This window comes from Ceratotherium simum, chromosome 21 (genome assembly GCF_057802395.1).
Source record: "Ceratotherium simum simum isolate JZ-2026a chromosome 21, ASM5780239v1, whole genome shotgun sequence".
Lineage (NCBI taxonomy): Eukaryota > Metazoa > Chordata > Mammalia > Perissodactyla > Rhinocerotidae > Ceratotherium > Ceratotherium simum.
Window position 1 is genome coordinate 1,693,800 of NC_141920.1, and position 60,948 is coordinate 1,754,747.

The window sequence follows — 60,948 nt, forward strand, 5'->3', positions numbered from 1 at the left end:
TTATCAAAAACAACAACAACACTATTCAGAATGACCTATGTAATGTACTAAGATTTTTTTTCCTTTTTTGCACAACTTTTTGAATACCCCAGAGTTAATGGTTGTCATCTTTTTTTCATTCTATCTTCTTATCAACAAGTAATTCCCAAACCTGCCAGCAATTGTCTACATCTCTTCTCAATCCATTTGAGTCTATCTCAGAAAACTCTCCCTGGGCCACCTGGCTGCCCCACCCCTGCACCTTCTGGCCCCCATACCTGGGCATCATCTCCGCACACCCTCACTCTGTCCTAGGAGGGGACCCCTCTCTCCTGGAGCCCAGCCATGCATTCCCTTGGCTGATGCCCTGTTTGCTGGAACACAGGAAGGCTGCCTCATGCATAAGAATTTTGTTCCATCCTGATGCCTGACTGATGAGCTGCTGGGTAGACACTTCTGGGTGGAAATCGTGGTCTTGAGGATGCCAAGGCTGCTCCACCGCCCACTGCCTCCAGAGTCACTGAGGAGACTGAAGGTGTGCTGAGTCCTGAGCCCCTGCCTAGGAACTTTTCCTTTCTTTTTGGAAGCTTCCAGAATTGCCTCCTGATTCCAGGTGCTCAGAAACCTTGCCCCAAGATGCCCAGATTGGGGCCAGCCTGGTGGGAGAGTGGTTAAGTTCGCATGTTCCACTTTAGCAGCCCAAGTTTCGCCAGTTCAGATCCTGGGCGAGGACCTTCTCTCTGCTCATCAAGCCATGCCGAGGCGGCGTCCCGTATAGAAGAACTAGAAGGACCTGCAACTAGGATATACAACTATGCACTCGGGCTGTGGGGAGAAAAAAGAAAAAGAGGAAAGTTGGCAACACATGTTAGCTCAGGGCCTATCTTCTTCAAAAGAAAAAAAAAAAAGAGATGCGCAGATGTCGGGCGCTACCCATTTCACATCTCTGGGTCCTCAGGGCCCTGTCCTTACGGATACGTGTGTCCATTCCATTTGTCCTTCTGATTTTCTTACATTGTTTCTTCAGTAGCAGACAAAAGCTGCTGGGGCTGGAATCTCCTTGGGATCCTCCTGTTCACGCATTCACTTAAGAAATGTTTGCAGAGCACCCCTCATGCCAGGTGCAGGACTGGGAGATGGCGTTCTGAAGGTACCCCAATAATCAATAGGCAGTCGCCACGAGACCTGCACCACACGAGCGTGTGGGAGAAGGGCCTGACCCGAACTGCAGTCAAGGAGGGCTGCCCTGTAGAGGTGGTGCTTGGGCTAAGACCTCAAGGATGCCTAGGAGTTGGCCAGACGAAGAGGGAGAGCTGGCCGAAGAGGGCTCCCATCGGGCGGGCATCAGTGGGCCGCTTCAGGAGGGATCAGATGCCAAGGCTCCAAGGAGGCCGCTGGCTGACCAGGCTGGAAAAGCAGAAAGTTGGCCCAGGGAGCCATCGGTGGCAGGTGGAGGACAGTGAAGGTCCCATTGAGGGGACCACCCGCCCTGGCCCTGCCCTGAGCTGGGTGTCTAAGATACCCCATCTTCAGAGCGATCTGCTGAGGTGGGGAGATGGTCAGCCCATCTCCTTTCCTTCTCAGATTAGGAAACAGAAGCCCATGCCCAAGGCCTAGCTGCCCAGGTCTGCAGCAGGCTCCACCCCGCGGGGCCTGTGGCGACCCCACTCTGTGCTCGCACATCCCTGAGAGCCAGTGCCTCGCTCCCCTCGCCCTAGGCCTATCTTTATTTAAAACGTTGATATTTTGTTCATTAGGATTTTTTTATACTAATTTTGATCTTTTAAAATATTGTCTTAAAATATTGGCAATTTCTTTAAAAACTAAACATGCCACCACCACATGACCCAGCAATTGCATCTTGGGCATTTTTCCCAGAGAAACGAAGACTGTGTTCACACAAAAACCTGTACCCAGATGCTCGCTGCCGCTGGGTGTGTAATCACCCAAACGCGCCATGGCCCGTCCACACCACGGAGCTCCGCTCAGCAAGGAAAAGGAAGAAACCATTGAACAAACATGTGACAACATGGGAGGACCTCAGGGTGTCACGCTGAGCAAAAAGCCAGTCCCCAAAGCTCACATGTGGCATCATCCCACTTATGTAGTCTTTTTGGAATGACAAATCTTAGAAATGGAGAACAGATTGGTGGCCACCAGGGTTTAGGGAGGGGACAGGAGGGAGGTGGTGTGGTTCTAAAAGGACAAGGGGAAAGTCGAGGAAGGGTGTTGGGAATGTTCTCTGTCTCAACTTTGGCGGGGGGTCCCGGAACCTACAGAGGAGATAAAACAGTGTAGAACTTAGAGATCATGCGCACACACCCGCAAGTGCAGGTAACGCAACACCATTGAGTGGGGCAACACCTTTATGTAAAGGGCACACAGGATCTCTCTGTATTATTTCTACAGCTGCATGTGACTCTACAATTATCTCAATGAAAATTTCCACTAAAGCAAAACCCAAAAATATATGCTATTTCTCTTGATTACTGAGTTTTTGGTGCCATCTTAAAGTTTGCGCCCACTCTCCTCACTCTGATCCCAGCCGTGGTAGAGATTCTCCTTTCCTCCCGACCCAGCCCCTTGCTCTCTCCCCTCCAGACCCCTGAGGGCCAGGCTGGCTCGTTTGCCTTGGTCTCCCCCACAGCCCAGCTCAGAGCTGGGCACACAGCCCGGCAATTCCACTTCTCATCTTTCTGCAAGAATCATTTGTACCTGTGCTCAAGGAGGATGGCCCTGCGGCACTTTGTCGTAGGCAAAAAACAAGACGAACCCCAGAAATGGAAGCAACTTGAACGTCTGTGACTGGGGAGTGGCTGAGTACAGCAAGGCTGTCCATATTGGGGGATGCTGTGGAGCTGTTAAAAGGACTGTGGGGGATGGGGCTTCTAAGACCAGCCTTATTATACAAACTGCCTGAGAGCTTACTCACAATAGATTCCCAAGCTTCACCTCTGACCTGCTGATCCCTAGTCTCCAGGGCAAGGCTTGGACACCAATCAATCCACTCATCTATCTATCCATCTATCTATTGATCCATCTATCAATCCATCCATCTATCTATCCATCCACCTATGGATCCATCTACCTATGTATCTATGTATCTATGTATCTATCTATCTATCAATCCATCCATCCATCCATCTCTCCATCTATCTATCTGTTTATCTATCTATCCATCCATCTATCGATCATCTATCGATTGATCCATCTATCAATAGATCTATCTATCCATCTATCTATCCATCCATCTATCCATCTATCTATCCATCTATCTAACCATCCATCCGTCTACCCACGTATGTATCTATCTATCTATCTATCTATCTATCATCTATCTATTATCTGTCTACATATATGTATATACCTTTATATTTATCTGTCTACCTATCTATCCACCCATCCATCCATCCATCTATAGATTGACCTATCTATCCACCCATCCATCCATCTATCCATCTATCCATTCCCTATCTATCTATCTATCTATCTATCATCTCTCTGTCATCTATCTACATATGTATATCTACCTTTCTATTTATCTATCTACCTATCTATCCATCCATCTATGGATTGACCTATCTATCCATCTATCCATCTATCTATCTATCCATCTATCTATCTATCTGTCTGTCTATCTATCTATCTATCTATCTATCTATCTATCTATCTATCTGCCTACCTACCTACCAACCTACCTACCTACCTACCTATCCATCCATCTATGGATTGACCTATCTATCCATCTATCCATCTATCCATTTATCTATCTATCTATCTATCCATCCATCCATCCATCCATCTACCTACCTACCTACCTATTTATCCATCTACCTATCTACATGTCTATCCAGCTATCCATCTATCTGTCTACCTATCATCTTTCTTTCCTTGACACTATAATATACATGAATGATTGTTTTTAGCAAGAACTCCAGATGACTCTACCATGAGGGCGTGCAGGACATGCTGTGCTGAAGATTGTCGGTGGTTCTCATTAGCTGTAGAAGTAAATCACCTGAAGATTTTTTTTAAATCCCGAAGTCTTCGGCAGTTCCTTAAAAAGTTAAACATAGAGTTACCATATGACCCATCACTTCCACCCTTAGGTATATACCCAAGAGAACTGAAAACAGGTATTCAACCAAAATCTTGTACATAAATGTTCATAGTAGCATTATTCACAGTAGCCAAAAGGTGGAAACAACCCAAATGTCCATCTACAGATGAGTGATAAACACAATGTTTTCTGTCCAGACAATGGAATATTATTCAGCCTTAAAAAGAAATGTAGCACTGATACACGCTACAACATGGATAAACCTCAAAAATGTTATGCTCAGTGAACAAAGCCAGACTATAAGATCCCACTTACATGAAATGTCCAGAGCAGGCAAATCCATAGAGACAGAAAGCAGCTTAGCTATTCCAGGGGCTGAGGGAGCCACAGCAGATAGTAGGGGGTTTCCTTTTGGGGTGAAGAAATGTTCTGGAATCAGCAGTGATGGTTGCACAAATTTGTGAATGTACCAAATGCCACTGAATTATACACTTTAAGATGGTTAAAATGCGCAGGTAGGTTGTTACACACGGAAAGATCTGGCAGGAAACACAGCCCAGCAGAGGTTCCCCTGGGGAGGGATAGGAGGTGACAATTAAAGGAGACTTTGGCCTTATTTGTAATGTTTTAGTGCTTTGCAAGGGGGATCACCCTTGCAGTTCTTGTGTTATCAGAAAGTAATTTTAAAAATAGGGTGTGAGTGTTGAGGCCATATGGAGGGAGCATTGAGGGGGTGCCTCCCCCTCCCAGCTGCCCAGACCAGGCCCATACCTGCTCTCCTCCCTGCCAGCCGCAGTCTGGCCCAGGCTGGCGCACAGCCCACTGCCATCAGGAAGCCCCCACCCCCAGCGGGTCCTCAGGAGCCCGTCTGCAGGGAGGGTGGGGACAGGGGCCCCAGACATCACAGAAGGCAGCCTCACCCCTGCAGACCGCCCCTCCGCAGGGCCATCTTAATAGGTGACCCATTTATCTGGGGGCCAGGGCTGCAGGCCTGGCCTGGCCTGGCCGCTGCCCACACCCCCACCTATCAATCCAGTAACACAAACAGCAGGCAGGACAGACCCGGCTTTTAAAGGTGCGTTTGCAGATGCCTTTGAAGCCTTATCTCCCACCCCTCCCAGCACCGGATAAAAGCCCAGGAGAGCCGCCTAACACCCAGCTGGCATTTTGCCTCCAGCTGTCCCAGGAGGCAGGGCTGGGGGGCCCAGGTTGGGCTGAGCTCTGGGAGCTGCCCTGACTCCCTGCAGCCCTGGCGTGCGCCACCCAGCCTGCTCTAGCCTCAGTCTCCAGCTGAAGAATGGCGGCCATGGAGCAGCCCTCGAGCTCTGAAACCTCGCCGCTGTCTGCTGGGTGGTGACTTGAGGGTCTGTGGTGTCATTCAGCATGTTTACCGTGAGACTGGACGGTGTGCTATCTGGCAGGTAGGCACTGCCCGGTTAGTACATCGCATCCCCAGCACCTACTCCCTGAGGCTTCAACAAACGTCAAAGGAAGGAAGGAAGGAAGGAAGGAATGAATGAAGGCCAAGATATAGTCTCATTCAATCCTCACATCTTTGTCTTTGCGTTACAGATGAGTAAACAGGCTCGAGTGCGCCTACTGTGCGCCCAATTCTGACAGCCAAAGTCTCCTAAACAGGAGGGCCCGCCACCACACCCCAGACCCTTCCCCAAGGAACCCCCCACCGCACCCCAGACCCTCCCCCAAGGAACCCCCCACCGCACCCCAAACCCTCCCCTGGGGAACCCGCCACCGCACCCTAGACCCTCCCCTACTGCCACCACACCCCAGACCCTCCCCTGGGGTGGGGTCTGAACCCACATAGACAGGTGATTGTTTCCCCACAGTTATCTCGTGGCCTGAGCCTTTGGCCGGAGCTGGCAGGTTAACAAGGAGAATCCTGGGCCTCGGACACGAAGGGCTGAGGGGGAGGGCAGTAGGGGGCTGGGGGCGTGAAGGGGGAGCTGTGCTTGCCCTCCTTTCTCTCTCCCTCTACCCACTGCTCCCGGAGCTGGACAATGTCTCCCTGGTGTTCCTCGAAGCTGCTGGCTGGCCCAGTGGTGCCGCCTGTCCCCAGACCCAGCCACAGGCACAGCCTGCACCATGGCCCACCCGCTCAGGCCTCCAGCTGCTGGCCAGCTCTGGCTCTCCTGCTGGCCCCTCTGTCTGGCACACTGGGAGGTGCACCCCCTAGACATCACAGGGGCTGCCCAGCTCAGCTGTGCTGTTCCACGGGGCGTTTTCTGTGTCCATGGGCAGCTGGGACTTGCACGTCTGCTGAGGGAATCCGGCCTTCTAGGGCAGGTCCTTGGCAACAGCTGGTCAGATGACTGGGGAAACTGAGGCCTGAACCAGCATCTCCCAGTGGAGCGGAAGCATCTGAGCTCGGGATCCAGGGGTCCCGACACCCAGCGCCGTGGAGTGGGGGAGATGTGGGCTTGGGAAGGGGCCATGTCACCCTCCCTGACCTCCCAGTCCCTGTCCTGACCTCATGGGCCCCATCCGCCCCTGCACACACTCGCCAGCCATGTGGCTTTACCCCTTCTGCCACACGATGGAGTCCGACTCCCCAAGTTGTGACAAATGCACCCCTCTGGTGGGGGTGTCGATAATGGGGAGGTTGTGGGGGGTGGCGCAGGGGGTAGATGGGAAATCTCTGTGCCTCTCTCAAATTTGCTGTGAATCTAAAACTGCTCTAACAAAGTTATTAATTGAAAAAACAACTTTATTGGGGTATAATTTGTGTAAAATAAAGCCTCATGTTTTATAAGTGTACAGTTGATGAGTTTTGTCAAATTAGAACTCCCCTGCAACAATCACCGCAACTTTCCGTCACCCTGGAAAGTTTCTTTCTGCCCGTTTGTCCACTGCTACCCCAGACCCAGGCAACCTCTGCCCTGCCCCTGTTGTCATGGGCCAGACGGCCCTTCCCAGGTCCTTGTCTGTGGAGTCGCCCTTGTCCCCGGCTGAGCTGCCCTCTCACCAGCAGGTGCTTTGACATTTGCCCACGTTGCTGGGCAGATCAGAGGTCTCCTCGCAGCTATTGCTGATGATGTGCATGGCCCCCAATCGTTGATCCTCTCACCCGTCGAGGCACCAGCAAGGCAATTATGAAGGCAGCGCTGTGAGCATCGCAGGGTCGCTGGGCTGTGGAGCAAGGTTGTTTACCTTTGAGAAACTTACAGCTTTTGTTCTAACTAGCATGGTCCAGTCAGAGCCCCTGCCCATCGGCTGACCAGCACCGTGGGCACCTCCTGGGGCAGACCCTGGCCCAGCCGCCATCACAAAGCCCACTTTGCAGATGAGGTGCTGGCTCAGAGAGGTTGGGGGCCCAAGGTAGCCCAGCTCTCAAGGGGCAGAGTCAGGATTCCAACCTGGTTTAGGTGGGGCGAGGGGGAGCAGGGCACAGGTAGGCCGACTCTGGCTGGTTTGAGGGTCAGCACTGCTGGGGGGGAGGGTCTGACACTGACCCTGCCTCTGCTCTCCTCGTGGGACACCCGTCGATACACACATGCACAGCCACAACAGTGCATACACATGTCCCTGACTCCACCGTGCCCACGGCGCCCCCAGCCACACATGACAAGAACATGCCCAATCACGGCGCACATGCAGGTGAACACACAAGCTGAGAGGCAGCTGACCTGCTGACCTGCGTTCAAATGCACGCACCCATGCACCAAAGGCAAGCACACGCACAGGCACACGCACACACACACGGTCCTCACACATCAGGCTGTGCCTGCCCTCGCCACGTCCACTCCCTCAGGCAGTACGCGCGCAAACACGCACCTGGCAGCACACAGATTCCTCTCACAGAGGGCCCAGACAGGAGGGGCCTGCGGGCGGGCCTTGTGTAGGAGGCATCCTCAGAGCTCCAGGGCCTGGCTGGACCTGGAGTGGCCCTGGCTGACCACCACCCCCTCCTGAGAGCCCAGGGCTGGTCCCCTAGGGAGCAGGAAGTGCTCTTGGGACCTCAGCAGCGCTGCTGGCCCAGAGCCCAGGTCCTCCTCCTCTGAGCCCAGAGTGCTCCCTCGGGTTCCCTCGGGTTCTCTCGGGCGCCCTTGGGGGAGAGCGTCACAGACGCGGCAGGCTCAGTGCTCCTGTGCAGAGCTAAGGCTGGGCATGTGGGAGCGGCGTGGGGCGGGGAGCTTGGGGGGTCGGGGTAGGGGTGGGAGACAGTCAGGGCAGGGGAGCACAGGGTCGGGAGCATGTGGAGGGGGCCGGGGCGAGGGTGAAGGGTCAGCGCATGGGGCAGCTGCAGCCCTCAGAGGCTAGCTCTTTTCTGCGTGGGTGTGGCCAGTGTCACCCTGCAGAGAACAGACACGGAAAACTGCAGCATCCGACTCCTCCCACGCCCTCGGCAGCGCCCCTGGGTCCAGCCCCACTCTGCCCTGAGATGGGGAGATGTCCACCCACCTGGGCCACCCCCCTGCCCTCCTCGGGGGACGCGGAGCGGGTAGTACTGGGCAGAGGCTCCCCCAGACCCAGCAGGGCCACTTCCAACCTCAATCCTGGATTTCCATCTACTGAGCTCTGATAGAGACAGGCCTGCACTCATTATCCCCAGTTTACAGACAGAGCCCCCGAGGCCAGAAATGTCAGCCAAGTGAGCCAGGACGTGAGGCAGGAGCAGACGCTCTGGGCCAGGGGCCTGGCTGCCCGCCTCTGCCCCAAGGTGACAAGACCAGCGGGTCTGCTCCCTCCTAACCACCGCCCTCATGCCCCCGACACTCCGTGGCCCACCCACCAGGCCCTTCTTGTCTGAGGCCCGGGATTCTCGTTGTTAACCGCCCGGCTCCGGCCAGAGGAATGGGCCACGAGTTAATTATGGGGAAACAATCCCCTGTCTATGTGGGTTCAGACCCGACCCGTTTGGCCACTTTCTGTGCGACGGCAGAACCCGTTGGGCGGCTTTGGGTAGTCGCTGCCTCCTTTCTGCTCCTGGCTGGGAGAATCGAAAACCCGTCAAGCGGGTTTGGCCAAAATTGTGTCTTGTTGCCTCTGCAAGTTCACACACTGCTGGCTTCTCTCTCTCTCTCTTGGGCGGGCGGGAGTGTCTAGCCCGCACGGAGGTCGGCGGAGGTCGATGTGGGCAAGGGGCCGTGTGAGTACCTAGGGCCCGGGCTGGGCAGCTGTAGCAGTCATCCGGGGGCTGGAGTCGCTCTGGGGGTGCTCGCCACCGCGCGGGAGGCCCAGCCCCTGCTCGCTGGGCAGGAGGAGGGGGCCAGTGGGGCTGGCATGAGGACCGCAGTCACCTGCTCTGGGGCTCCTGGTCCAGGGGGCCGAGGAGGGGAGGGGGCTCAGTGGGCTTCCTGGGCAGAGGGGCTGGGTGCAGAGAGGCGAAGCCATCCTGGCACCGCTGCACCAGGAAGTCTGTGTCGTCTGGTGAGGATCTGGGGGCACTAGGAATGGGCAGAGGGGTGCAGCCATGAGGGGTGAGGGGCAGTGCTCAGTGCAGCCACCCACAGCTCAGTGCTGGGCACTGTGGGACACTCCACTGCCCCCGCTCAGTGTCCCCTGGGAGGCAGTGACAAACTCAGCCTCCACTGGCCAGGTCTCAGGGAGGCAGCCAGCAGCCAGAGAAGGCACAGTGGGGCGCAGCAGCAGCCCCATCCTCAAGGAGTCATGTTGCAGGGCTGCTGTTACCTGAGCTGCAAAGCGACACCTCAGCCCGCCTAGCAAGCGAGCGAGCACGAGCCCGCCTGCCCCTCTGTGCGTGTGTGCATGTGCCCGTAGGATACACAACTATGTGTGCACATGTGAATGCGTGCACCTGCGTGTGCAGCTCTCCTTGGGCCCGTGTGGTGCTGTGCGCATGGCGGGGGAGCTGGCTGAGGGTGGCACACGTGCCTGGTGTTTGTGTGTTGGGCTGTGCGCTCATGTGTGTTAGGGTATTGTTAGGGTACTGTTGCATCTGTATGTGGGTGTGGGCGTCACACATGTGTGCACACGTGTCATAGGTCTATGTGTCTGGTGGATGTTAGAAACCGCCCTGGCAGCAACCCCTCTCTAGGCACGACCCGCCATCCTGAACTGGCCCGGGAGGTCCCTAGGAGGCCTGGTTTCTGCCCTGGCTATGCCCCTTGCGAGCTGGTGACCATGGACAGGTGGCATCACTCTGAGCCTAGCTTCCTATAAAATGAGGGTCACCATGGCCACTCCACGGTGAGTGTGAGGCCCTGTGAGTCTCTGCATGTGAAGCTCCTGTCAGGTGTCTGGCATGGGGGGGCTCCCAGGCTGGCCCCTGACCACCTGTCGCTCAGTCACTAGAGTGCCCACCACACCCGAGGAGCCCCGACAGCCGCAGGGGGCACAGACCTCCTTGCCTCCAGGAGCCTGGGTCAGGGCACACCACCACCATCTGCCTTACGGACAGGGACCTAGGCTCTGCCCATCACCACAGAGGCCCCCACAGAGGGGGACAGGGACACTGGGGCCTCTTCTCTACTCCAAGCCTCAGCACCTGCATCTGTGGATGGGACAGTCAGCCCCTCCTCGGAACGCCACGCGGGCTCCAGTAACAGGGGCGTGCCGAGCCTGGGCACTCAGTAGGCTCTCCATAAACGCTCGCGCTGAGAACGTTTGAATGGGCTCTGATGGTGTGCCTGGCCCCGTGCAGGCGGGCAGGAGGCAGGCGGTCACTTGGGTATGGGCAGGGTGAGGTGCAGGCAACCTGTCCATGCGCAGCACCCTCAGAGAAGCTTTGGGATCGAGGTAGCGCGTTGCAGTTGACACTACACCCCTGCAGTCTAGGTTACACTCCTGCAGTCCACACTATGCCCCTGCAGTCCACACTATGCCCCTGCAGTCCACGCTATGCCCCTGCAGTCCACGCTATGCCCCTGCAGTCCACACTACACTCCTGCAGTGCACGCTACGCCCCTGCAGTCCACGCTATGCCCCTGCAGTCCACACTATGCCCCTGCAGTGCACGCTATGCCCCTGCAGTCCACACTACGCCCCTGCAGTGCACGCTACGCCCCTGCAGTGCACGCTATGCCCCTGCAGTGCACACTACACTCCTGCAGTGCACGCTACGCCCCTGCGGTGCACTAGGGCCTGGCGCAGTGCTCGGCACAGAGCAGGCACACAAGAAGCAGCAGCTACTGCTATTGTTACCGCCGTGTCATCATTATTGTTTTGTGGGTAGGTGGATAGACAGACAGACTGATGGCAGAGAAGGAGCAGAATGGGGTCAAGCTCAGAACTCCCGCACCCGAGGGGCCTGCTGGAGCAGGGGTGGCCCCAGCAATGGGAGGTGGCAGGGAGTGAGAAGCCCTGCCCCCGCTGCCTCAGACACCCGAGGAGCCCGGGGCCCCGGCCGGCCCAGGAGAGAGCAAGAAGACACACCCCAGCAGTCTGCTGCTCAGCCAGACTGTGCCCGGTCCAGGCCAAAGACCTCAGCTGGGGCCTCGGTGACCTCCCTGGGTGTGGGGGCCGGATGGCCCCTGCCCTGGGCATGGCCACCAAGACTCAGTGGACTTGAAGTGTCCACACAGTGAGCTGTCCAAAGATGCTAATTCATGCCACCACAGTTGGAATCCGAGACCTCTGCCCTGAACTTGGGGTTGGGGGTGAAGGTTCCTGTCCTCCTGCAGAGGGTCTTTATGACAACAGACTTGAACTCGTCCAAGAGAGGAAAGGCTCCTGTAAGCAGCACTGCTGGCCCCCTGGGGGTCTCGTGTGAGGGAGGTGCTAGTGGGGGACTGCAGGCAGTGGACGAGGATCTCCATCTGCAGTTAACTGAGCACTCGACCCGCCAGGTTCTGGGCTGAGTATGCAGCACCCAGACAGGCATCATCTGGACATGTATCACCCGGACAGGCATCACCCAGACAGGAGTCACCTGGACAGGGGTCACCCAGACAGGCATCACCCGGACAGGCATCACCCAGACAGGCATCACCCGGACAGGCATCACCTGGACGTGTGTCACCTGCACGTGGATCACCCAGACAGATGTCATCTGGACGGGCGTCACCTGGACACATGTTACTTGGTCAGAGCCTCGCAACAACCTGATGTGGGGCAGTAGTATTACCCCACAGATGAGAAACTGAGGCTCAGAGAGATGAAGCAACTTGCCCAAGGTTGTGTAGAGGGTAAAGGCAGGACAGGGCCCCACACCAGGGCTGTCAGTTTGGACGCCCATGCCTTCGGCCCTCTCCCCAGGCTGACTCCCTGCCCAGTGTGAGTTGCGAGCAGACAGGGTCGTCGGCAGGGCTGACCCACCTGCCCTTCCCTCCCGCCTGCTCCCTCCGGGGGCTCAACTCCTGCAGAGACCTTCCAGTCTGGGTGTCCGGAGTGGGAGGGGTGGGGAGCCCCTGGGCCTGTCTAGGGCCCTCTGCCCCCACCCCCTCCCCAGCAGGCAACTCAGGCCACCCTCTCCTGTGCACAGGGCCCCCAGGCCCAGCAGCAGCGTCCCAGCCCCCGGCCCCCACAGACTTGCTCCCCCATCATAGCTCCACTGCTGCCCCCACCCTGCCCTGGCATCTATGCCTGGAAGCACCCAGGCCCGGGGGAGAGCTCACCCCACCTTCAGAATTCCCAGAACCCTCCACCCCCCCAGCTGCCCTCACACTCCCAGCAAATGCAGAGCTGGCCTGCTGGGGAGGGCCGGCCTGCTGACCGCCAGGCAAGAGGCTGTATGCACTTTTAACGATTTTTTTTATTTATTTAATTTTACCCCCAGAGCCCCAGTAGATAGTTGTATGTCATAGTTGCACATCCTTCCAGTTGCTGTATGTGGGACGCGGCCTCAGCATGGCCGGAGAAGCAGTGCGTCGGTGCGCACCCGGGATCCGAACCCGGGCCGCCAGCAGTGGAGCGTGCGCACTTAACTGCTAAGCCACAGGGCTGGCCCTGTATGCACTTTTATACCTCGGGTTCATTCTAGTTCATTCCACCCATGGCCTCCAACTTCTTCCCAAAAGCACCAGAGCTTTCAGACTTCACCCCGTGGGACCTGCCTCCCTCCACCTTCCACCCCTTCCTCGGACTCTCCCCGCACTCCGGGAGGCTGGAGGCTGGGACAGGGGGCTGCCCCAGGACACCAACTCTGTCCACTTTGCCTTGGCCAATTGCGTTTCTGTCACCTGCCCACCCTGGGAAGTCACACCATCCCCACAGCACTGTTGCCCATGGTCTGGGTGGCCCTGGGCCTCCCCAAGAAATGAGGGGCTCCCAGCAGGATGCAGCCCTCCCAGCTCTGCTTCCAGCCACCCACACAGTCCTGCCCCGGGGCCTGGATCTGTGCTGTCACTCCTGCTGTCCTTCAGGGACCCTGAGAGGAATAGCCAGGCGGGGCCTGAAGGGCAGTTTAGGGCACAGAGAGGAGCCTGGGGGGTGGGAAGCATGGGGCCCAGCAGAGGGCACCCTGCTAACCCAGCCTCCGCACCACAGTGACATCATCAGGAACAGTGTCTGCCTCTTGCTCGGACCCAGAGCCCTCACTGGCCTCTCCGGGGCCCACGGGCAACCCAGCCTCCCTTGGGTGGCTCCTTTACGGGTGTTGGCGCAGCCCAAGGCCCACGGCAGGCACTGGGGGCGAGGAGCAGCCTGTCAGGCGGGTCTGGGTGGAATTTCAGGCGCTGCAGCTCAGCCCCTCCCCCGCCCTCCTCGCCTGGCCTGCCAGTGGCCTGAGCCCACAGAGGCCCCAGCTTACCTCCCAGGGGCCCCGCTGCAAGATAAGGATCACACGGCCAGCACAGCAGGGCCACAGGGGAGCACGTCCCTGGTCCATGCAGGGCGAGGACACAGCATCTGCAGCCCCCGAGTGAATTCAAAACCCGACTCCCACTTCCCACTGGGCGGCCAGGGCAGGTGATGTGATCTCTCTGGGCCTCAGCTTCCCCATCTGGAGAGTGGGCTCCTTGGGGTGTGATCCAGGTTACACAGGCTGTGTGAAAGTGACTGGAAGTTAGCGTCTTCTCTCCTAACTGCAAGGACGTCCCTTATCGGGTGAGCTTCAGCTCCTGGCCTCGAGGTGGGGGACCCTCCAAAGCCCCCTTCATTCTCAAAGCCCTCACCCCCCTGACATAGAGCCAAAGCAGGCACCCCCACTCCCCCGGCCAGCGGTGGGGGTGCCCAGAGTCCAGGCGGTTCTGCGAAACGAGTCTGAGGAGCCCCACCTTCCCGCCACTCCACCCGCCACCGCATCCCAGCTGGCCTCACCAGGCTGGCTCCCATGGCTGCCGCAGGACACAGGACCACACTCTGTCCTCCGGCCAGGCCCAGTCTCACATCCAGAAGTCTCAGCTTCTCCGGTGCTCTGATGCTTGACCCCGGGTTCAAGGACCCAGCTGAGAGCCAGACTCCACTATCTAGTCTCCCCTTGGGCAGCTCCAGCGATGTGCTCACCCCGGCCCCTGGCTTCTCTTAGGGTCACAGGGCCTGCTCCCCTCAGTCAGAGATGCCCCTCCCAGCCCCACCCCCCAGCACCCACTACCCCAGCTTCCAAGATCCCAGAGCAGTCGTGCCTCTTCTGCGCTCAGTGTGTACGAACCCCGAAGTGGGCTGGCTCCTGTTGTGCGGTTCACACCGTGATGGCATGGGGGGCAGTCATTCCTCCTGCCGTGCGACATTTGGCAGCCAGTATTGGGGGTTTCCAGGTTGAGTGAACACTCCTGTGCGTCTCCTCAGGGCAACCTTGGAAATGTAAATGAGACTGTGTCCCCTTGTGAGGCCAGGGCAAGGACTCAGGCATGAGCCTCGTGTGATGGGGCCGTGGACAAGTTTTTTTTTTTTATTTTATTTATTTACTATTTTTCTCCCAAAGCCCCAGTAGATAGTTGTATGTCACAGCTGCATATCCTTCTAGTTGCTGTATGTGGGACGCGGCCTCAGCATGGCCGGAGAAGCGGTGCGTCGGTGCGCGCCTGGGATCCGAACCCGGGCCACCAGCAGCGGAGCACGCGCACTTAACCGCTAAGCCACGGGGCCGGCCCCATGGACAGGTTTTGAGCAGAGGTTTCAAGGGCCTGTGCTGCCGCTGTGCAGAGAAACGCAACCTGGTAGTGGGGGTGGTGGCAGGGAGCCCGACGCAGTGGCCAAGCGATGCTCCAGCGGTCCAGTGGTGGCTCGGGCCCAGACAGGCATGGCGGAGGAGGGAAGGTGAGATTCTGGGCGTATGAAGAAGCAAAGCCAACAGTTGCTGCTGATGGGTCAGTGTGGGATGCCAGGAGGGGCATTGGGAGTGCCAGGAGCCCAGCTGCCTGTTTGTGGGGTCCAGCAGACCCCCAGGCTCTTGGGCTGAGGACCAGGAGGGGCCACCTCTCCCTGGCTTAGAGGCGAGACCCAGAGGGGAAGAGGGTGGGCTCTGGACCCAGGCGGGTCAGCATAGGATCGCTCTGTTCTTTGTGAGATTTGGGGTGTGGGGTGCTCAGAGCACGGGTCCCCTTGTCCATACAACGAGGCTGGCAGCAGACCTCACCCTGGGCTGTGATAGACGGGCTTTGCCCAGCCTCAGTAAATGCGAGTCAGTGTCAAAATGAACATCCACGATTTCTCAGACCCGAGGTGGGCTGGGGACGAGAAGCTGGGGCGTCAGCACCCCCAGCACACACACAACACGTGCACACACAGCACACAAGACACACGCGGCACACATATACACATACCACTCATGCACCACATGTACGCACAGCACACACACACGCACAAATGCACACGCAGCACACAAGACACACACAGCACACACATATACACACAGCACACATTCACCACATGTATGCACAGCACACACACACATGCACAAATGCACTCGCAGCACACAAGACACACGCGGCACACACATATACACACACCACACATGCACCACATGTACACATAGCACACACATACACACACACCACACATGCACCACATGTACACACAGCACATGCACACACATACAAATGCACACGCAGTACACACATATACACACACCACACATTCACCACATGTACACACAGCACACGCACACACGCACAAATGCACTCGCAGCACACAAGACACACACGGCACACACATATACACACACCACACATGCACCAGATATACACAAGCACACGCACACACACCCAGCCCACACACAAATGCACACGCAGCACACAAGACACACACAGCACACACATATACACACACCACACATTCACCACATGTACGCACAGCACACACACACACCCAGCACACACACATACAAATGCACACGCAGCACACAAGACACACACAGCACACACATATACACACACCACACATTCACCACATGTATGCACAGCACACACACACACCCAGCACACACACATACAAATGCACACGCAGCACACAAGACACACACAGCACACACATATACACACACCACACATTCACCACATGTACGCACAGCACATACACACACGCACAAATGCACACACAGCACACAAGACACGCACGGCACACACATATACACACACCACACATGCACCACATGTACGCAGAGCACACACACGCCTAGCACACACGCAGCACGTGCACACGCAGCACACAAGACACACACGGCACACACATATACACACACTGCACATGCACCACATGTACGCACAGCATACACACACACACCCAACAAGCATACACACGCACAAATGCATGCTGCCTGGCCCAGGACAGAGCACAGCCTGACTGAGTGAACAGGAGCCCACGCGGAGGTCTGAGCGGAGGCCAGGCTCCCCCCACCAGCTGGGCGGCCTCTGCTGACAGCGCCCCCTCCCCTCACGGAAGGAGCTGGAAGAGACTTCCCCAGAAGGGCTCTGTGTGTCGCGACCGGCTAATGGGTTCACAGGCCCTGAGCCGCTGCAGGCCAGGCCTGGCCAAGCCTCCTGACCTGTGGCCCAGCCTCCCAGGCCTGGGGCCAATCTGTGACCACAGAGGGATGGGGGAGGAAGGGAGGAGGGGGAGGAGGAGGGACAAGCAGGGGGAAGAGGAGGAAGCAGCCACAGCCCTGTGAGCTTGCTCCTCCCAGCCACTTGCCAGGCTGGCGGGGTCTCAGAGAGGCCTGGAAGGATGTGAGGACGAGTGTGCCCAGGCCCCAGGCCCAGCCCCAGCCCCTTTAATTCTGGCCTGTGTGAAGGGAGCAGGGCTGCATCAGGGCGGGGCATCCGTGAGGATGGCCCTGGGCGGAGGGGGGGGAGGGAGTGTCGGGATGGCGATGGCGATGTCGGCAGGGGTCTGGGGGTGACCTGGCTCTGTGAGGTCTGACTCCCAACTCCGCCACTGGGCGGGCGCCATCCGCTGAGCTCTGTGTCCTCTCTCCAGTGAGGATGGCAACAGAAGTTCCCACAGGGCGGGAGAGCCGTGGGAACCAGTGGCCTCAGTACCTGGGCACAGCCACCACAGGGTTCTGCCCCAGGACAGACGGGCTCTCACTCGGTGGAGGGTGGTGCCTGGCACCACAGTGAGGAAGCTGCTGCTGGGCTGAGCCCAGCCTCACACCCGGCTCCGCGCTGGACCCCGCAGCATCCCACAGGATGCTCACAGGTGCCCACAGTCGGGCGCCGGTGACCCACAGGGAGGAAAGGGCGACTCAGAGGGGCCAGGGCTCGCCGGGCACAGAGCAGGCAATGTTTGTCCAGCACCCAGCTTGGGCTCTCAACCCCACACTGTTCATTGTTAGTAAACGTTCTGCAGAAGAGAAACACGGGCACAGAAAAGGGCCTGGACCACCGGGGCGCTGCGTGAATTTCCACGAACACAGCGCACATGGTCGCCAGCTCCTGAAGGGGAAACAGCCGCCAGCACTGAGCCCCCGCCACAGGGTCACCCACACCCATCCCGCTCACACACCACCGGGCGGCCTTTCTCGTGGGTGAATGACCGGCTGGCTGTGGGTGGGCATGGGTGTCTCCAGTCTGGGGCCTCATGAACACGCATCGCACGTGCCGTCGTGACCCCAGCACCAAGCAGGAGCTGGAGCCTGTGGGGCCCTGCTCTGCTGGGAGGACTGGATTAGGGAGTCGAGACTGAGAGAAAATGCCCCATCTCTCCTGTCCCCTCCACGTTCCCCTCAGGTGTGGGGCAGCCCGCAGGAGAGGACTCTGTCCCCACCACAGCGGTGGTTCTGCTCCCACACCACGGGGATGGACACTCACCTCCTCTCTGGGCAGTGGCCCATGGCTGGACCCTGCAGCCCACAGGCCCTTCCTAAGCCAACACAACCATCTCCCCCTTCCTCCTCCACAGGCTGTAAACAGAAGGCCAGTAGAAGCCAGGGGGCCCTGCCCGCACCCTGAGCACAGCAGGGCCAGGGCCAGGGCCAGGGCTGTGGGGAGCCATGGAGAGCTTCACGGAGTCTCTAAACAGGCTGAGGGACATCCATGAGAATGAGGTCCTGGGTGAGTGCCATGGGGGGTCTCCACAGCCTCCACTGGATGAACGATCTAACGGTCAAGGCCAGGACAGGTGCTCCCACATGTCACCTCCAATTCTCATCAAACCTGGGGACTTCACCTTCCAGTCCCAGAATTAGAGTCCTGACTCAGAGCCCAGAGCTGCAAAGTGCCCAGCCACCCCACCCCAGACCCGAGTGTGGCCCTGGAAGGGTGTCCTCCCAAAGGGCCAGCCCACAGCAGAGCAGAAATAAGCTGGGCCTGGCCAGAGAGTGGAGAGGCTGTGGTCAAGATGGGCCCTCACCTATGGGGGTGGGCCTTGGCGTCCCCAGAAGTCGGGTCGCCCACCTCCAGAAACGGAAGCTCATGGCTCAGGAGGCCTGTCTGGAGCATTCCGGGGCACTGAGCTGAAATCCCTCTGCTTCCCTCCAGGACACCTAGGCGAGGTCTGCCCCAGCCCACACACCTGTCCAATTCCCCCCCAGCGACCGGGCTGGAGTCCCTCCACTCCCCATGCTCCAGTGCCCTCCCACGACCTTTCCACAAGCACTCACACACACCCCTGAGGGCCCAAGGGGCCTGGGTCATCTCCCCAGCAATCCAGAGAGGCGGGGGCTCTTGGGCTAGCAGGCCAAGCCAGACCACAAGGAGGCAGCAAGAGGGAGACTGCTGGACTCTCCCCCAAGAGCCTGTTCTATTCCAACACTAGCTGTGCCTCTCCCAAAAAAACCCCTCCTGGGACTTGGCCAGGTGGCTGGTCATTCGCAGCATCGGGGTCCCTACCAACCTCCAGACAGACACCAGAGCCACAGACCCCAGGGGAGGGAGACGCTGGTCCCAGACCAGGGGTCCCAGGAAGCCACGAGATGGGCGGAGGCTGGCAGCGGGCACAGACCAGGAGTCCACCCCTTGGGGCAGCCTCAGAGAGCCAGTGAGGGGACCCGGGCAGGGGCAGGGGTCTGGAGAGGTCCCTGCCTGACACCCAGGGACAGGAGATGCCCTGGGCTCTGCTGCAGGAGGTGGCAGCATGGCTGGGCCTGACCCTGCACCCCTTTGCTCACTCCTCCAGGCCTGCAGAGCAAGCTTCTGGAACTGAACTCAGAGAGGTGTCGGTGAGTCAGGACAGGCCGGCCCAGCACGAAACAGATGGAAGAACAGCAGCTCCCCAGTCGCTCACTGCATCCCCTGCAGCCCCAGGGCACTGCCACCATCCACGATGCAAAAGGGGAAACTGAGGCTCGGCAAAGGTGGGGGGTGTGGGGGAGTCACCGGTCCACAGCCACGCCTCCAGTAGCTGGAAGAGCCGGAACTGGAACCTCCAAGCCCACCCCAGTGAACAGGGAGCCTCAAGGGGGCTGGGCAATCTGCACCCCCCCAGGACACCTCCCGCATCCGTCATTACCAATAGGAACACCCATCAGGCGGGGCGGGCTCCCCGTGTCCCCACGTCACGCACAGGGCTTCAGTTCTGTAGCGCTACAAGTGGCACATGGACAGAAGTCCCCAAGGTGGCCACGAGCATAGGAACACGCATCAGGCGGGGCAGGCTCCCCGTGTCCCCACGTCACGCACAGCGATTCAGTTCTGTAGCGCTACAAGTGGCACATGGACAGAAGTCCCCAAGGTGGCCACGAGCACTCACCTTGGGATGCGCTGGGCTAAGCACTGCCCACACAAGGCCCCACTTTATAAGGAATTCCTGCAGTGGGGCACCCAGCAGACCCAGCCCAGGAGGACGCTGGGGGCCGTGGCAGGGGCCACAGTGGGGGCAGCGTGGGGATCCCCAGGCAGAGCAGAACCCCCACCTCAGCTACTTCCCCCGCACAGGGATGCCCAGAGGGTGGAGGAGCTCTGCGCCAAGAACCACCAGCTCAGGGAGCAGCAGAAGGCGCTGAAGGAGAACGTGCGCGTGCTGGAGAACAGGTGAGCGGGGAGAGGGCCGCCCAACAGCCCTGCTCATGACGGGGGCGGGGGGAGGGGAAGATGAGAAGGGGTCCGTGGAGAATGAGTTTGGGAGGCTCTGGGGTAAACTCACCTGGGCAGCTTTCTCCACTGCAGGACTTCTCAGAGCCTTAAGTAAACTGCATTTTCAAGGTTCCTTCCCAAACTCAGTGGAACACGGGACACTTAGCCCACAGGGTAGGGGGTGGGGTGGGGCTTCCACAGAACACAGTTTGGGAAAGGCAGGGGCACATCCTGGGAGCAGGGCGATGAGGGTCCCAGCTCCTCGGTGTGCCTCAGTCTCCCTCTCAGAGCGGCCTCTTGCCACCACCCCCTGCCCTCGCAGGCTGCGGGCCGGCCTGTGTGACCGCTGCATGGTCACCCAGGAGCTGGCCAAGAAGAAGCAGCAGGAGTTTGAGAACACTCTACTCCAGAACCTGCAGCACGTCTTCATCCTCAGTGAGCCGCCTCGGGCCCCTGTACCTCCAGGCCTCTCTCATGGGGGACCATGACCCCCAGGGCCTGCTCAGCTGACATGGGGTTGTGGGGAAAGGGGAGAAGGCGATCCTGCCCAGGCCATCTGGGGGGCAACCCCACACCCCAATTTACAGACAAATGGTACAGAGCCCCAGCTGACCCCAGCATGTCCCTCCCTGACCAGTCACCTGGGCTGGAGGCGTCCCTGCCCTCTCAGGGCCTCCACTCCCTCCTCTCTTCAATGAGGAGGAGTCCCGCAGAGCCCTGCAGTCCTACTGGTCCTGCCAATGCACAAGCCCCCTTCCCTTGGGGGACACCCCAGGGACAAGCTTGGAGGGGTCCCATCACTTTTCACGGCCTCAAGGCTGGCGCTCTTTACTCAATAACACCCAACCATCAGCTCACGCAGCAAGCATTTACGGGGCACCTGCTGTATGCCAGGCCTGGGTCAGTGCTGGAGTCACAGCTAGGGACAGGACAAGGAGTGGGGCTCCCCTGGGGCTGTGCCTACCCCCGCCCCAGCCCCTCGCTCATCAGTGCCTCTTGCAGCCAACGAGCTGAGCCGGCTGCAGGAGGAGAACGAGGCCTTGAAGGAGGAGGTGAAGCGGCTCCAGGGCCCGGGGTGAGTGGGGAAGGTACCAGGGGCCCGAACACCCCCAATCCCTGACACTCCAACCACAGCAGGTGCCCGGCGCATGTCCAGGACACCAGAGCTCACGGCACAGAGGGGAGGGGTACAGAACCCCGTGTGGGACCCGGGCCTGGCACTGGGGGTGGGGGTGGGGGTCCCACAGGCCATCACCACGGAACAGACTTCCAGCCTCCCGTAGTCCACAAGCAGAGCCACCCTGCACATGGACAGGAGCCCCAGTGGACACCCTAGAAACGGAGCTGGGTCCCCCAGCACCCCCAGCAGCTCTGACACTTGAGGCTCCACCAGAGACACTGGTATTTGAGAGGAGCCAGCGAGGGCGCTGCCTAGCCCAGCAATGTGAGCCGTCGGTGGCAGACACACAGGCAGTGTCGAGAGAGCTATCTTTCCCAGTCACCTGGATGTCTCCAGGGAGATGGCTTGGCCCCCAGCAGGGCACCTGGGCCTTTCTGATCATCTCTGGGGGCACTGCCCTCCCTCACCTTCCCTGTCTTTGCCTCCTTGCTGGAGACAGGCCCCAGCCCCAGTGCATGGAAGGCACCTCAGACCCCCCCTCGCCCCTGCGGCTCCCCTCCCTGGGCACCCAGAAGGCTGTCACCAAGAAGCCACCAGGAGGCCACGAGGAGGCCAAGGATGACCACCCAGGTCCGGGTCCACGGGGAGAAGGTGCTGTGGGGGACGGGAGAGGCCAGGAAGCCAGGAACCACAGGACCCTGGGGCTCTCCGGCCGCGGGGCAGAGCTGCCCACCCCTCAGAGCACCTCCCAACCTGTCCTGCCCACTGCTTCTCCTCCGCAGAAAAGTCAGTGGGGTACAGGACTTCGCCAGTGGCCAAAATCTCCCCGGGGGCCAACCTGCCTGAGCCGCGGGCCCCAGACATGGTGAGGGCGAGGGACCCGGGCCTCCTCCTCTCCACCGGGCAGCCCCAGGCAGGAGGCTGGCAGCTGCCGGCCCTGCTGTGTGCCAGGCACTGCCTGCCAGCCCCACATGGCACATGTCTGTCCTCTGTGCCAGGCAGGGACCACTGAACTTCTTTTGAGGTGGGTGGAGGCGAAGCTCAGAGCGGGTGGGTGACCTGCCCGAGGTCGCACAGTGAGCCAGGGCAGAGAGCAGCAGCTGGCCCCACCCAGGCTGACCCGTCCACACTGTGCAGAGCCCCCAGCGTATCTCCAACCAGCTGCATGGGACCATCGCCGTGGTGCGGCCAGGGTCCCGGGCCCGCTCCACTGACCGGGGCTCCACCAACGAGACACTCCCGCTGCCACCCACCAGAAGCAGCACCCCCAGCCCATCTTCCGAGCACAGCCTCCCCCTGGACAGGTGAGTCTCTGCCCACTGCCACCACCAAGAGCGGCCTCAGCTGGGCACCCAGTCTCCACCTCTGTCCCACCTTTCAGGAAGGGGCTCGTGGCCCAGGGAGCCCCTCCAATTCTCCCTCCAGGAGACCTGACCTTTCTCGGCTTCGCCTGCCCAGACAACCTGCCCAGAGCAGAGTTCCCAAGTGGACATCTCCTGAACGGCCAGGATGGGGCGGGGGGACATGGGGGAAGGAGATGGAGCCTGACCCTGGGTACCCCTCTCAGAAGGGCCCACGCCAAGCCTCTTGCGGTGGTGTAAGACCACTCTGTGTGTCTGAGAGGAGAGCAGGTGGAGTCGTGGGGGATGCACAGGTGGGCCAGGCTTCTCTGGGTCATGGGGCAAGTAGCTGATGCCCGGGAACGGGGAGAGGCCTCAGTGTCCAGGACCCTTCTCAGTGCCCCAGGCCCCAGGTCACCTCTGGCCAGGTCCACGACTGTCCACATGGCTTGGCCTCCAGAGCTGTGGTCCCAGAGCCCACCCCTCTCCACCACCTGCCCTGTGCCCTAGGGCAGCTCACCTGACCTCTCTGGGCCCCGGGTCCTCACAAGTGAAATGGGGCTAATGTGAAACAGGCCACAGCCACTGGGCTTCTTCCCCCACAGCTTCCTGCGGGCCCCCCGGCCCTCTGCCATCACCTATGAGTCCCTGAGGCGCTCCCTCCAGGCTGACCGCCTCTGCCTCCTGAACCGCCACCTGTCCCTGCACCTTCGGAGCCCCCAGGCCCCTGCCGCGGCCCCCAGTGGGCCCTGGCCCCAAGGCCTGAAGGCTGGGGAGGCAGAGGCCTGGGAGGAGCCCGCCGGCCTGCTGGGCCTGCCGGGCACCCCAGTGGACGTGCGGGACCCACGGCTGGAGGGGGCACTGCACCTGCTCCTGGCCCAGCAGCTGCGGGCGCAGGGGCGGGCGGGTGGCGCCAGGCTGAGGAGCCTGCCCACGCCGGGGGAGACATCGCCCTCCCCACCAGTAGACTCTGACTCCGAGGGCCTCGAGGTCCCTGAGGGCAAGGTAGCCGGGGCAGCCCTGCCTGGAGGGCAGCACCCACGGCCCACAGGCCCAGGCAGCCCCAGGAGGAAGGAGGCCACAGCCACACAGGACTACGTCCCAGACAAGCCCCTGGACCTCTCAGAGCGGGGCCGGGGCCGAGATGCCCCCAAGCCCACCAACCAGCCGGGGTCACTCAGCCCAACTGCCCACACTCCCAGCCCCAAGCTACCCCAGGGAGCGGAGCCACCTGCCCAGTCTGGACCCCAGGGACTCAGCAATGGCACCCAGGAGGCCAGAGCACCGGAGCCAGAAGAGCCCCCCACCGCCTTGGTAAGGGGCCCAACCCTATTCTCGGCGTCCATGTGCCCTCAGCCCAGGCCAGCGTCCAGCCAGGCCCCAGGCTGCCCTCTTCCCTCGGCTCCGACAAGCCAGTTTCCAGTGTCAAAGTCCGGCTGCTGCCTCACATTAGGGAGGAAATGGATGGCCCTCCAGCCGCAGCCCCAGCGAGGGTCCCACAGGCTGTGCCCAAGGCTGGGTTGGGGCACAGGGCAGTCACCTCAAATGAACACAAGCCACTTACTTGCTTCCCCCAGGACCCCCCACATCCTCTCTCAGGGCCCCAGCCCAGCCTGCCATCTCCAGGCAGGACAGGAGATAAGGCCAGAGGGAGGCTAAAACTGCCCTACCACCCACAGAGGCCTGATGCTGATGGCCACTCAGGTAAACGTGAGTGCCCCAGGTCACGAGAACCCGGGAAGCAGTGCCATAGTGGGGAGGGAAGTGTGGTGGCCAGTGTCAGCTGGGGGACCTGTCCCAGGTCCCAGCTTCAGCCCCTGGGCCTGACCAGCCAAACTCTGGGTCTAGGGCTTAGTTGCCCCCACCTGCAGACCCAGAAAGGAGTTGGGGGCCCAGGGTGGGCACGTCTCTGACCACAGGCAGTGAAGGGGAGAGCATCCTAGCAATTAGGGCTTCAGGGCAGGTAGCGAGCTCCCTGTCCCCCAGCAACCAACCCAAGGGACACCCCAGCTGGTAAGGTCGTTGTACGGGGTATTGGAGACACTGGGCCTGGGTTCGACCCTAGGGCAGGTTATCGGCCCCTCTGTGCCTCAGTTTCCTCATCTGCAGAGTCGTTGCCACTCGTCCTAGCCTGGCAGGCTGGAGTGGCCTGTGCTTCCACTAGACTCCCAGGCCACCAGCCTGGCCTGACCTGCACCCTGCGTCCTGCAGAGCTCAGCAAGGCGGAAGCACAGCAGCCAGGGTCGGACGAGCTGGATGAGCCAGACACCTCGGACAGGGAGGTGGGTCCCCGGCCACATGTTCGGGTGGGGCCATGTGGAAGAGGGCTGTCCCAGGCTTAGGGGGAGGGTCCTCGCCCTGACCACACCCCCCGCACCCCCAGGTGGGCCTGAGCTCCGAGGTGGGGGCCCCGCTGAGCACGCCAGGTGGGGGGCCCAGGTGCTCCTGCTCCCAGGAGCGCAGGCAGGGCCTGCAGCAGAAGAGGAAGCGGGCCTCGGACCCAGAACCAGCAGACCCATGGGGCAGAGGTACAGCAGCTGGGGACAGTGGGGGGACGGGGGGCTGCAGCACCAACACCCCACCCCACCTTTCTGGTCGCTTGGAACACAGAAACCAGCCCTCAAACCTCTCCCGGAGCAGGCCTCTTAAGAGGAGGGCCCTGGGGTAGAGCCTGAGTGAATCCTGAGTCCATTCCCTCCTCACTGCATAGCCAGGCCAGTGCCTTCAACCTGAGCCTCAGTTTCCCCCCGGAAAAGCGGGGGACGATAGCAGAGCTAGTGTTAGATTCCAGTGGGATGAAGCTGAGGACAGTCATTATCACTGTCTGTCCTCACGGAGGAGAAGGGCATCCTGGCCACAAGCAGCCCCCAGGCCTGGCGGCCCTGAACCCCGCTCCTCTCCCAGCGCCACCCGGGAGGAGGTGGGGACGCCTGGACCCTCTCGTCCACCTTCAAAGAGGAGTAGCGGCAGAGGGTGCAGCCCTGGGGGGGAGTGTTTGTTCCCCTGGGGGAGTGGGGGGCTGCTCAAGCGATTGCCAAGGGTGATGCTGTGGGCTCCTCCCACCACGGCTGGCAGGAGCAGGGGCCCTGGCCCAAGAGTAGCAGGATGACCTCCCACCTCCCGCTCTGGCCACACAGGCAGCTCCAGAGGGGCCTCCAGGTGCCCACAAGAGCCTCTGAACACCTGAGCCAATAATGGATGCCGCCCTGGTGTTTGTCCAAACAGGCCCGCGATGCGGCAGGGTGGGCTGTGGCCTCCACAACGCACCATTGTTGCCGAGAAGGTGACCGCGGCCTGTGTTGGCTCGGGCGAGTGCTGGAGGCTAGCACACCTGTCTGATTTCCAGGCACTTCCTGCTGGGCACATTCTGAGAGCGTCCTAGTGAGCGCAGTCTGCAGGGGTGCATGTGTGTCCGCCCCCACCCTCCACTCTGAGCCGAGCCCGCCCCCCAGTCCTCCCACCAGACCAGCGCAGGGGCTCCCCAGCAGGCCCCTGCACCCCACAACACCCACACTGGTCAGTGAGCACAGGGCCCTTGCTCAGCTTGTGGCTGGCACCGCTATGTGCCAGGCAGGGTGCCCACGGCTCAGCACCAGGGGCAGCCCCTTGTATCTTGTGCCCCCAGTGAGGTGGGAGGCAGCGTCCAGTCATTACTGCCTTTGGGCCTCCCGACCCTGCCCAGTGATGCACCATCTCTGTTTCATAGATGGGAAACTGAGACGAGGAGAAGTGAGCTAATTTGCCCAAGGTCACGGAGTTGGTCCGTGGGGTCAGGAATCCAACCTGACCTGCCTGACCCAGAACTGGAGCTCATTCTGCATCAGAGACAGGCCTGGGGCCCAGCATGTGGGCAGGTCCCACCCGCGAGGTCCCAGGGACCAGATGCCGCTCCCCTATGGCCCCAGCCCAAAGGCATGGAGGCAGCTGGCCAGCGTCTCAGGTATTCTGAGAGCATTTCCCCAGAAGCTTGGTTTATCCAGAATATCCCAAGCCCTTTGCAAGGCAGCAAGGGAGACACTGGGGCCAGGCCACCTACAGGGTCACACACCTGGGGAGAGGGTCCACCTTTCCAACAAATTCCCACAGCTCACCCTCCATCAGGCCACCCTGACTCTGGTGTCCACTGCTGTCAGGAACAGGTGGACTCTGCCGGTGTGGGCTCCCAAGTGAGAACTGCCCACAAGGCCCTGGGTGAGAGCCCAGTGTCGCTGTGAGGGACGACACACAGGCCACCACCATGCCTCCTGGCCTAACCTCGGTCTGCTTCCCACAGCCACCAAGAAGCTGTCCGGAGGGAGAAGGACCCCAGGGGAGCCCCTGATGGTGGCGGAGGAGCCCAGGGGCCCGAGGGACCCGGAGGACGGCAGCCCCTCACCCAGCAACAGCAGCTGGGAGGAGACCTAGCTGGCCGTGCCCCGGGCACCACAGCCTGCCCAGATGAGACGTACCCCACCTGACAGCTCACAGCCAGGATGGCCCACACCACCAGACCTGCAGACGGCCTAGCACGGGGGGAGGGGACTAGGTCCTGGCCCATGAACAGAGGGGCTGGGAAGGCCGACAGGGGGTCTTGGGCTGGTCTTTCAAACCCCTTCATCTTTATCCATCTCAGAAACGACCGGCTGTCCCTGCCGCCCCACCTTCTCCCCAGCAGCTGCTCCCTGGGGGGGAGTAGGGGGTCGCTCAGGCTGCAGCCCAGCCTCCATCCCTGAGCACAGGCAGCCCTTCCCAGGCAGTGCCCCCCACCTCCAACCATCCTGGACTCCTCCGGCACCCCAGACTCCCGGGGCCCTGCATGCCTGGCCGCCCCTTTCCTGATGGGGGCATGGAGTTCTGAGCGGCGGTCTCGGGCGCCCCCTCGTGGAGACCCACACACACAGGCGCTGGGTGGCGAGTGCAGGGAAAATGGCGGGCAGCGGTGCAGCGCCCTTGCAGAGAGGGTCCCCAGAGTGCTCAGAGAACAAAGGTGTAAAGAAGGATGGCGTGTGCGGCTGGCGGGGTCGGGGGTCAGCCGGGCCTCCACCTGTCTGGGCAGGTGACTCAAGAGGCTGTTGAATGCGTCCAGGGATGGGGAGGTCACTTCGTTGCAGGAGGGCAAGATCAAAATCAGCGCCATTTGCAGAGAATTACAGGGGCCACGGGGCCGGCCTGGTGGCGTAGCGGTTAAGTTCACACGTTCCACTTTGGCGGCCCGGGGTTCGCCAGTTCAGATCCTGGACAAGGACCTACACACCACTCATCAAGACATGCTGAGGCAGCGTCCCACATAGAAGAACTAAAAGGACATACAACTAGGATATACAACTATGTACTGGGGCTTTGGGGAGAAAAAAAAAAAAAAAAAGAGGAAGATTGGCAACAGATGTTAGCTCAGGACCAATCTTCCTCAAAAAAAGCTTAATAGGGACCAAGGCGCCCCCTGGCGAGGGAAGAGAACAGAGAATGTGCACCGACACATTGTGCCCCACACAGAGCCTCCTTCTCACTGACACTCCTGAGTCCCTGGCCCCACATCGGCCACTGACCCGTCAGCCATCTGAATGACCACAGGGTAGCTCATCCAGGATCTACCCTCAGCCCTGGGGGATATTCTGCCCCTTGGGTCATTGTCACTTTAGGAGGGCGGGTCTCAGCGCCTCCATGGAAGGAGCTTAAACAGATTCCTAGGCCCCACCCCAGACCCACCGAATCAGGATGGCAGGGTGGGCCTGGGAATCTGTGTTTTAAGAAGCTCCCGGCCGGCCCCGTGGCTTGGTGGTTAAGTGCATGCGCTCCGATGCTGGTGGCCCGGGTTCGGATCCTGGGCGCGCACCGAGGCACCACTTCTCCGTCCATCCTGAGGCCGAGTCCCACATACAGCAACTAGAAGGATGTGCAGCTATGACATACAACTATCTACTGGGGCTTTGGGGGGAAAAAATAAATAAATAAAATCTTTAAAAAAAAAAAAAAAGAAGCTCCCAAGGGCAATTCCCCTGGACATGAAGTTTGAGAATTGCCCCTTCCAGGGCAAAGGCAGGACATGGGGCAACGACCGGGTGAGGCCTGGGGCAAACGGGTGCAGGCCTGACTGAAGAGGGCACTGCTCCACACCCTGCTCACTGTGGCTTGTCTGCCTGCTGGCTCGAGAGACCAGAGGGACTCAATTCCCAAGAGAGAAGTCTAGGTGTGTGTATGTGCCTGAGAAATTTCCCAGTTGTTAAAGGTTGCTTTGATTTTTCTGAAATCAAATAAAACAAAACCTGTGTGCTCCATTCACATCGACTTGCAGGCCGGGTTTGGCTCATGGGCAACCTGGGTTGTGGAGAAGCCACGTGGGGCAGGAGCCCAGGGAGAGCACGCACCAGAACCTGGAGGAAGACCACGTTCCTCCCACAGTGTCCCTCCAGCACCCTCAAAGCTGACCAGAGAGGCACATGCACAGGGCCCAGCTCCACCATCGCACAGCAGACAAACATGGATTTGGAGCTGAGGGGCAACTCAACGGATAATATAACTCCATCCTCCCATCGATCCCTTTTTATTTTCATCTGACGTCAACTCAACTGTGAGCTCCCAGTCTGTCAGTCTCCCTCACCTGTCAGGGTCCTCCTAGCGATAGCCAGCCAGGACCGAGGGCCCACAGTGCGCCATGCCGTGCTCAGCACTTTGCAGTCCTGGTCTGATTCCTCCCTTACAAGAGACCCACAAGGCACACAGTTAGCACCCCCACTTTACAGTGGGGGAGAACCTGAAGGAGGGGAGGGTAAGGAACTCACTCGAGGTTACCCAGCTGGCAGGTGGCAGAGGAGCGTGAGTCTGGAGCCCACACTCAGCTACTCCAGTCCAGCACTCCTCACCGCCCCCCCCACCTCGAGCGTCAACCAGGACTCCCGGGCCGGGCCTTCAACGTGCAGTTTTCCTTCCATCTCTTGGAAATGTCACTCTCCAGGAGCACCTGGCGGTACATACTCAGTCCCCATCACACACTTGGTGAAGCCCCACGTTCTACCTGACAGAAACTGCCCACTTTCCCTCCCAGGCACGGGAGAGGCCATGAAGGCCAATTTGGAAGGGCAGAGGGAAAAGGAAAGAGGAGAGTCTGGGCACTGGGTAGCCCACCAGCAGTGGCACAGGAAGGTCAGTAGGAGGGCATACGGCCAAGGCGGGTAAGGGGCCTGAACGGGTAGTGGGCCATGCAGCAGGGCCTAATGGAGGATGACGATGACAGCTGTTTTCATGCCACCCATGACCAGACACTCTCACCTGTTTCCCTGAGCCACGTCAATGCCACCCCCCCTACCCTGCGCAAACCAGAGCTCTGCCAGCCAGGGCTGTGTCCCCCTCTCCAGCACGTGGCACAGAAGAAACACTGGAAAAATGTGTGCACCATGTGTGGTATACTCAGGAGCATTTACTGAGCCCTGTGGGCTACCCAAACAGCAAGCGCCCGCATCTCCAGCCACGCGGCTGAGCCAGCTTAACCTGGCAATACCCTCAGATCAAATTCATTGTCCCCACTTTAAGGACAAAGAAACTCACAGGGAGAAAGCTGGACCGAGCAGACGAGTGGCACTGAGGTGGCTGCAGGACCCTGCCCCCCAAGATGCAGGTGGGCTCCTGGGGGCTCCAGAAGGCAGCACCTGAGCATGAAGCACCGGCTCTGAAGTCACCTGAGTACAGAAGAGGAAACTGAGGCCCAGGCACCACCAGGCTCAAGGTCACTTTGCTGCTGAGGGAAGTGCAAGACTCTGCCTCAGGCTGAGGGCACAGCACTGCCCCAACCAGCAGGCAGGTGCCTTCTCCCCTCAGACCCTCCGTCTCTTCTTCAGTCAATGAGGGAGGCCAGGTGGCACCGCCGGCCATTCCGGGGAGCCATGGGGCTCCTTGAGGGGCAGGCACTGGACGGTAGGCGGCCCAGCTTCAGCCCCGCACGCCGACCCCGCGCACAGACACACACTCGGAGAAGAGAAGTGCGCTGGAGCCTAAGAACGCAGGCTCCACGGAGGCTCACCACGAACGCCGCAGCCCAGCAAGGAGAACTGGGCGCCGGCGCCCCGCAGCCGCGGCTTCCGGGGGACTCGAACCTGCGGTGCCGCCGCCGCACGGCCCGGGTTAGGTCCCGCGGGGCGGACGCGCAGGCGGGCAGGCGCGCGTCTACCGGCTCCCTCGGGCCGCGCGGAACCCGCCTCTAGGACCCAGGAGGGCCGCCCCCGCGCCCCAGCCGCGCCGCGGTTCCGCGCTGGCCAATGGGCGGGCGCGACTGCGAGATATTTGCATGTGGGCGCGCCGCGGCCAATGGGCGGCGGGCGCGGGCGCGTGCGCGCGGCGGGCGGGTGGCGGCGGCGGCGGCGGCGGCGGGCGGGCGGCCGGGCGCTCAGTCGGAGGATGGCCGCGGCCGCGGCGGGTGGAGCTCCGGGCCCGTGCCCCGGCCCCGCCGCCAGGGCCCCGCCGCCCGCCGCCCCCGGCCCCGGCCCCGCCGCCAGGGCCCCGCCGCAGGCGCTGCGGAGGCGCGGGGACTCGCGGCGCCGCCAGGCCGCGCTCTTCTTTCTCAACAACATCTCCCTGGACGGGCGGCCCCGAGCCTGGGCCCGGGCGGGAGAAGCCCGCCGCCGCCGCCGCCGCCGCCGCCGACGCCCGCCGAGGCCCGCGAGCCGCCCGCGCCGCCGCCGCCGCCACCCCGGGGCCCGAGCCCGCGCCCGCCCGCGGGGCCCCGCCGCCCGCCGTGCTGCCCGTGCTGCCCGTGCTGCCCGTGCCCGCGGGCCGGCCGTCGGCGCCCCAGGGCCTGCTCAGCCCCGCGCCCGCGCCCCCCGCCGGACTCGGCCTGGGCCTGGGCCTGGGCCTGGACGGGCAGCGCCAGAGGTGAGTGGGGCCGGCCGGTCAGCGCAGGGGCGGGTGACGTGGGGTCCGCAGCCCGGGGCGGGCCCATCCGCACTGGGCTTGGGCGTCGGGGTGACCTGGGGCCCCCACCGCCCATGACACAGGACTGGAGCATTCTCTGAGCACAGGACTTGGGGATCAGGAGGTGACGCTGATCCTCTGGGAGTCCCAGACACAGCGTTGGAGTGTCCTGGGCCCTGCCAGCCAGGGACACAGGGTTCGGGGGTCCTGGGCATTGCCAGCCTGGGAGGGGGAATCTTGCCTGGGCGCCATCAGCCTAAGTCTTGCCTGGGCCCCATCTGGGGCTGTCAACCCCCTGGACGTTGATGTTAGGGTTTCCTCAGGCCCTGCCAGTTGCCAGACGTAGGAGTCATGGTCCCCTTAATTCTGCCAGCCCCTAGATGTGGGGTCAGAGTCCTGTCAACCTTGTCAATCCCCTGAACATGGGTTTCAGGGGTCCCTCAGCCCTTAGCCCCCAGACACAGCCCTGTCAGCTCTGGACACACCCCCTCCCCAGCCCACTTTTTTCAGTCTGCTGGACACACGGACTCGCAAACGTTCCTTAAATGTTCCGTGCATTCGCTGAGCTGGATGATCATGTGGGCTAGAGGTCTTCCCTGCACTGTGACATCTAGTCTCAGAGTCTTCTGCACCAGGCCGGACCTCCCAGCCCACTATACCACAGCTACTGGTCACTGGTCCCCCCATTGCCTCCTTGCTGACTCCTGTCCCCACTGTTCTCTCTGAGGTCAGTGTCCCTGGGCCTGTCACAACCCAGGTTGCAGTTACTCCCATGATTCCAGTTCTAGGAACCCCTCAGCCTATCCCAGAGCAGCCCCCCACCCCAGAGCTCTGCCCCCCAGTCTGTACCCCGGCCCAGATAGCCTCTGGCTGCCAGACACCCTGCTTTCTTCTCACAGAGACCCTTTCACAGCCACCTGCAGAGCTGCAGCTTCCAGTGTCGTTGAGCGCTGGCCCCCAGGTGGCCCTGCCTTCTTGGCCCCTTCCTCCAGACCCTGGGGCTATCCCCCCACCCTCCACCCCGCCACCCTCACCCTGAGGAGTGACTGGTTCTTGGGTCTGGGATTCAGGACTGGCTGCTCGTCAAAGTCCCTTCTCAAAACCACTGCTTAGCCTTTTGTCTGCAGGACAGAGCTGCGGGGCTGGCACTGAGGCCAGCCCTGGAGGTGTGCAGGGAGGGGCTGAGGGCAGAGCCTGCGGCTCTCGAGCCAGCCACTGGTCCCTGGTGTCCAGGGGAGACTCTTCTTACGTGGAGGCCATCACGGCTGCACTGGCATAGTCCCCTCGCGCCCCTGGCCCTCAGGCAGGTCAAGGTGATGGGGTCCTTCTGAGGGTCTGTGGTTGGGAGGGTCGAGTCCAGAAGACAGTTCTTTGTGGTCCAGGTTCTTGACTTTGCGTTCAGATTCTTCTGAGTGGCTGTCATGCTCCATAGACAGCAGTATTTCCGAGTGTTGGGGGGCTGAGTGGGGCAGAGGGGTCAGTTTGGCCTGAATGTGGCAGCTGCGCACCATGCCTCTGGCATCCCTGGGGAGGTGGAACTGCTGATCTGAGAGGAGACTAATATGAAGAAAAACGTATTTTCTTGGTGAAAATCAGTCCATTTTAAAAACAGAGCCCAGAAGCCTGCTTGTCCTTGGCTGGCAAACTCTCCCACGAAGTAGTTGTGTCTCCTGGTGGCTGTCAGCCCCGAGGGCGTCCCGGATCACGCAGCGTCTTGTGTGAGTCATCCTGTGACTCTCTAGGGCAGAGTGGTAAGGCCCCTCTGTGTGTGAGGACTCATGGGGTCCAGGAGGGCTTGAGAGGAAAGGTGGCTTGCCTGCAGCCAGGCCCACACTTTGTGGGCACGCTTTTGCTCTCGTCTCGCCAACCTGGTCCTACAGCGTGGCGCTGAGCCCCTGTCTTCTCTCCAGTTGCATGTGTGCGTCCCGGGCAGACCAGTGTTGTTTTAGGCTGTCCATTCAGCAGATGGTTCAGGCACTCCTCTGTGGGCCAGACCCTGGGAACAGGACAGGCCGGCAGCCTGCCTGCCGAGCCGTGCTCGCGAGAGGGCTCCCAGAGCGTGGAGGCTGCAATAGAGCTTTGTAACCAGGAGCCCTGCGTGGTGTGGTGATGGTGCTCGATGATGCTCCAACCTGTCCATTTCTGAAGAGGGAGGGCGCTGGGATGGGATGAGATGTGGTGTGAGTCAGGGTGCCCTTTGGCCTTCTGCTGCACCCACCGCGGCCCCGTGTCCCTCCACCCCTTCTTGCCTGGCCCGTGTCGGGCCGTCTCCTGGCTCTCCCTCCTAGTTGGCCTTCAAGTCCCCGTTCAGATGTCCTTCCCATTCTTCAGGCCCGCACCTGCCCATGCAGAATCTGTCCTTCCTGGGGCTCTGCTGCTGTGCTCAGGGCCCTGCCCTTGTGTCTGGGAGTCACTGCGGCTCCCTGACAGATGGCAGGCCGATAGCAGGCCCCCAGGATGAGGACCGTCCATTTCTCTCTGTGCTCCCCAGGCCTAGAAATGGGGCTACAGAGAGAGTCGCTGCCGAGTGCATGAGGCGTGGCTGGCCTAGCAAAGGGGGCTGCCAGCTACAGGTTTTAGGCTTCGAGGATTGGTTGTTTTCAGGAATGGAGGAAATTCTGAGAGTCTCTTCCCAACATCTACGTCATGAGTGGGGTGCTCTGACCCAGGCTCTGGGAACAGACCTGGTTGGAATCCGAGCTCCACCATCCAGGAGCTCTGTGACTTTGAGCGGGTGCCCTGGCCTCTCTGAGCCTCAGTCTCCTCTGTGAAACAGGTTTGCGCTAAGCATTCCCTGCCTGAGGGGCTGCTGTGAGGTCAGATGACCGTCGAGGGCTCAGCGAGGGGTGGCAGTGGCCAGGGCCAGGGGAGCAGACGCTCTTGTTACAGCCAGGGTGACCAGGGGTGCTCGCGGCTCAGCCCACAGCAGGGAATAGGGTTTCACACTCGGGGCTCAGTCTGGTGTGGCTTTTTCTGCTACGCCAGTGAGCACATCATTGAAATCCTTCTTTTCCTCGTAGAACTTCTAACACTGTGTATTTTCATTTCAACACTGTGATCACTTAACCCTCGTGAGCAGGCTGGGCCGCCGCGTCCCCCTCACTGCCACATGGTGCTCCTCTCCTCTCTCCTGCAAGGCCCGGGGCAGCTGCTCAAAGCACCACCAACCGGGCAGCTGACACAGCAGCAAGGTTTCCTCTGCAGTCTTAGAGGTCACAAGTCTGAGATCAGGGTGTGGGAGGGCCGCACTTCCTCAGGGGGTCCAGAGGAGGATCCATCCTGCCTCTCCTAGCTTCTGGTGGCCCCAGGCCACCTGAGCTTCTGGCCACATCATCACTCCAGTCTCTGCCTGCTTCTTCATGTGGCTTCTCCTTCGTGTGTCTTCTTCGTTTTCATCTCCTATAAGGACACCAGTCATGGAGTTAGGGCCCACCCTAAACTTCTTAACTTAAATACCTTAAACATCTTAACTTGATCACATCTGCAAGGACTGTGTTTCCAAATACAGTCATAGTCACAGATGTCGGGGGTTAGGACTTCAACATATCTTTTGAGGGGACACAGTTCACCCCACAACAGCCCTTGTTAGTGTTCATGACACTGATGAGGCGGAAGGTGAGCCTGGGGCGCTGTCATGAGGCCAGGGGCGTTGCTGTGTTAGCTGGGAGCAGAAATCCTCGTGATTCTGGAGGGTTCGCTCAGGATGGTTCTGAGAAAGGGCCTGGGATTTTAGTTGCCATCTTGGCTGGAAGCTGCCAAGCGCCTGTCCATGTTAAACCCATTCGGTGTAGCATCTGGCAGTTTGTTTACAACTCTGATTTTGGGGTTTCTTGCTCTCCAGCTGGAAAACAGCTGGAGATGGTTGCGGAGGTTGGAGCCCAGAGGCACGTGGCCCCATGGCAGCCCAGAGGCCTTGCGAAGATGGAGGCCTGGCCCCCAGGGCCCCTGCGTCGGGTCCCGTCACTGGGGGAAGCTGCAGGTCTCTCTGAGGGGTTGGCTGGAATTTGGGAGTTTTGCTTTGCCTGGCAGGAACTTGGTGAGACAGGGTACCCAGGACCGTCCACTCATTGGGCAAGTATGCACCCAGGGCCTGTGGTGTGCTAGGTGCCACAGTCAGGCGGGGTGGAGTCGTGAGCCAGCCGAGCGAAACCACTGCCCGCGCTCTCCTGGCAGTGGGGGTTCAAAGTCGGTGCTGGCACCCGTCAGCCACTGCACGAAGAAGAGCGGTCACTCCAGCGGGAGCCGGCCCGTTCTCAGATCATGTGATCCCACGTACAACAGCCCCTTCACATGGCCCCTGCTCGATTTGGGTGGTCTTCAGACCTCAGAGAGGAGCCCTTCCACGGCTGGGCGTTTCTTCAGTTGCAAAGTAGAGGAAGTTTATCAGACACTAGAAACACTGTGTAATAAATACGATTTCTCTTCGTGTCAGGGAGCATGTGTCTAGGGGGAGGTAAGTGTGGGCTGCCTGTTGGTAAAGAGGCAATTCTGAAAGGGAGCCGGAGGAGCGAGCAGGCCCATGCTACATGCGGTGGTCGCCTGTGCCCTCTTGGAAGCCCCCCCACGCCCCTGACCCCCGGACCCCTTCTTCCCAAAAGTGTCAGATGCAGGCAGCCTGGGGCCAGTCACTGCCACGTGGAGGGACGAGGCGCAGGAGTAGACCCCATCCCGTGTGACTTGAAGGCGGCTCGGGTGACCCGTGTGACCAGACATGGGAGTGGGGGCAGGGTGTCAGCCGAGGCAGCGGAAAACCCAGACTTGTTCTTTGTAGTTTGTTTGTTTTAGCCTTTTTTAGGTGAAGGTGTGAAAGGCGTGCATGAGCGCCCAGCTGGATGCATTTACCAGGTGCATACGCCCAGGTGCCCACCATAGCTCGGGGACAGCGTACCCTCCCCTAGAGGGTCTCCTCAGCCGGGTCCCCCCATACGAGATGCCGACTTCTCTCACTGATCCGAGCCGCCTGCGCCCGGGTGGCTCAGGCTGGAATCAGAGTATCCTCTGTGTCTGGTCCTGGAGGCGGCCGTCTCCCTGGGAGCACAGTGTGTCAGCGTCCTGCTGACGGCACTGGATCGCTCCCAGTGGGGGCTGTTTTGGGTAGAGTCTCCAGAATATTCCTGTCGTGTTTGCTGGATGCACAGACACGTTTCTGGGGGGCCCGGGGCAGCCATGTGGTCAGCATTAAGATTCTTGAGTGGCTGAGCAGGGCACCCAGGGCTGGAGCGCGTCCATGCGTGGTGGTGCTGTCCTGCTGGGGCCGTGTGTGAGGGTGCAAGGGTCCCGCCTTGGGGCTCACTGAGGGGCTGCTGCCCTTGACATGCCTTAGGAGGAGGCCGCTGCCAGAGGTCGATTGGCCAGCAGTTTCTCTTTTTTTTTTTTTTTTTTTTTTGTGAGGAAGATCGGCCCTGAGCTAACATCTGCCAATCCTCCTCTTTTTTTTTGTTGAGGAAGATCGGCCCTGAGCTAACATCTGCCAATCCTCCTCTTTTTGCTGAGGAATACTGGCCCTGGGCTAACATCTGTGCCCATCTTCCTCTACTTTATATAGGACGCTGCCACAGCATGGCGTGACAAGCAGTGTGTCGGTGCACGTCCGGGATCCGAACCGGTGAACCCCGGGCCGCCACAGTGGAGCTCGAGCACTTAACTGCTTGCACCACCGGGCCAGCCCCCAGCAGTTTCTCTTGAAAGGGGTGCTGCCTGGGGAATGGGCTGGGTGCTGGGCCATGCCCTGGGAAGAGCAAGCCCCGCCCGACTGTCCGGGGCGGCCCCTGGAGGCCGTGCGTGTCTGAGACCGGGGCTCTGGTTGTTGCTCGATGACTGCCCTCTCTCCTTGGATTTCTGGGAGACGTGCAGACTGGCTACTGTGGGCGCTGCCTGAGGCTCCGTCACCTCAGCACCCAAGGAGCATTGCACCTGGGAGTGTGGAGACTGCTGCTTTCCTGCCCGTGAACTCTCACTTCCAGAATGTTCCACAGCTGCCGGCTGGCCACTGTGCCCTCTGAGCATGGAAGCAGCTGGTCGTCTCTGGCACATGCCCTCTGGAGGCCCGGACTCCCACCGTCTCAGCCGCTTCACCTCTCAGTCACTGAGCATCAGCCTGATGACTCAGAGAGCAGTAGGTGTGCAAACCTGGGCCTCCCGTGTCCCCGGCCAGCGGTCTGCAGGGTGTCCTTCCTCCACAAACTCCAACTCCCGTGCAGCGGGAAGGGAAAGAGCGCCCAAAGCAGCGTCCCGCCCTCGGCCAGCCTGGTCTCTGGCTCAGAACTCAGGGCCCCGTAATCAGCACTGTCACAGTCTGTGCACCCAAACCCAAACAGCGTCGCCTGGAACGGAGGCCAAGTTCAGAGGAGGAGCACTGAGGAGAGGGTGCAGGAGGGGCCTGGATTCCAGTTCACCCAACGGGGCGGGGTGGGGCAGTGGCAGGGGCGGGGCAGAGGCAGTGGTTCAGTGGGTTAGTGCGCAGGCCGTCTGCCAGGGTGGAGGTCTCAGCCCCACCTCTTACCAGCTGGATTATCTCAGGCAAGTTGCTCACCAGCTCTGTGCCTCAGTTTCCCCACGTATGAACTGAGGGTGATAATACCGCCCACCTCACTGAGCTGCTGTGAGGGTTGAGGTTATGTGTAAAATGCTTACGACGGCGGAAAGATAGAATAAAACCACAGAGACCAGGCTCTGCGAAGCCTGCCGGGAACAGATTTTAAAATGTGAGGTGGACAGCAGGGTTCCTGCAGGCACCCAGCACTAACAGCAGAGCGAGCAGGCGGCGGAGTCAGCGCCCCCCGCTCCGCGGGCAGGGCATGTAGGTGCTGGTGCCCCAGCGCCTTGTGCAGACTGCTGCTGGCCTGGGCCCTGTGAGTGAGGTCACAGGCGTGCAGGAGCTATGGGCCCCCACCTGGGAAATTACCTGAGGAAATGAGCCTGAGAGCGCCACATGGGGCTGCGCCATGGGGCCGCAGAGCCCAGCCCTCTGGGGCAGGACACAGACACCTCCCAGGGACGGTCCTGTCCCCACCTGGGCCGGCCTCATCCCCCACCACGGGGTTAGCACCCGCCTGGCCCCCACCCTGGGCCTCGTAGGACGCTGGGTGTCTGCCCGACACGCCCCTCCCTCTGCGCCTTGAGCAGGCAGCATGCCCGCCTGCAGAGGCCCTGGTGCCCTCCTCCCCGCAGCCCTTCCCACCCTGCCATCCTGGCCGGTCCTCCGGCTGCTGCTCCAGTTCTGCACGTTCACGTCGCCTCAGGTGCTCGCCCCTCCCCGTCACAAGCAGGGGGCAGGTGGCACAGCCTCTCTGGAGACGGGGCCCCTGTGGCGGTGCCCCGGATTTTACTGGGCTGACTCCTCTGTTCCATCCTAGTTGCTTTTCAACAAGCTGTTGCGTTTCCCTTTAAAAGACTTAAATAGAGTCTAGACTCTGGCGTCAGGGGGACAGCCTTGGAACTCCCCAGGACCGCCCTGGCTGTGTGACCTCGGGCAGGTGCCTCTCTGTGCCGCCCTTTGCAGTCGTGCCTTGGTGTGAGGTGGCAGCTATAACACCCTCACTGGCACAGTCGCCCCCCACATGCGACAGTGCCTTTGTCCCTCACGCCAGCTCCTAGAGGACCCACTGGCTCTTAGTGACCTGGATTCCAGGCTGGCTGCACCCAGGGCGGTGCCCTGACCCAGCCAGATCTCGTCTGTGAACGAGAGTCCTGCTGGGAGGAGGCCCCGTGAGAGGCTGAGAGGAAGGTGTGGCGCCGGGCAGGCTGCAGCTCCCGCACGTGGGCTCCTCGGCATGAGCCCTCCTCTCTGTCCCCGCAAGGAGCCCGACGTGGCTCACTCTCCTAACGAAACGGCTACTGTTGACACACGAGGCACTTGACGCGTGCCCAGCCCATGCTGAGTGCAGGACCCGAGTTGCTTTGGTTCATAAACCGTGCAGCCTCGACCTCTGGAGCCTCCCTCCCCTGGGCGAGGTGTGGGGACAACAGGCCCGCCTTCGTAGCTTTGTTGTGAGGTCCTTACTGGTGAAATGTGCATGTCAGCCTGCAAGACCACGAGGAGGTCGACAAGTGACCACAGTGGTGGCCCTGGTGCCGGTAACCAGGGTTTATGATCTTGTCCTGAGGGTGCCGCCCATGCAGGGGCTTGGAGCCCTCAGGCTTGAGAAGCCCCCGACTCAAGGTCAGAGGCTGCCTTCCCAAGCTCCCCAGTGCGTGCTGGGTGCTGGCGAGGCCCCCCATTCGGGATGGGTTTCAACCAGACCCGAACAGCTCGTCCTCTCCGTTAACATTTCAGTTTTTGTCTCTAGGACAGCCACAGCACCCCATCACACCTCAGGAGCCCCTGATTGTCGTCAAGCGGCCGGCCCTTGGCCACCTTCTGTGGTCACTGAGGACCCACTCCCCCTCGGGCAGGCTGGGGTCCGCTGCTCCCTGACCACCCAGCACGTCTGTGGGGCCTCAGGCCTGACCTGAGGCCACGTGTGTCCCTCCTGAGGAGTCGCTAACTCCATCACCCCAGCCCCACACGGCCTTCTCTTAGACACAGCTGGGCTCGCAGCCCTCCTGACCACGCGGCCACAGCCAGCTTCTGTAGGGAAATCACCCTTATTCGGACCCTCCTTGACGTTGATCCCAGACCTGCCAGGCCTCATCAAACTGTTTATCAATAAGCAGCGAGTCCGGAAGCAGTTCTCTCCGTCACTGGACAGGGCTGTGCTCCAAGGAGAATCCTGGCCATGAGGCCTGGGACCGTCCAGTGGAGGGGCTTCGGTGTGATAGGGTCTGCCAATCCCTCAGCTCCTGGGATGCTCACAGGGGCGAGTGCCAGGCGAATGCTCTGACACGCTGTGTCTTCCCCCCTGGGTGACAGGCACGTCTCCAACACACACAGTCACAGGGGAGCGGGTGGGCACCGGGGCTGCGGCTGCCCCGGAGAGAGTGAGGGCAACATGTGAGCTGACCCTGAAGTCGAGGTACCACTGGAAAAGCTGGGAAAAGAATATTCCGGACGGAGGGGGCAGCCCCCGCGAGGGCCCTGTGGTGGGCGGCTGTGGCTCGTGTGGGGAGCACAAGGCAGCAATAGGGGCCAGGCGTAAGTCACCCTCTGAGTGCTCTTGGGTGTCCCCAGGACACACATCCCTGTCTGCTCCTGCTGGGGGAGGGGCAGGGCGCCACAAGGGCAGACAGGCCCGTGTGGGGACAGGGCCTGGGCTTCTCGGGGCCACAGCGCCCTGAGGTCGGGGGGAGGGTTGGCAGGACTTGTCCCCGTCTGAGGAGCTGGCCCTGCAGAGCCATGACTGGACCCCCTTCCGGGAGCTTCCACCAGATCCCTCAAACCTGCAAAGGACCGTCCGGGAGCGCGTCTTTTTGCCTACAGCCCGCCATGGGTGCACGTGACCTGCTCCGCTGATCTTGGGCCTGAGAGGGCTCTCGGGACCCGCCAGCCTGAGCCCCAGGAGGCAGCAGGCGGCAGGCAGACGAGGGTGCGGCCGGCCACCCCTCCCAGCACCGGGGCCCCCTCATTTTCTTCTGGCAAACTCTGGTCCTTGGGTGGCCCTTCCCAAGGCTCAGACCGGGTCCCGGCCCCGTGACCCTGGGGCCTCCCTTGGCTAGAGAGGAGCGTGGTGCCTGAGAAGCAGGAGTGACCAACAGCGCGGCTCTGCCTCCAGAGGGGCCCTCCCCACACGGCAGTGCGGGTCTAGCTCCAGGATAGAGAGCCCTCCAAGATCTGTATTCTGAGGCTCTGCGGTGTCTTCTTCACAGAAGGAGAGTTGCCTCCCAGCGCTGCTCCCTCGAGTTTCTGGAAGATGCGGTGGGATGTGCCTCCATCCAAAGGTACGGGTCTCAGCCACCGCCCACTCCAGGGCCCTGCACGCCCCAGCCGCCACTGGCCCTGGGGGCAGAGAGGGTCCTGGGGAGGGAAGAGTGACCCGTTTTCTGCCTTGCAGAACCAAACACGTATCTGGATCCCCGAGACATAAAGGCCTGAAGAAGACACACTTCATCAAGAACATGAGGCAGTACGACACCAGGAACAGCAGGTACGTCAGTGGCCGCAGGTGTGGGGCCGCCCGGAGGAGGAGGCCATCCTTCCTGCCGTGTGCTCCACGCAGGGGCACCTCAGGGCAGTTTGGCTTGGGACGTAGACCTGGGCACTTTTTGATGCTATTAGACCCCCACCCCTCCAGGATGGCTGAGGACAGGCTCCCTGAACTAGACGGTCACTTGGGCACATGCCTCTGTCTCTTGTGTCCTCCAAAGCCTGGCCTCTCCTGGATGAACTATGATCCCAACCTCTGGCCTCTACCCTGCCTGCGTGAGGCCCGGTGAGACCCTTCTGTGCAGCGCATCACGCTGTGGAGGGGACACACTCTCCAGTGGGACAGGTCGCCCTTATTAAGCACCTGGAGGGAACCAGCAAGAGCTGGGGTAGACAGACCACTGGGCCTCCTGGCCTGAGAGTCCCCTGGACGCCTGGAGTAGTTCCTGTCACCCGAGTCCAGGCGGGAAGGAACACCCACCGCCCTATTCTGACTCCTCTGCCTTCCTCACAGGATTGTCCTGATCTGTGCCAAGCGGTCCCTGTGTGCAGCCTTCTCGGTCCTGCCCTATGGAGAAAGCCTGCGGGTCAGGTGAGTGACCTGGTCCCCACCCAGTCCAGGGAGGTGTGGGCTGGGCTCACCCCAGGCTCCTGGCAGCCTCACGCAGGGGCCAGCAGCTTCCACTGAAGCTTCTCGAGAGCTCTGAAGGCTATGTCGGTCCTGGTTCTCCAGGAGGGAGTGTGTCCACACCATTACTTTGAGCTGCCTAAATGTAGGTGTCTGAGACATTCGTCCTCATGACAACACCACTGTGCAGCCTTGTGACCAGTCCAGGCAGCTGTGTCCCATGCATAACTCCAGGAAGAAGGAGACAGCCGTCAGGGTGGGGATGGCACCGTGTGACCTGGCATAAAAACAGTGGTGGGGAAACCTGCCGGTGGGGGCCTGAGCCAAGGGTTGACCACAGGGCAGAGGGCACATAGCGGGAAGGCAGACTTGAGGCGAAGCTCCGGTCAGTGCCACGGGGCCATGTCACTGCTGACCTACAGGGCGTTTTTTGGGAAGTGCCTGGGACTAGGGAAGGAGTGAGACCGGATGGTTCTTAGACAGAAGTCGGCCTGTGTCCTCTGTGACACGGGTGCTGCTGTCTTCCCAGCTGTGCGTGCACGCTCGGCCTCGGCGGGCATCATGGGTGCTGAGGGGGTGAGCTGTCGACCCCAGAGGCTCTGCTCCCCGCCTGCTCGAGGGGCAGACGGAGGGCCCAGCAGCTTTCTTCCGGCTGTGTGTTGCAGTGACCTGAGGGTGGACAGCCAGAAGCAGAGGCATCCGTCCGGCGGCGTTTCCATTTCTTCTGAGATGGTCTTTGAGTTGGAAGGCGTTGAGCTGGGAGCAGATGGAAAGGCAAGAGTCGATACCACACACGGTCAGGGCCCAGCAGGTGCAGAGTGTACGTTTATCCAGGAAGTAGACGATGAAGTTGTGTTTCACTTTAATCTTGTAAAATGCAAGGTGTCAGTGGGAGCAAGCCACACAGCCCTGTAAGAATGGGCCCAGTGGTCTCGCTCAGCAGCCAGGTAATGAGGGACGACCTGAGTTGGGAGGGGTGTCCTGGGCGCCTTCTGCACTGGTGGTCAGAGGCCAAGGGGCTTCAGAGGCAAGGAGAACGTTCCTGTCCTGCAGATCCCAAATAAGGGATGGCGAGAGTGGAGTTCCAGAATGTTCTTGTTACTGAGAACTCTAACTTCAAGTGAGTGAGCAGCATCTAGCTCAGGTCTGCACTCAGTAGCTTGAGCTGCCACCGTTCCTTCATGCCCACGTAAGGGGAGCCTTCATGTGCAATGCTGCAGCAGCAGGAAGGAGTAAAGCAGAGGGACGGGGCCGTGGGGCCCGGAAATGAGCAGCACTGAGTCCTGGTGCACTTGCCTTTCCAGGTCGTGTCTTATGCCAAGTTCCTGTACCCCACCAACGCCCTGGTCACACACAAGACCAACAGCCACGGCCTGCCGCCCCAGCCTCGGCCCAGCGTCCCCCGAGCTCTGCCAGGGTCAAGATACAAACCTGCCCCCGCCAAGTCGGCACCAGCCAGCACAGAACTAGGTACTGAGCCAGGCGATGGAGAGAACCCGTGTCCACAGTTGGCTCCGGGGGTCCCTCCTTGTTGGGACATCCTCCCTTCCACCCAGCCCTCAGGCCTGGAGCCCGTCCTAGACCCCGGGAGTGTCATTCCCCCTTGTTCCTCAGTGAGGCTCCCCAGGCACTAGACGGGTTCTGACTGAGACTCCAGGTGGCAAAAGCCGGCTGACCGGAGCTCTGGGCTCGTGTGGTCAGGGCTGCCCTCTGCTTGCAGGGGGTGACGCAGGGGACGCTCTGGAGTACAACCCCAACCTCCTGGACGACCCCCAGTGGCCCTGCGGCAAGCACAAGCGGGTCCTCATCTTCGCATCCTACATGGTATGGAGTGCTGCCACCCCGGTGACACACCCACACGGTTCACGCCTCTGGGGGCCTGGGAGTGGGCTGTGGACAAGGCGCCAGGGCAGGGCTGACGCACCCCCACCCACCGGGCACCAGCAGCACCGCGGGGGAGGCAGGGACATGCAGCAGGCCAGGGGGCAGTACTGGCCCCCCCACCTAAGGGTCAGCCCTTGCCTTCAGCCCACAGGCTTAGCAGCCGGGGTCTCTCGCCTCGTGTCCCAGGCTCTGGCACCCTCTGTCTTGAGGTGTGCCGTTCGCAGGGACCCCGCGCCTCTCTGAAGCCACTACGCATTCGCGTTTGCAGGCTCAGGCCAGTGTGAAATGGGCTGCGCGAGGGGCCGTCCCCTACCTGCTGCCCCTCTCTCTTGCAGACCACGGTGATAGAGTACGTGAAGCCCTCCGACCTCAAGAAGGACATGAATGAGACTTTCCGGGAGAAGTTCCCGCACATCAAGCTGACGCTGAGCAAAATTAGGAGGTGAGGAGGGCCCAGGCGATGTCCCTGGGCCGTGGTGGGGACATTCCTCAAACCCACTTCTGACGTGTGTCATCCTGTGAGGCCCTGTTGGCCTCTCCTCTCCCGTTTCCAGTAGATTCTTGAGCTTGACAAGTCCAGATGTGCCCCCCCGAGGCCCACCCACCTCCCACCATCTGACCAGAAGGAGGCTTGCCCAGAGCCCCACAGCGAGTAACTGGTGGAGCTGCCCTGAGCCCAGGCAGCTGGGCCCAGTCACTGCCCTTTGCTGGGGTCCTGTCTGCTGCGTCCCACTAACCACCCCCCAGCAGCAGTGGGGGACTCATCTGATGGTCCAGACGCCTCAGCACGCCCCTGCCTCAGGGCCTTTGCACTGGCCGTTTCCTCCCCATACCTGGCTGCCACAGGAGAGCAGGGACTCTGTCCTCTGTGGTGTCCCCTTGAGGACAGAGTGGGCCACCCAGTACAGTTGAGGCATCCTGCAGTTCCCCACTGAGGGGGAAGTGGAGACCAAGACCAGCCTGCTGCCCACCCATCAAGCTATGGGCCCTAGTGCTGGGCCGCGCCAGCCTGGAGGCACGGGCACTCTTCTAATGGCCCACAGGCATGTCCCTTTGGTAGTGGGAGGGTGGCCACTTCCCTGGCCCCACCAGCGCTTGGCTTCTGTGTAAACCACAGTTTGAAACGGGAGATGCAGAATCTCTCCGAGGAGTGCAGCCTGGAGCCAGTGACCGTGTCCATGGCCTACGTGTACTTCGAGAAGCTCGTCCTGCAGGGCAAGCTCAACAAGCAGAACCGCAAGCTGTGCGCGGGGGCGTGCGTGCTGCTCGCAGCCAAGATCAGCAGTGACCTCCGCAAGAACGAGGTGAAGCAGCTCATCGACGTGAGTATGCTCTCGTCCTGCCCGGCCTCCCCCCGGCCCGGCCTCCCGGGCATAACCTCCAAGAGCCCCTTGGCCATAGGCCAGGCACCCCCACACGGAGGGTGGTCATCCTCCTACTGGCTAAGCTGGAGCAGGGCCTGCCGCCCACACCCAGACCTGCTGACCTAGGTGGGAACAAGGGGAGGGGCCGACCTTAACCTCTCTCTCCTTCAACGCAGAAGTTAGAAGAAAGGTTTCGCTTCAACAGACGGGATCTCATCGGGTTTGAGTTCACAGTGCTCGTGGCCTTGGAGCTCGCTCTCTATCTCCCCGAGAACCAGGTGTTACCTCACTACAGACGCCTCACGCAGCAGTTCTAGCCAAGGTGGCCTCTGATGGGAGGAGGCGCCCCCAGCCACAGCCCCCCAGCACACACATTTGTGGCCGGGGGGTGTCCCGGGCTCTGAAACGCCTGCCCTCGGCCCCCATTGCTGCACCCACCTGGCGGGGCCGCTGTGCAGCCTTCACACCCCCGCTTCCTTGGAGGGTCACTGCTGTCATTCCAGAGGGCACCAGACCGCCACGGTATTTCTGAGAATTGCCTGCGTTCTTACATGAACAAACTGCGGGGTTTTGTTTGTTTCTTTTTCTTCACGTGCCTGAGACTGGTCTGGCTGCAGGACCTCTGATGTCCACTGCGTGGTGGTGAACCCTGACTGTGGTGTGTTTCTCCTTTGATCGCCTTGCCGCCTGCAAACCATCGCAGCCGCTGCACTGGCGCCCTGGTGGAGACCTGGTTTCCAGATCTCCCTGAACACGCTCCAATGACTGAAGTTAACGTCTGAAGCACTCATCTTGGCTACTTCGGGTTTTCAGATGTGGAAACACAGCGCTGTGGAACGCACCCCGCCCCCACGGCCTGGCTCCCTCCCAGCCCAGCAAAGCCCTGGGGGTTGTCCACTCGCCCCCCCACATCCACAAGCAGAGCTCTGGCGTCAGGTTAAGCCAAGAGCAGACTCCTGGTTGGATTTCATTTTTAACTCTTGGACCTCTGTTCTTCCGAGCATCACGTCACTGTGAAATCCTGATACCCAAGGTGTCGCACGCCCCAGCCAGCGCCTCGGCACACACTAGCCCACCCTGTGGGGGGTCCATCCTTCACCGCTCACCAGGAAAATGCTGCTTGCCCGCAACACTCTGGACCTTCGGGGTGACTGGACTGACGGCGCTTGGTTCTTGATCTTCCTGGGCAACATTGTGACGGAGGGAAACAGCGCATTCATTGTCATTTGGGATTGGGTTCTGTCGCTTTTTTTGAGTGAACAAAACCTGGCTAAATGAGGTCTCCTGAAGCTGTCACTTGAAGCCACAGGACCCTCAAGCAGGGAGGATGCTCCACAGCCCCGCCCACTAAAAGGGCCAGCATCGATGCCTTTCTCCCTAGGCTGGAGGTAGCTGTCCTGCTAAGCAGACCCCAAGGGGTGGCCGTGGTCTTTCTGTGCAGGTCTGTGCCCAGATGTCAGCAGGGCCCCTGCTCAGCTCTCCCAGATCTGTGTCCAGTTCTCCACTTGCCGCCTCAGAAGCACCGAAGAACCAAGAACTGTTGTTTTTCTTGATGGGTCAGTTGGTCTCAAAAGTGACCATGTTGGCTGGGTCACTAAGCTGCTTCCCTACTGCTGTCCCTTAAACCTGTCACTGGAGGGGCTCTGGGACAGCCCCACCCCGTATTCTGTCCATGTGGACTGGTGCTTTGCAGGAAGGAGGCCGGTTTTGCCCATCACAGCACTCGACCACCAGCACTCAGCCTGGACCCCGCGGAGGTGCAGGACAGCTGCTCCCCCGCGCTGGCCTGCTGCTCCCTCCTTCCTCAGCCACTCAGACTCAGGGAGACTGCAGGGTGGAGGGTGAGGCCCGTATTCCCACCTTATTTATTACAGTGCCTCCCTGTTCCCTCCCAGATGGCCCCCACACCCGACGTGCACTCACGGAGGAACAGAGGATGGAAGTTGCTCGGCCCCAAGCAGCTTTCTTCTGGAAAGCAACCTGTCCCGCCACCATAGCACCTCAAGGATATTCTCGTGTTACAAACCCTGTAAGGGACCGACTTCCAAAACGTATCTTCTGGTTTACAGCTTAGCCTCGAGGGACACATCTTGGGCATTTATGTGCGTATTTATGTGGTAAAATGTAGTTGTTATCAAGCTCGTCTGTCATCCCCTTCAGTGTCCTTTTTAATGCCAAAAGCTGCCACTGTGTGGCGCTCGGGTCCCTGCAGCAAAGCCAGCATTGAAGGCAAACCTCCGCTGAGCCAGCATCCTGAGAACGAGCCCAGACATCTGAGGTGTGTCCCAGGGCCTGGTGCTGCTCCCTCAGTACCCGCTAGTTACGGATTTAAATGTGTGTCAAGCGACTGTCTGACCTCAATGTCAAGTCATGTGTCACCAATCTGTTTGCAAATGGTAACGTAGTTGTGCTTTGAAGTAAAATTTGGTTTTGCAACATACTTCATAGGTTGTCTCCTTTCAACTGCTGTCAACCATACACAGCAAAATGTTGGCCCTGACCCTCCAGAGCCCAGAGAGGTGCGCACGTACTGGCATGGAATGAACCAACACGGGTGGGTTTCCACTCTTTATTTATGACAAGCATTCCACATCCGTGATCCTCTCCACTCAGAAGTTCCTAAAACAAAAGAAAGGATAACGTTAAAACCTTGTTTCTGGACAAGTACTAGGCCTCTATGTTCAAACGTGAGCCTTCTTCTTACTTTGAGACGATGCCATCAGCCTTGGCCAATCGGAGAATAGAGTCATCTGACTCGCCCTAGAAAAAAAGCACATGGGGACTGTCTCTCCTGCACTGTCCAGCCACATCGTTGTCCCAAGTGAACAAATGGGCAGACTGGCCCAGTCACGTGGCCTCATGCCTGACTGGCCAGGGGCAGGGGGCCTGTGATAAATGGGTAGCCCCAAGGTAAAGGCTCGAGCACCCCTTTTCCACTCCCACCCAGGGAAGGGCAGGCAGCCAGCAGTCCAGTGGGCTAGCTTAAGTATTCTGCCCACAAATCCGCTCTGCCTGGAGACAGGGAGGAGGACGCTGCTCCCCACTCCAAGGCCCGCGGGAGCAAAGCGAGGACACACTCACCATCCTGCGGATGGCCCCGCAGATGGCGTACGTCTTAAACTGGCCGTTGAACCTGCCTGTCACTTTGTCAACCTATAAACGGAGAACGGGGGTCACAGAGACGACACCCAAACGCCTGCAGCCCTAAGCCCGGAGTTTAGGAACCATCTCCCCTGCCCCGCCCCCGGGCAGCCCCGATTTCGCTCCCTCGGCTCGGAGCCTCCCCCTGGGACGGCCTCCCCGGCTCACCTCAGCCACGTTCATCTGGATGGACGCGTGATCCTTGGCGCCGATGATGCGGTTGCTGGCGGAGCTGCGGGGGGAGCGCGGTGAGCGGGGCGGGGGCGCGGGGGGCGAGTGGGGGATGCGTGCGGGAGGCGGGAGGGGAGCTTACCATTTCCGCGGCACGTACAGGTCCACGAACTCGCCGGCGTCGTTCTGCATGTCGAGGGCGCGTCTGCGACAGCCCGCGAGGCGCCGTGAGGCCGGGTCCGCGCGCCCGCCCCGGACCACAGAACCGAACCCGACCTCCGCGCGCCCGAACCCCTGGCCCCGGCCCCCGAGCCCCGATCTCGCGCGCCCCGTCCTGGCCGCGACCCTGGTCCCCGCGCGCCCGGACCCCAGCCCCGGTCCCCCCGCGCCGAGTCCCCGGCGCCCGCCCCGATCCCCCCGGAGCCGGGCCGCGCGCCCACCTGGTGCCACCACGCCGAGCGCGAGCGCAGAAAGGAAGCGCCGCGGCCCGGGCAGCGCTATTGGCGGGCGGGGCGGGGCCTCGGCGAGTGCTTCCGGGTCCCGGCGCGCCGCAGCGCGTCTGCGCGGAGAGCCCCGCCGCCCTTCCGCTTCCGGCGGGCTGGCAGGGGCGGAGTCTGGGCGCCAGGGGTCGGGGCCCCGGGACCGACGACGGCTGCTGGCGAGGTTCCCGGAGGTGGGCGGGCCCCGTGGGCCGCGTCCCAGCCCAGCCCCAGGCGGGGACCCCTGCGCTCCTGGTGACGTCCCCGCAGTGCGGGGGCCACCGCGGCGTCTCTCCCCGGTCGGCCCGGCCCGGGGCGGGCGGGGCGGTGGGCCCGGGGCCGCCTTTCTCGGAGCGGCGCCGTGCGCCGTATGTCAGATGGCGGCGGTGCCCTCCGCTGCCGGGACGCACCGAGGAGGGCCCGGAGCGACCGAAGAGGAGCGCGCGAGGGCCGCCGTTGACCTTGAGAGCAACGGAGAGGGAGCCCCAGGCGGGCGGGGGACGTCAAACCCTTCGTGGTGGCAGAACCAGGTCAACCCCAAGGCCTCGCCCTGCCCCATTCAGACCCCTCCCCAAGGACCCTTTTCCCCCCACCCTCCCAGTCACCCCACCCCGTTCCTGCCCAGGGCGGTACTGACCGAAGGCTGTGCCAGCCCCATTCCTGGTGCAAGGGTCCAGCAACGGAAAAACAGAAAAACTCCCGATTGCAGAGCTGCTTTCCAGAGCCCCCTTCACCACATTCCTGGGAGTGCCACGGTGGTCGCTCAGCGAGAACATCTGCCTGGGCTTCCATCTCCCAGACGAGGCGGAAGACCCCTTGAGGACTGCTCGAGAGCGCATACATCCCCCTTCCCCCAGAGGGGCTGCCTGAGGCTGAGCCCTGGATGCCGAAGCCTCGGAGACACCACTGTCCCTTTGCCTGTCTAGCCTGTCTCGTCCTCCAAGCCTGGGCTCCACACCTCTCCCCTGACCCAGGTCTATGTCAGGCTGCACAGTTGAGGGCTCTCCCCGGGCTGTGTGTGCTCACCCTATGGCACTGCACACAGTAGGTGCACAGAGCACAAAGTCCAGTGAATGTGCAGGTGACCCCTGTTGGCCTGGCTGCACAGCGCTGTGGTTGAGTCACTGCCAACCTCATTACGGCTCTGGGAGGATGTAATGTCTGGGCCTGGTTGGAGCTGAGGCTGCAGATCTCCTCGTGCCTGGAAACCAGTGTTCATATGGGCAGTGTGTCTGCTGTTGCTTCCGCTGGGCTCCAGCAGCTGGGCATTAGGAGTGAGGTCAGCGCCTCCCAAAAAGGTCACGCAGTATTCATGCAGGCCTGGAGAGGTGCGTGCTCTTTCCAGGACCCCCAGCACGTGCACAGACATGATGTGTTTATGTTTGTGTTGGGGATCTGCACCTGGCTCACCTGCGTCTCTGTGTGAGTCAGCCCAGCTAGATCTGGTGATCAAAAGATTCTCCCTATAGCTGGAAGGCAGGAGACGAAGCAGCTAGAGTACCAGAAAGGAGAGAGTAGCAGAGAGAGGTCTGCAAAGGGTCTTCCTGGAGGAGTCAGCAGAGAAGAGAGCCCAGAAATAAACCCTTGCATGTATGGTCAAATGGTTTTTGACAAGGGTGCCAAGACCATTTAAGGGGGAAAGGACTGTTTTCAACAAATGGTGCTGGGAAAACTGGATACCCACATGCAAAAGAATGAAGCTAGACCCTTACTTCACAGCATAGGCAAAAATTTACTTGAAATGGATCAAGGACCTAAATGTAAGACCTAAGACTCCAAAATTTTTAGAAGAAAACACAGGGCAAAAGCTTCATGACATTGGATTTGGCAATGATTTCTTTCTTTTTTGTTTTAATAAAAAAAACCTCATTTATTTATTTATTTATTTTGTGAGGAAGATCAGCCCTGAGCTAACATCCATGCTAATCCTCCTCTTTTTGCTGAGGAAGACCGGCTCTGAGCTAACATCTACTGCCAACCCTCCTCCTTTTTTCCCCCAAAGCCCCAGTGGATAGTTGTGTGTCATAGCTGCACATCCTTCTAGTTGCTGTATGTGGGACGCGGCCTCAGCATGGCCGGAGAAGCGGCGCGTCAGTGTGCACCTGGGATCCGAACGCAGGCCGCCAGTAGCGGAGCTCGTGCACTTCGCTAAGCCACGGGGCCGGCCCCGGCAATGATTTCTTTATTATGCGACAAAGACACAGGCAATGACAGCAAAAAAGATAAATTGGATTTTATGAAAATTTTTAAAATTTGTGCATCAGAAGACACTATCGACAGACTAAAAAGGCAGCCCACAGAATTCGAGAGATTTTTTGCAAATCGTACATCTGATAAGGGGTTAATATTCAGAATATATAGAGAACTCTTAAAACTCAACAACAGAAGAAAACAAGCAACCTAATTCAAAAGTAAGCAAAGGACTTGAATAGACGTTTCTCCAAAGAAGATAAACAAATGGCCAATAAGCACATGAAAAGATGCTCAACATCACTAATCATTAGGGAAATGCAAGTCAAAGCTACAATGAGACACCACCTCACACCCATTAGGAAGGCTCCTATCAAAAAAACAAGATAAGGAGTGTTAGTGAGGATGTGGTGAAATCAGAAGCCATGTGCACTGTTTGTGGGAATGTAAAATGGTACAGCTGCTGTGGAAAACATTATGGTGCTTCCTGAAAAAGTTGGTAGAATTACTATATGATCCAGCAGTTCCACTTCTGGGGATATACCCAAAAGAATTGAAAGCAGCATCTCAAAGAGATATCTGCACACCCACTTTCATTGCTCCATTATTCACAATAGCCAAGAGGTGGAAGCAACCCAAGTGTCTGGGGATGGATGAATGGATAAACAAAATGTGGGATATATACACAGTGGAATGTTAGTCAGTCTTAAAAAGGAAGGAAATTCTGATACATGCTACAACGTGGATGAACCTTGAGAACATTATGCTAAGTGAAATAAGCTAGTCACAAAAACACAAATACTTTGTAATTTCTCTCGTATACAGTACCTAGAGTAGTCAAAATCAGAGAGTAGAATGGTGGTTGCCAGCGTCTAGGGGAAGGGGGATGGGGAGTTAGTGTTTAATGGGTATAGACTTTCAGTTTTACAAGATGGAGAGGTTTTGGAGATGGATGGTGGTGATGGTAGTACGTTATTAATGCATTTAATACCACTGGACTGTACACTTTAAAATGGTTAAAATGCTAAATTTTATGTGTGTTTTGCCACAAAAAAAACTTAAGACGATAAGACACATGTGCACATGTAGGCATGCGCAAGGCTGCACACACAAGACGTCACAGTCTCCTCTCCCCTGGGGCAGGGTCCCAAAGCCAAGTTCTTCAAAGGGAAACTGTGCCCTCCAGCCTTGGGCCAGTGAAATCTGGATGAGCCTCTCTTTGAGAAACCCTGCTGTCCAAAGTCTCAGATCCCGAACAGGAGCCAGCAGCCCCTGAAGGGAGCCGAGGTGAGTCTCTCATCAGCAGGGCTTCCTGGCATCTGTAGGGGCCGGGGCGGCCGCTCAGGCTGGGGCAGCAGGCTACCTGATGTCAGGAGCTGTCCCCACATCCCACTTGCACTGTCCCCAGCAGCCACTATGGGGTGCCCAAGAGCCACGTCTGGCCCTGCAGGCAGTCCTGTGAGGCACCTGGCTCCCTTGTCTGCTCCCTTCTCACTTCCCTGCTGGCTGAAGGGGCCTGAGCCACCTCCCTCAGACCCCTAGCCCCCCACTCATGGGGTAAATTGTTTACTGAGCTTCCTGTGGGGTCTGCAGGTTGGGAAAGGGCCAGAGGTTGCGTGGGACGAAAGGGGTGGGGAGGGCAGGAGGACCTCGCACTTGAAGACACTGTCAGATTGAGTCCTTTTTGCAGATCTCAGGGAGGCTCCCAGGGGCTCAGAGCAGTAACTGTTCAGCAAGGTGGTCCCAGTCAGTGTCCCTGCGTGCCCTGGTGTCTACTGTTCCTGCCGTTACTCCACCCCCAAGTGTCCTAGATAACCTTGACTGCCAATATCACATCAGGATTACAGCCAAGTTTGTAGTGTCCCTCTGCCTCAGCTGTCTGACCTTGGACAAATTACTTAGCTGCTTCCTCCTCCTGGCTATAAAGTGGGGACGATGGTAATAGAGCCACCCCACAGGGCTGGGGTTGTATGCATTCAACGGGTTAACATATGTAGTGCTCAGAGTGGGTGTGACACTCAGGAGGCACTCAGCATCACCACCATCACCACCGCCACCATCGTCACCATCACCTTCATCATCATCATCTCCACCACCACCATCATCATCATCATCACCATCATTATCATTGTTATTATTATGTTGTGACCCCAGGTCACACGGCTGGATTTGAATCCTGGCTGGTACAGTGCAGCCTTCCAGGGGACCCCCCCCCCTTCCTCCCAGAGCAGCTGTTTCTGGTCCAGGCCAGCCCGAAATGCATTGTGTGTGAAAGGGAACCAGCCCCAAACCAGGAAACCCTCCTTCCGAGCCTGGGTGGGGGCCTGGGGTGAGCTGCAGGTCAGGGCCGAGGGACAGGCCTTCTCCCTGGGTGGACCTGGCCTGAAGCTGCGGCCACCGGCCCCTCCTGCCTGCCTTTCATTCTCTGGGGAGAAGCCCTGGCTCACGACAGAGTCCTTGCCTCAGCGGGGTTCGTGGGGGTGGGTGAGCCACCAGGCAGGTCCTGGCGCCTCCCGCCCCCAGCCGTGATTCGGGACCATCCTCCGGTCTCAGAGGGACAGAGGCAGTCACTGGCCGTCCCCCGTCTCGGCGAGGCTCAGGGGAGGTCACGGCGGGCGTGTAGCCCGGACGTGGATCAGACCTGAGCAGAGTGTGGGGCCCTCAGTGCCATTACCCACAGTCTGCTCAGGCCCCTGGGAACCTGGGGTGCAGGGCCGTTCTGTTCCATTCCACTTTATTTCATCTTATTTTACTTTATTTTGTCAATTTATTTTAGTTTATTTCAAATATTTTACTTCATTTTGTCATTTTATTTTACTATTTTTATTTATTTCACTTCACTTTATTTCAAATATTTATTTAGTTTATTTCAAATATTTAACTTTATTTTGTTATTTTATTTTATTTATTTTACTTTATTAGATTTTTTTTACTGAGATCTAACCTACACGTGATAAAAAGCGCAAACCCTAAGTGTTCCAAATCCCCTGGATTTTTACATCTGTGCTCACCTAGGCGGGCAGGGCTCCCTGCCTCAGGTCAGGGGCTGGGTGGGCCAGTCTCCTGCCCTAGCGGGCTCCCAGGAGGCTCCCGCAGGCCCTCCCGGGTCACAGGTGAAGACACTCCAGAGCCGGGGCAGGGGCCTGAGCCGGGCACTCTGGGCCTGGCTTGTGCACCGAGTCCACCTGGAGGGCCGGCTGACAGTGACTCCTCTGCCCGGCCGCACCCAGCGGAGAGACACGGCTAGGTCAGAAACACCCACGAACGTCCCATCTCCTGGCCCCACCCCTCCCGTGGGGAATGGCTACGGAGGACAGAGCCAAGTGACAGGAAAGGAGGCACTTCCGTCCCAGGCGCACACAGAGCGTCCAGCTGGCTCGTCCCAGTGGACACACCAAGGGCTTGCCACGCTGGCCAGAGGCCAAGATGTTCCAGCCAAACAGAGTGGAGTTCCAGGCTCAAAGGGAGAGGGCTCAGAGCACAGGCAGCAGGCCTTTCCACCCCCAGGGCCAGGCCCCCCCCCCACAAGCTGACCTCTGAACCCCAGCCCCTCTATCTCAAGGTAGGATAGCACTGTATTAAGGCGAAGACCTGGGAACAAAACAGGCCTGTTTTCCAGCACGTCCCCCACTCCCTGGTCCTTTGCCTCTCAGAGCCTCAGTTTCCCCATCAGGAGGTTGACTCTGTTCTCCTTGACTCCGTGGGCGGAGGTGAGGGTTCAACAGGAAAGGGGCAGCTAGGGGCCTTGTAAGAAAGGCCACATGGAATCCACACCTGGGGGAGCGTAGACACAGGAACAGAAGACAACACTTACGCCCACCCCTTTGCTGCTTTTCTCTCCAGTGGAAACGGGTCTGACAGTCCATCTGTCTGCCTGTCTGTCTGGGAGGTGACCTTGGACTGGTTCTTGGACCCCGGTTCTTCCTGCCCTTGGCAGAATGGGCAACACGTGTGCGTCAGCAAGCAGCCGCTGGCACCAGGATGCGACGGAGCATCCAACACAGGGCTCCACAGGAATGGGCGTCCCCATGGTGGGCACACAGCAGTGTGCGAGTCCCAGCCTCCCCAGGAGGGTCCTGACTACCAGCCTGGCACCTGGTCAAGGCCCCACGGAGCCCCCGTGGCAATGCTGTGAGGAGGTACAGTTATGAGCCCATTTTACAGAGCAGGAAACTGAGGCCGAGGGAGAAAAAATCACTTCCCCAAAGTTATGGAGCTAGGGCTCCGGGGGTGGAGGGGTAAGACCCTGCTCGGCCAGGATGGGGCTTCAGTGCTAAAGGAGAGGAGCCCCCCACGCTGAGCCCTGAGAAGGGTTGGTGGTGGGGTTTAAGGCACGAACACATTCAGAAGCAGCAGTTGGATGTCGCTTATCTCCCCTCCCCGCCCTGGTGATGCCCAGCTGGGGGCCTGGGGTGGTCTGGAGCAGAAGGTGGCTCCTGGTCCTCGGGCCCCTGGGCGGTGACAGGGCCTGCTCTCTGGGCCCCACCCAGCTGTCTGAGCACCAGGCCAGCTGGGTGTGTCAGCAGCTGCAGAAACATGCCCAGAGGCAAAGGTTTGATTGGCCTTGAAAGGCAAGGTGGAAAGTTCCTGCCCAAATTCCTGCCCCCCGGTAAGTGGGCCTGGCCCAGGCTTGTCCTGCTCAGCCCTGCCCCCAGCTCCTCTCAGCTCTGGGCAGCTTCTCCCGTCCCTGCCAGGCTCTGCAGGCTCTCTGGAACTCAGACCTGGGACGTCCAGCACTGCCTGGCCCGGAGATGCCGGAGCCTCTACCTGCTATGACCTCATGCAGGTGGCTGTGGGCGGGTGGCTGTGTGGGGCCAGAGGCTGTCCTGGGCCCCGGAGTGGGCACTGGGCCCTGCAGTGTGCTGGACAGATGGTCCCTGTCCCCAGGGAGCTCACGGCCTGGGGAAGAGGACAGGACACATGGCAATGCAGGCTGTCACAACTGGGGGAGGGAGGGTGCTACTGGCTGCTAGTGAGTGGAGGCCAGGGACGCTGCTCAACACCCCACGGTGCCCAGGACAGCCCCTCAGGGAGGCATCCGGCCCAGAGTGTCAACAGTGCCTGATCTAGAAAGGCACTGGCCCAGCTGAATAGGCTGCGTAGGTCAGGTGGCAGGGAAGGCCTCTCCGAGGAGGGGACATTGTCATGCTGTAACCAGCCCTGACAGGTGTCATGCCTTCACACGGGTCATCCAGTGCCCCTGCAGCCAGAGGAGAGGAGATGGCACGGGGTGGGGGGCAGGGAGAGGTAGACAGGGATCTGGTGCCAGGCCTGGGGAATTCCAGAAGGCAGAGGCCTCCCTACCTCTCCTCCTCTCCAACTTCCAGCTCCCAACAGCCTCTGCCACATTCCTCCCCCTGGGTGGGCAGACGATGGGGGACTCGGCGCATTCCTGCTGGAGATACGGGGAGGCCTGGAAGGCAGTCTGCGCCAGTCTCCTGCGGGACCCGGATAACCTCTGTGCAGGCTCTGTCCCACTCCGCTTCCTGGGGCTGGGCCATGGGGCCTTGTGAGCACACTCGGGGCCGGCTCTGTGAGAGAGCATGTGGGCGCACGTCCAGCTAGGAGCACACCTTCCAGGCCCGGGAGTGAGCACCATGCAAAGGAGGTCAGGAGTCACCAGCCAGCGCGGGCAATGTCACCTGGTGCCTTGGGGTCATGGCGCCAGGACAGGCAGAGTCACACGGAGCGTCTGATCCTCGGTCTCCCCGTCTGTAAAATGGGCTTTCGTGAGCAGCACATTATGCCATGCATGTTAGGCACTTGCCTAGCGCCAGGCACGAGGGCGCCGGAAACGGCAGCCCCCAGTGGCCCCTGGGTGTGTGGCACAGGGTGGCCTGGTGTCACAGAAGGGCTGGGGCCAAAGAGTCCAAGTCAGATGGTGGAGACGAGGCAGGAAATGCAATCATCCATTTGCCGAGGGGTCCAGGGAGTTCGTGCCCCTGACCTGAGGTCACACAGCAAGCCAGGGATGGATGGAGCCGGGAGTGGAGGCAGCTGGAGACCCGGGCTCCAGGGAGGGGTGGCTCTCGACTCCCAGCCTTCGCCTCCCTCTCTACCACTCCCCAGAATCTGAGCGGGAGCCCCGGAGGAGGCCAGGCATGGACTCCAGACCCCTTTGGAGAAGGAGACCGGGCTCCCAGCAGACCCCACCACCGGTGGCCTGGCAGGAGCCTTCCGAGTCTCTATATTTACATTCCCCTGGGAATTATCTCCCCAGAGGAGCCGCAGCACCAATGCTTTGTGTGTTGAAGCTTGAGACCCACAGAGGCCTGGAGCTGAGCCCACCCACCACCTCCACCTCATCCTGCAGGGCTGCCTCCTTGCCTGGCCCACCCCTCTCCCCCCAGCCAGACAGACGAGCTGGAGGCGTCTGGGCCTGGCAGGAGAGGGGCCCAGCGGGGGAGGAGGGTTCCTGCAGGCCTCCCCCTGCCTTTCTGCTCCTCTTGAGCCCTCCTTGTATGAAATTGGGGTGACAGGATGGAGGGGCTGGGATGTCACTTGCATCTGAAGCACTGGTGACCCTAGGGGAGCCCCCTGTCGAGCTGCCTGTGTGACAGGCAGGGGTGAGGCCTGGTGCTGGGGCAGATTTCACAGCCAGGCCTCCAAGGGGCGAGCCTGCAGGCTGCCCTGAATGGTGACGAGGACAGGATGGGAGAGGCCATGACTCCACTGTCACCGTCTCCGAAGACGGGCCCCCGCCATATCAGCTCCAGGCTGAGTCAGTCTCCCGTTTAGGGTAGGGTGTCTCGGGTTTACTGTGGCCCACACCTCCCCAGTGCTCATCAGAAGCACAGGACCAGCTGGCGATCGACGACGGGCTGTGTGGGTGGTCCCACTCTGCCTCTGCCATGTCCACCTGAAGGCCTGGTGGGCATCCCCTCCCGCCTATGCCACCCTCCATGGCCCCACTCAGGGTCCCTGACCCTGCCAAGGTTGGTCTTAGCCCAGCTGAGCCTCCCTCTGAGGCCAGTGGCCAAGGTGCACCCCACACTGCCCACTCCTGGTCCCTGGGCAGCCTCCTCAAAGAGCTCGCCTCCCAAGGCTCAAGTCAGGACCTGGTGCCTTTTTATGGCTGACTAATATTCCACAGTGTGGCTGGACCCACCACACTGATCTACCCACTCACCCACCGATGACATTTGGGCTGTTTGCTCCTTACATGTTCTGGATAGTGCTGCCGTGAACACTTGTGTACAGGTTTTGTGTGTGGACACATGTTTACATCCCTCTTGGGCACGTACCCAGGAGTGGAAGTGCTGGTCGCACAGCAACGCTGTGTTTAATCTTTGAGGAAGCGTCATGCTGGTGTCCACGGCAGCTGTACCATTTGCATCCCACCAGCAGCATAGGAGGCCCCAACTTGCCCATGTCCTCACCCCGTTGTTGATGTCTGGTGTGTTTGTTCTTTTTTTTTTTTTTTTTTTTTTTTGTGAGGAAGATGGGCCCTGAGCTAACATCTGCCAATCCTCCTCTCTTTGCTGAGGAAGACTAGCCCTGGGCTAACATCCGTGCCCATCTTCCTACACTTTATATGGGACGCCGCCACAGCATGGCTTGCCAAGCTGTGTGTCGGTGCGTGCCTGGGATCGGAACCGGTGAACCCTGGGCCGCCGCAGCAGAGTGCGCGCACTTAACCGCTTGTGCCACCTGGCCGGCCCCCTGGTGTGTTTGTTCTGCTCAGTGACTGCAGAGCGAGAACTGCACTGTGGACCTCAGGCCACACAAGAGGAGCACCAGGTCTGGGCCCCGAGCCCCCGCCTCAGGGCCTCCAGGCCAGTGTGAAGGTGATGGGGCACAGGTGTCCCAGCACCCAGCCACTGTCGTGCAGCACCTGCTCAGTACGGGGCTCAGGATGCAAAATAAATAATAAAAGTAAGTAAAATAAATAAAATTTAAAAATAGTTGTTGAATAAATGAAGGAAGAATATACAACAGTTGCGGGCTCGCGGGCTCGGGCACTTGCCAACTTGCAGGCGGGCGGCTGCCAGGCGTGGAGCTGGGTGCCTGCGGCGATGGGAAATCCATTTATCAATACTGACTCCAGAAGAGAGAACCTAGCAGACCAGTAACCATGGAAGAAATTGAGAAAGTTATCAAAAAGCTACCATCTCCCAAAATACCAGGCCCAGATGGAGTTACAGGTTAAAAAAATCCTTCATGAAGAAGAAAGATCTTAAGCAACATGGTGGATTCAGAAGCTCATGGAAAGAGGCCGCCACTCCTGGCGTCTTCAAAACAGGATGTATCACCTCATACTGCAAATGTTGGTGAGACGGCGCATCGCTTTGGCTGCTGTGCAGCTTTCGACCACACAGCCATCACCTTTCCCATTCAGAAGGTCCTCTTCCGGCAGCAGCTGTATGGAATCAGAACGCGGGATGCAGTCCTGCAGTTGAGGAGGGATGGATTTCGAAACTTGTATCGCGGAATCCTTCCCCACTTAATGCAGAAGACAACCACACTGGCGCTTATGTTTGGTCCGTATGAGGATTTATCTTGCCTTCTCCGTAAGCCTGCCAGTGCCCCAGAGTTTGCAACCCGCAGCATGGCAGCACTACTGGCAGGGACAACAGAAGCGATTTTCAGTCCATTGGAAGGAGTTCAAGCATTGCGCCAAGACCACAAGCGTCATGACAAATTTACAGACACCATCATGCTTTCAAGGCACTGAAATGCCACAGAATGAGAGAGTATTATCGAGGCTTGGTGCCCATTCTGTTCCGTAATGGATTCAGCAGTGTCCTTTTGTGGGCCTTCGAGGGCCCATCAAGGAGCGCGTGCCGACCGCCACGACTCACAGTACTCACTTGGGCAATGATTTTGTCTGTGGAAGTCTATTGGGTGCCGTGTTCGGAATCTTGTTTTTTTCCAGTTAATGTTGTAAAAACTCGCATGCAGTCTCAGATTGGTGGGGGATTTCAGTCTTGCCCCAAGGTTTTCCAAAAACTCTGGCTAGAACAGGACGGGAAACTGAGAAATCTTTTCAGAGATGCCCATCTGAATTACCATCGGTCCCTCATCTCTTGGGGCATAATCAATGCAACTTATGACTTCTTGTTAAAGATTATATGAAAGAAGTCAGTTAAGTGCCATTTACCAAGTGAATAGAACTTCTAATAAGAATGCAGTTTTGGGGCCGGCCCCGTGGCTTAGCGGTTAAGTGCGCGCACTCCACTGCTGGCGGCCCAGGTTCGGATCCCCGGCGCGCACCGACGCACCACTTCTCCGGCCATGCTGAGGCTGCGTCCCACATACAGCATCTAGAAGGATGTGCAGCTATGACATACAACTATCTACTGGGGCTTTGGAGAAAAAACAAAAACGGAGGATTGGCAATAGATGTTAGCTCAGAGCCGGTCTTCCTCAGCAAAAAGAGGAGGA

The 60,948-nt window shown here is 59.8% G+C and overlaps 3 protein-coding genes and 1 pseudogene across 6 annotated transcripts; 3 read left to right on the forward strand and 1 right to left on the reverse strand.

Moving 5' to 3' along the window:
* Positions 1–9,089: 9,089 nt before the first annotated feature.
* RBBP8NL (RBBP8 N-terminal like) lies at positions 9,090–29,593 on the forward strand. Of its 3 annotated transcripts, XM_087445015.1 has the most exons (14): positions 9,090–9,146; positions 18,236–18,387; positions 19,451–19,493; positions 20,209–20,304; positions 20,669–20,781; positions 21,349–21,421; positions 21,966–22,096; positions 22,249–22,331; positions 22,604–22,770; positions 23,412–24,120; positions 24,384–24,510; positions 24,916–25,088; positions 25,190–25,334; positions 27,080–29,593. In XM_087445015.1, exons 2-14 carry the CDS (start codon positions 18,327–18,329, stop codon positions 27,208–27,210), a joined length of 2,052 nt encoding a protein of 683 aa, XP_087301141.1. In that variant the 5' UTR covers positions 9,090–9,146; positions 18,236–18,326; the 3' UTR covers positions 27,211–29,593. The 3 variants fall into 3 exon arrangements, with proteins under 3 accessions (XP_087301141.1, XP_087301140.1, XP_087301142.1); XM_087445014.1 differs by lacking the exon at positions 9,090–9,146 and having other exon boundaries at positions 17,299–18,387; positions 25,018–25,088; XM_087445016.1 differs by lacking the exons at positions 9,090–9,146; positions 18,236–18,387; positions 19,451–19,493 and adding an exon at positions 19,501–19,628.
* Positions 29,594–31,164: 1,571 nt separating this feature from the next.
* On the forward strand, positions 31,165–48,023 carry CABLES2 (Cdk5 and Abl enzyme substrate 2). The gene is given in 12 exon segments (XM_014787540.2): positions 31,165–31,360; positions 31,363–31,493; positions 31,496–31,647; positions 41,431–41,502; positions 41,616–41,708; positions 42,222–42,299; positions 43,001–43,109; positions 43,640–43,805; positions 44,056–44,159; positions 44,555–44,661; positions 45,337–45,541; positions 45,760–48,023. Coding segments are annotated over 12 exon segments (1,545 nt in total). The 5' UTR covers positions 31,165–31,173; the 3' UTR covers positions 45,901–48,023.
* Positions 48,024–48,138: 115 nt separating this feature from the next.
* RPS21 (ribosomal protein S21) lies at positions 48,139–49,464 on the reverse strand. Of its 2 annotated transcripts, XM_087445018.1 has the most exons (6): positions 49,336–49,424; positions 49,038–49,100; positions 48,893–48,956; positions 48,665–48,736; positions 48,288–48,343; positions 48,139–48,202 (listed from the first exon to the last, which is right to left on the reverse strand). In XM_087445018.1, exons 2-6 carry the CDS (start codon positions 49,085–49,087, stop codon positions 48,193–48,195), a joined length of 252 nt encoding a protein of 83 aa, XP_087301144.1. In that variant the 5' UTR covers positions 49,088–49,100; positions 49,336–49,424; the 3' UTR covers positions 48,139–48,192. The 2 variants fall into 2 exon arrangements, with proteins under 2 accessions (XP_087301144.1, XP_087301145.1); XM_087445019.1 differs by lacking the exon at positions 48,139–48,202 and having other exon boundaries at positions 48,284–48,343; positions 49,336–49,464.
* A 10,053-nt stretch (positions 49,465–59,517) lies between these two features.
* Positions 59,518–60,705, forward strand: LOC101398776 (mitochondrial nicotinamide adenine dinucleotide transporter SLC25A51-like; annotated as a pseudogene).
* The last annotated feature ends 243 nt before the right edge of the window (positions 60,706–60,948 follow it).

Excerpts from the sequence above, each read along its gene's own strand:
- RPS21 (XM_087445018.1), bottom strand. The coding sequence starts at position 49,087 with ATGCAGAACGACGCCGGCGAGTTCGTGGACCTGTACGTGCCGCGGAAA. Across the intron at positions 48,957-49,037 it reads CTGTACGTGCCGCGGAAATG|CTCCGCCAGCAACCGCATCA; the intron begins GTAAGCTCCCCT and ends CTCCCCCCGCAG. Across the intron at positions 48,344-48,664 it reads GCGGGGCCATCCGCAGGATG|GGCGAGTCAGATGACTCTAT; the intron begins GTGAGTGTGTCC and ends CTTTTTTTCTAG.
- RBBP8NL (XM_087445015.1), top strand. The coding sequence starts at position 18,327 with ATGGAGAGCTTCACGGAGTCTCTAAACAGGCTGAGGGACATCCATGAG. Across the intron at positions 20,305-20,668 it reads GTGCGCGTGCTGGAGAACAG|GCTGCGGGCCGGCCTGTGTG; the intron begins GTGAGCGGGGAG and ends CTGCCCTCGCAG. Across the intron at positions 24,511-24,915 it reads TGATGCTGATGGCCACTCAG|AGTCGTTGCCACTCGTCCTA; the intron begins GTAAACGTGAGT and ends CCTCATCTGCAG.